The sequence below is a fragment of the Scyliorhinus canicula genome, chromosome 16, assembly GCF_902713615.1.
Source record: "Scyliorhinus canicula chromosome 16, sScyCan1.1, whole genome shotgun sequence".
Taxonomy (NCBI): domain Eukaryota; kingdom Metazoa; phylum Chordata; class Chondrichthyes; order Carcharhiniformes; family Scyliorhinidae; genus Scyliorhinus; species Scyliorhinus canicula.
In genome coordinates, this window is record NC_052161.1 from 110,530,928 (window position 1) to 110,603,016 (window position 72,089).

General features: G+C 49.3%; 1 protein-coding gene across 2 annotated transcripts; it reads left to right on the forward strand.

The window, feature by feature from the left end:
* Positions 1-1,201: 1,201 nt before the first annotated feature.
* On the forward strand, positions 1,202-57,435 carry LOC119950571 (zinc finger protein 362-like). Of its 2 annotated transcripts, none has more exons than XM_038773102.1 (8): positions 1,202-1,668; positions 7,686-7,755; positions 10,206-10,458; positions 36,084-36,378; positions 38,299-38,523; positions 47,827-47,905; positions 49,492-49,650; positions 53,725-57,435. In XM_038773102.1, exons 2-8 carry the CDS (start codon positions 7,693-7,695, stop codon positions 53,839-53,841), a joined length of 1,191 nt encoding a protein of 396 aa, XP_038629030.1. In that variant the 5' UTR covers positions 1,202-1,668; positions 7,686-7,692; the 3' UTR covers positions 53,842-57,435. The 2 variants fall into 2 exon arrangements, with proteins under 2 accessions (XP_038629030.1, XP_038629031.1); XM_038773103.1 differs by having other exon boundaries at positions 10,206-10,446.
* The last annotated feature ends 14,654 nt before the right edge of the window (positions 57,436-72,089 follow it).

The following is a 72,089-nucleotide window of genomic DNA, read 5'->3' on the forward strand; positions in this document are numbered from 1 at the left end:
CCTACCCTGAACATCTTTGGGTTGTGGGGGTGAGACTCAGGCAGACATGGGGAGAATGTGCAAACTCCACACGGACAGTGACCCGGGGCCGGGATTGAACCTGGGTCCTCGCCGCCGAGAGGCAACAGTGCTAACCACTGCGCTGCCGTGCCGCCCATTAAAATAGTTTCTAAGGAGAAAAAACAAATCTAGTATTGAGTTCAAGGCTAGAATCTAACCGAGGAGCTCAGACTGTACCTGATTAGTTCGAGTCAATCTGAGTCTAGATAGCGTCAGTAGCCTTTTGACTGTTGTGGGTGCCACAGTTGAACCGGATCCTTGTGATCGCGCAGAAGCGGCAGAATGTCCTGAATAGGGATCAGGAGGAGAGGCTTCTCTTCTCAATTGTCCTCGGGATTGTCAGACTGATTGGAGCAATTTAACTGGAGCCCTGACAGGGGTCAATTAACTGGTGTTTGGAAGGACTTTGGTATTAGTTAGTCTTTGATGTGCATGTGGAGGACGAAAGCTGCAAGTACAGGACCTTGCGGAGAGGAGCGGTGTGCTACAGAGAAACTGTGACTCATTTGGTCTTCTGCAGAGCGACAGCCCCAGGAATTTTTCTGCAATCGTGATCCATTCCGTGTCTCTTTTTTAAAAAAAAAATTGTTTGCCAGGGTTATAGCTTTGGTCTAATGCCCACATCTAAGGCAGGAGTACATCAGGGGCCCGAAGCGAGAGCTCATTTTTATCTTTCCTTTTTATTCAATTTTGGGATGTGGGTGTCGGGCGGGTGGGTGAACCTGTCCTGCAGACTGTGTTGTCAAGCTGTATCCCTCAGTACTGTTTGGTCGTGAGTTTGTACCTTGATTCAATGCCAAGCCTCTAATCCAGTGGTCCATCTAGAATCATAGAATCTCTACAGTGCAGAAGGAGGTCATTCAGCCCATCGGGTCTGCAACAACCCTCCGAAAGAGCACCCAACGAAGGCTCGCTCCCTATCCTTGCCACCCCACCTAGCCTGAACATCTTTGGACTATGGGAGGAAACCAGAGCACCTGGAGGAAACCCACACAGACACGGGGAGAAATTCCAAACTCCGCGCAGACAGTCACCCAAGGCCGGAATTGAACCCGGGTCCCTGGCGCTGTGAGGCAGCAGTGCTAACCACTGTACCATCATGCTGCCCATTTTGTTTTGTTCTTTTCTAGATGCAGCGGAGTGGCTTGCTGGGTCGCTTCTGACAGCTTTGCAGTGGAAATGGAATCACAGAAAGGCCAGTAAGGTTATGTTCCCTTCCCTCCAGGACATTAGTGAAGCAGCTGAGCTCTTGAGGCAGTCGTGTTAATCTATAAACGGTTTACCAGTGATCCTTGCGAGGGGAGGTGAATGGCTGATCCAGGTTTAATTCAGAAGCTGATTGGTTAGTTTACTGCAGGCGCAGTGATTATTCGCCATTGGAGGGGCCCTGCTCATAGCTAATGCTCACTCAAGGTATTAATATCCCACGTGTGAGATTCAGATGAGCATTGCTTGCTGCTCTGATCTGTACAAGCTAATAACACACTGCCTTTGGTCTATAGTCAGGTAAAACTCAGTCAGGGCTTCCATTTCTCATCACTCTCTGACCATCTCCTCAACACTCCTGCTGAACAATGGTAACGTGATCGAGGTGTTACCGGACAATCAGTAAGTCAAACCCCACATAGGAGAGGAAGGAAGGAGAGAAAAATGGGCATGGGATATGTAACTCTGCCTATATATTTATTTATCCGCCTCTCTTGTTATAAAAGTGGAATACAGGGCAGCACGGTGACCTAGTGGTTAGCACAGCTGCCTCACGGCGCTGAGGTCCCAGGTTCGATCCCGGCTTTGGGTCACTGTCCGTGTGGAGTTTGCACGTTCTCCCCGTGTCTGCGTGGGTTTCGACCCCACAACCCAAAAATGTGCAGGGTAGGTGGATTGGCCATGCTAATATTGCCCCTTAATTGGAAAAAATATTTGGGTAATCTAAATTTATATTAAAAAAAAGTGGAATACTTATCTTCCACATGGGAACTCCATGATGTCTGCCTGCAATGGAGATGCGCCCAACCTGAATCAACCTCCTAGCCCTCCCTGTTGTTATACAAGCTCTCCAGTCTGTGCCAGGGTGTTTGCCAAACGTGGGGAGCGGCCCTACCATGGCTGGCAGGTGTCAGAGTTCGGCTGCCATGTGAGGATAAAGAATGTTTCAAAAATCTCCTGTGTCTGGCCGTGCCGTGAGAATGCTTGCAAAAGTTCAACCCAGCTGCTTCTTCTTCGAGCATTGAACACCGGGTACCGGGCGCCTGTAGATGGGCCCTGCATCTAGCGGTGAAACTGGGCAAATTCCAGTCAATAATTGCCACTAAAATTGCTAATTAAGAGCCACAAATTAACGAACACCAGTCTGCAAAGTCGACCAATGAAATGGTGCAGATGCACAACCAATCAGATTGCTCAACATCTTGTTTCGGTAGAACAGTGGTTAGCATTGTTGCTTCACAGCGCCAGGGTCCCAGGTTCGATTCCCGGCTTAGGTCACTGTCTGTGCGGAGTCTGCACATTCTCCCCGTGTCTGCGTGGGTTTCCTCTGTGTGCTCCGGTTTCCTCCCACAATTCCCAAAAGACATGCTGTCAGATGAATTGGACATTCTGAATTCTCCCTCCGTGTACCCAAACAAACACCGGAATGTGGTGACTAGGGGCTTTTCACAGTAACTTCATTGTACTGTTATTATAAGCCTACTTGTGACAATAAAGATTATTATTATTATTATAGCTGGGTCCTTCACTAACAGTGAGCAATGCCACTGAGAGATGAGCTTTTTTCTAATTCATTTAAAAATGACGGCGACGACCGGCTTAAAAAATACAGGCACACTGCGCATGCGTGCCCGCTCATCAATGCGCGTGCCCGGAGCCCGGAGAGAAACACCGTCAGTGTGCTAACCCAGGAGAAGAATATTTTAAAAATTCAATCCAGTCTTCCTGCATCTGTCTTGAATCTGCTCAATGGCTGAGCCAGCAGAACTCTCTTTGATACTGAATTTTAGAGATTAAAAAGATTCACAATACTTGAGTTAAGTAACTCCTCCTCATCTATGTCAAAATGGTTACATTGTAATTTGCAGACTATATCCCCAGGCTGTAAACCAGCCATCTGAGGAAAACTTGCATTCTGCATCTGCTCTGCAGAGTCCTGAGAGAATAATGTCTGTTTGAATGAGGTCATTTCTCATTCTTCACTCCTCTAGGCTATAGAATATAAGCCCAGGCTCACCTCTCGCATTAACGGTAAGAGAAAATGATGGCTCGTAAATGTTGGCCGCCGTGGGTCCTGAAGGATGGCCGGTTGGTAAAAATGGGTTCTGGGCAAAAAAGTTTGAAAAACACTTTTCTAGATGGTAGAGGTCACGGATTTGGAAGGTGCTGCCTGAGGACCATTGGTAAGTTCCTGCAGCGCTTCCTGTAGGGCTGGCTGCCACTGTTTGTCGGTGGTGGAGGGAGTGAATGTTTGTAGATGGGATGCCAATCAAGAGGGCTGGGTACGTAGTTAAAACGTCCCGCATTTAACCCAGGCCTGATACTCTCCAAACAGATTTCAAATTACCGATGCCGAACAAGTTTGGAAAACGGGAAAAATAAATTTGCCATTTCATAATCGGTTCTCCAGACCTGGAGTCAGAAATGTACAAGGTTGCCCAGTGATTGACACTCATAGTTTAAGATCAGTTACCTAAATCTGTCGACGTAGCATTTCCCCACCCTGAACATGTGGTACAGGGGCCTTAAAGGGACAGGCCAGATTAACAATTAAAAATCACCACAGCACTCTAACCAACCTGAGAGCAATGCTGCAAGGGAACTCACCAGCAATAAACACTATTCTGGTCCCTGACATATCCACCGAGGCTGCCATGCCTAGTTGTTACTCTTTGTTTCCACCTTTCTGGATGGATTTAGAAGTTTGGGATTTAGCATTTGTAACAAAGCTTCCGTCAACGGGCTGAATGGCCTCCTGTGCTGTAACCAAAGAAGCAAATGTGTAGTGAGAAGAAGCTTTTTCACACAGCGAGTGGCTCGGGTCTGCAGCGCACTTGCCTGGAAGTGTGGTGGAGGCAGGTTCGTTCTAAACATTCAGGAGGGAATTGGGTGATTGTTTCTGCTCAGATAATGAGCAAGGGTACGGGGAAGAAGGCAGGGGAAAGACCCTGAGTCATAATGCTCATCTGGAGAGCCGTTGTAGGCACGGTGGGCCGAACGCGCTGTAACGATTCTCTGATACTGCTGCATGTCTGTCTGAGGCACCACTCTGCTGTCAACAGCAGCACTGATGGGCTGACTGGGGTACTACAGGATGCTGGCACCAACTCTGCAATACGTTCTTTGTAGTGGATGTTAACAGAAACTGGTGTGCAGTCTAGGGCCTGTTTTCAGTTTTAAATGGAGCTCTGGTGAAATACGAAGTGTCTCACTTTGTTATTGTAAATGATATGTAATTAGGGTAACAGGAGCTGAGCACAGGCCCCGATTTGTAGTAACTTGTTTTTCCCTGTGACTGAGTTGGTAAGTACACATTGCGTTGCGCTACATGGTCCTGCAGAGCAGGAAGGGCTGAGGTTTCCTTATGCCGTATTCACTGATTTCCAGCCAGTCTGTGTTCGGGGTCTAATTGGCTGTGTTCTTTCCTGAGCTGATGAAGAGAACAAATGGCCAGGTTTCCCATCCTGATTGGTTTGCATGGTTGCTACTGGAAGGTGCGGAGACGGAGCAGGGATAGGGTTAGAAATGGTCTAAAACAGCCTCCTGATGCTCACACGTGAGGAATTGTTGTGCAGAGGAGGCAGGGGAAGGCCATTGATGACAGCAAAACTCCAGCGTGGGTTAGATGGGGGCGGGGTGGGGGGTGGGGTGTACATTGGAGAGGTGGAGGGGACTGTTTGTTATGTATGGTTTCAATGTGAACGTCACACTGTTACTATAACACACTCGAGGCTAAGAGCTGAATGCATTGCAGCCAACCTGTAATGCTATTAGCTGCTGAAAGCTCCACGATGGGCGGCATGGTTGCACACTGATTGGCACTGTTGCTTCACAGGGCCAAGAACACGGGTTGGATTCCCAGCTTGGGTCACTGTCCCATGTCTGCGTGGGTTTCCTATGGGTGCTCTCCCTCAGTGTACCGAACAGGCGTCGGGGTGTGGCGACGAGGGGATTTTCACAGTAACTTCATTGCAGTGTTAATGTGAGCCTACTTGTGACACTAATAAAGATTATTATTATTATCTGTTTGACCTCACAGTCGAAGTGTTTGGTAGTAGGTAGCCCCAGGAGCCTGCGTTGCCATTCAGTTTGAACATGGTTCAACTGCGACTCAACTCCATTTCCTGCATTTGCTCCAAACCCCTCCTACCCCTTTGCTCTTGATTCGCACACCAGAGGTGGCACAGTGGTCAGCACTGCTGCCTCTCAGTGCCAGGGGCCTCGGTTCTCGGTTCAATTCTGCCCTTGAGTGAATGTTTGTGTGGGGTTTGCATGGCCTCCCTGTCTCTGGGTGGGTTTCCTCAGTGTTTCCTCTGGTTTCCTCACACATTCTAAAAGATGGGCAGGTTAGGTGGATTGGTCATGCTCAAGTGTCCCTTCGTGTCCAAAAGATCAGGTGGGGTTATGGGGATAGGGCGGGGCGGGGCGAGAGCCTGGGTAGGGTGCTCTTGCAGAGGGTTGGTGCAGACTTGATGGGCTGAGTGGCCTCCTTCTGCGCAGTAGGAATTCTATAATTAAACCCTTCAGCTCCTCGGGCCAATCATCCCTCAACCTTCATAGACGTAGGGGAATACAAGCCAAGCCAATGAGCTATAAGCTATGAGCTGCACAGTGGACCTGCTTCGTCAGTTTGTCAGGAATCCCAAAGTTCTTTTCGAGTTGAGAGGCCTTGATGGAGGGCCAAGTCCCACGGTGCGGGACAACAGCTTACATTTATATCAAAGCACACCGTTGATAAATGTGTCAGATCCCTTTAAAAGGGGGAAGAGTTGGACACCAAATTGGAAATGAAGGCTGTCACAGAGGCAGGCTGTCAGAAGGTTTATTCATGTAGAGAGACAGATAGCAAAGCAAAGTTGCCTGTGAGAGAATTCCAAATATCTGGGGCGCGGGGGTGTCATATAGCATTCTAACGAGCAAAAGATGTGAGGTAAGTGTAGAAAATTAGTGATTGGTTGAAAATGAAATGTAAATCGCTTATTGTCACGAGTAGGCTTCAATGAAGTTACTGTGAAAAGCCCCTAGTCGCCACATTCCGGCGCCTGTCCGGGGAGGCTGGTACGGGAATTGAACCGTGCTGCTGGCCTGCCTTGGTCTGCTTTAAAAGCCAGCGATTTAGCCGAGTGAGCCAAACCTGAATTTTATTGGATAAAGTGAGGGCTTCAGGGTTATATTCCAGAAAACCAGGTGGTGAAACGTAGAACCTGAGCTAATTTTTACACTTTTAATTTTAAAAAAAATCTTTATTGTCACAAGTAGGCTTACATTAACACTGCAATGAAGTTACTTTGAAAATCCCCTCGTCGCCACATTCCGCCATCTGTTTGGGTACACTGAGGGAGAATTCAGAATGCCCAATTCCCCTAACAGCATGTCTTTCGGGACAAGTGGGAGGAAACCGGAGCACCCGGAGGAAACCCACGTAGACACAGGGAGAATGTGCCGATTCTGCACGGATAGTGACCCAAGCCAGGAATTAAACCTGGGATCCTGGTGCTGTGAAGCAAAAGTGCTAAGCACTGTACTACCGTGCCACTCGTAAAAAAGTAATCACCGAGTTATCCTTCACAAACCTGCACCTCATAACCCAACAGCCGCATGTTTCAGTCCGTGTACTAATCGCATTCAAATGGTCATTGGATAGGCACATGGACGATAAGGGAATAGTGTAGAGGGGCTTTAGAGGGGTTTCACAGGACGGCGCAACATCGAGGGCCGAAGGGCCTGTACTGCGCTGTAATGTTCTATGTTCTATGTGTCTAATTACCGGGTATAACTTAATGAAACCAAACATAATGGATACACAGTTAAAATTCTGGGGTTTTGAGGTCCTGGGACAGAACGAGATAGCAGATGGGGATGGTGTGAAGATTAGTTTGAATGCAGCGAAAGGGGACAGAACGAATAGGACAGGTCTCGAACTTGAGAGGAATGAAAGAGGAAAGTCCAGAGGAGAAAATACTCTTTAGTGCTGTGAGAATGCAGAGAGATGACGGAAGGAGTAAGACCTGGGCTGGATTTTCTAGCCCTTCCTGTCGGTTGTGATCTTCCGGTCCCACTGAAGGTGACCCCTCCCACGGGTTCCACGGACGGCGAGCGACACAATTGACTTTGGCTGGGACAGGAAGATTCTATCGCCTCGCCGCTGGAAAACCGGTCAGGAATGGTTGGATTATAAAGGAAAGAGAGAGGGGGAGAGAGCGAGTCATTTCTCATCAGGCATCAAACTCTTTCTGGTGTGTTGTGCAGGGACAGGCTCAAGGGGGCTGTATGGCCTTTGCCTTCTCCTATGTTTGCAGATCCTTCCCAGATTAAGGAGCAACATTCCAGTCTTGGCCAGAGTTGGCTTTTTAGGGAGTTGAGGGGGTGGGGGCTCGCCATATAACTGCTCTAACTCGACACATTTGTTGCTTTTCCAGAGTTGCCATGGCCGAGCCACGATTCAACAATCCGTATTTCTGGCCTCCACCACCCACGATGTCAAGCCAGGTACGAGTGAATAGGCAGACCATTGAAAGAATGTAACAGCATCAGGCACTGGAGTACAGGTTGACATTTGGAGTTTGCAGTGCTTTTTTATCTGAGGAACAAACAGGACAAGGGAATGTACACCAATATCTCTCTAGTAAATGTTGTTGCATTTTGTCATTGCTGGTTTCTTTACAGTGTTTGAAATGGGTCATCCATTATTTTCTAGCATAGACTGGCGATGGGGGGGGGGGGGGGGGGGGGGGGGGGGGGGGGGGGGGGGGGGGGGGGGGGGGGGGGGGAGAGACCCTGTGCCTGTCCATCTATGATGCTGGGTACAAATCCAGCCCAGGCTGATGGGACCAAAGTCTCCTCTGTGCAAGTGGTAAGATAAAAGGTGCAGTTTTGCTCCCGGTCCCTTTAGGGTCAAGTGTACCATTTGTTGAGCAAGAAAACACTTTACCAATGGCCCCCTCTAATGGTACATTAAGAGATTCAGCTCACGGGAATCTCCGTCCACATGGGTAAGGCCCGGGAGAGCGCAGCATGCGCCTCCTAACTAATGTAAACCACCCAATAAATGCCTCAGGGTGGGTGGTCACAGAGGTAACAGAAAGAGGGAGGTGGAAGGCTCATTTCTGGTCACGGTAGCTTTCCCTCAGTGGTCAACTTCGTTGCCAGAAGCCATAAGGTTATCACCTTCCTATTGGTGGGGCTGGAGAGGATCATGGGGCGGAGACGCACCCCAGAGGGAAAAGCAAAACACAAAAGCCACCTGCTTCATTTCATTAAAACAGCTGAGAGACACGATGTTCTTGCGTTCTGTGGAATATTACCTCCCAGCTGTGGAATGCTCCGACAAACCCAGATCTGAATGACGTTTGCTGCCAAATGTGGTGTTGTGATTGAAGGAGGCAAAGAAAACCAAATATCTTGCAGTTGCACAGCGACTTTCATGACCTCAGGGCGACACGACGCGCTTCTCCACCTGTGGTGCCGCTGTCCCCTGTGACCTTTTGCTGAGTCACGATGACTGCCTGGTGCTGTCTGTGTTTCTGGCTGGGACAGTCATTCAGATGCTGCAAAAGGCTTGCTGTACCCCTGGGCTGGGAGAGGTAGGGGTGGGGCGGTGAATCACTTTGCGTACTTGCTTGCATTTGTATCACCTCCATACAGTTCATATCAGGCCTCAGGATTGGGGTTAGGGTGGGCATCAGATGTGATAGCGCCCATTGACAGCCATCTTGGCAACGTTCCCCCTCTTGGTGGGGGTGTGGGTTTCACATGGCAGCATGCGCAAAGACCCATAGGGTGGTGGTTACCCAAGGACTGCATCTCGCGCCGACTCAGAACCTCCTGGATAGGCGGGGAGAAGGAACGGGAGTCTGAACTTTGACCTGAGGGCAACGCACTTCGCTGCAGGGGAAGGCGGCAATGTTTCTGGACAGGCAACCCACAGACCCAGACTAATGCTACTGAGAAATGGGTTCAAATTCCACCACGGCGGATGATGAAATCCAAATTCATTTAATAAATAGATCTGGGGGTGGCACGATGGCGCAATGGTTAGGCATCGGGTTCGATCCTGGCCCCGGGTCACTGTCTGGAGTTTGCATATTCTCCCTGTGTCTGCGTGGGTCTCACCCCCACAACCCAAAGATGTACAGGGTAGGTGGATTGGCCACTCTAAATTTCCCCTTAATTGGAAAAAAAGAAATGGATACTTTTACATTTATTTTCAAAACAAATCAGAAACAAAATGCCACGCTCATTAATAAAGATCGTGAAACCACTGGTTTACTGTTAAAAACGCATCTGGGTCACGGATGTCCTTTAGGAAATGAAATCAGTCCTTCTGATCCAGTCCGACCTACATGTGGCAGCAATGTAGTTAACTGGCCCAGCAAGCCACACAAATGGCAAATAGGGATGGGGAATAAATGCTGGCCTTGCCAACAATAGTTGAATATTAAAAAAAAACTGGTATCAACCCCACAGCATTGACACCGGTCATTCTACTGTGGTAGACTTTGCTTGGAAGCACAGCTTAATGATCCCAGTAAACCTGTTTAGTTGCAAATCATCATAGAATCATAGAATTTACACTGCAGAGGAGGCCATTTGGCCCATCGAGTCTGCACCGGCTCTTGGAAAGAGCACCTACTTAAGACCACACCTCCACCCCATCTCCGTAACCCAGTAACCCCACCTAACCTAAGGGCAATTTAGCACGGCCAATCCACCGAACCTGCACATCTTTGGACTGTGGGAGGAAACCGGAGCACCCGGAGGAAAGCCACGCAGACAGGGGGAGAATGTGCAGACTCCGCACAGTCACCCAAGCCGGGAATCGAATCTGGGAACCTGGAGCTGTGAAGCAACTGTGCTAACCACTGTGCTACCGTGCCGCCCAGTTGTTAATGTTCTGTTGTCTTATTTCTGCGGTATCTTGTCTTCTCCCCGCCCCGCAGCTTGATAACCTGATGCTGATAAACAAGATCAAGGAGCAGCTGATGGCGGAGAAGATCCGCCCACCACACATGCCCCCTTCGTCTGTGCAATCCCAGCAGCCTTTGCTGCTGCCTTCGACCTCGCAGAGCGGCCAGTCGCCCTTGTCGATCCTGAAGCCTCAGCAGCTGTCGGAGATCCACGCACAGGTTCCTCAGCCGGATGTGGCCCTCCATGCCAGACCTGCTACCAGTTCTGTAACAGGTATTTTGAACTGTAAGGACATTTTTTTTATCTCGCAATCTATTTACTTGTTGAATGTTAATTTATGTCTGAACCTGTTTCCTCAGGAGGCGAAGTGGTGCTTTGAAGCTGCACCACACACACCTGGTTTCAATCGTGTCACTGTAGCATTTGGTAAATGGGGGCCAGACACTTGCTTAGAGGAAGGTTTAAAGCTAGAGGGGCATTGCTCCTATTAAAGTTGTGCCATTTCCTGCTCTCAGTATGGTGTAACCCTCTCTCTTGCTAAACTGGGGAGGGGCAATGAGGAAGGGACATAGTGGATCCAGCTCAAGTTAACATCACCCTGCCTCTCGACCCATGAAAGAGGCCTCAAGGCAAGTGAAGAGTGCCAACTCTGATGACAGGGAGGAGGCTCAAATGGACCCTCGGGCCTCAACAGAAGTACCACCGAAATAAGGAACTGAAAGAGAAATAGCTGAAAACACTCAGTAGATCAGTCAGCCTCTGAGGAGAGAAAGTGAAACAGATCAGTTGATGTTTCAGATGAAGGCTCTATATGTGAAAGGTTATCTCCCCCTCCCCCCCCCCCCCCCCCCCCCACTTTGCCACAGATGCTATCAGACATGCTATCAAAGTTTGGTTGCTTTTTTGTACCTCTGAGATATGTTTTGCTTGCTACGGAAGTCTTCCACTTGTGGCTGACGCCCAAAATGATCATTCTTTACATGCGAAAGCTTGTGTGTGAGTGCTGGTAAGCTGTTCGAACCCTGCAGCTGCCCCTTGTGTGATGGCCAGATTACAGGTGCCCTTCGGGGGTCATTGGAAAGGGGTCAGGAACGTGAATTCAGGCAGATTTTCCCTCTCACCAGCTCGGGGGAATGCCGTTGCTGTTGCCTGCAGTTACTCCTCGCAGGAGATCTGCTGTCACGTTATGTCACACTCGTCCATTTTGTACCATCCTCGCACGTAGCTCATCTGCAGCCACTCTGTGACGCCCCGCCATCCAACTACGCCTAGGCCGACCCCTCTTTGTGCTGCCTTCCACTGTGCCCTCTGGCAAAGATCGCTGTAGCTTTTCAGTTCCGATCAAATGACTGGATGTCACTTTTTAAGAGTTATTTTTGTTCTTGCAATTTCGAGCACCTCTTCATTGGGCTTATGGTCTCCATATGAAATTTTTAGCAGACGTCTTAGCACCTACATTTCAAAGGCCTCTATTTTCTACCTCAGACCTTCATTTATTGTCGAGGTTTCTGAGACTTACAGGAAGGTAGATGGAATGTAACATCTTAACAATTCTTTCCTTGTTACTAGCTTGAGGTTTCATGTTGGTAACACTCTTTCCATCTTCACAAAATTACTCCTGACAACTCCATCCCTCTAATTTCAGGGCCGTATCTACCAACTCCTGTTATCATTTGTCCTAAAAAAAGACGAACCAATCTACTGGTTCCAGTGTGACACCATTCACTTCAATTTTCACTCTAGTTTCTTTCAATGTATTCATTCTAACTCCCATCGCTTTTGTCTTTTTGGTGTTCAAACTCAATCCATACTCTAAAGGCCCATGAGATTTTGTCAGGCTTCTTCTGATTCTGCAAGCAGTGTTGTGTCGTCAGCGTACCACAAGTTAATCATGTTTCTGCCTCCAATTATTACTCCTGGAAGCACACTCAATTCTCTGAATATTTGTTCTGTGCACAGATTGAATCATTTTGGTGGCAGTACACAGCCTTGTTGTACTCTCTTCATTTGAAGCATGTCTGTCTTCGAATCTGAAGCTCGCTATTTGAGCCCAGTGTAGGCTCTCTATGAATCTCACAACTTTACTGTCAATGTCACGTTTCAGCAGCACGTCTATTTGTGTTTGGCGATAAGCACAATCAAGCACTTTTTCCATGTCTATTCTTATTTACTTTTTAGATATTTAGTGGATATTGTTTTCAGGTTAAATATTCCCTCTCTCTTTTACACTCCAGGACTAACTCCAGACAACCGCCCACCAATTTCTGCTACAAAAATGTTGTTACTTCTTTTCCTTTTTCTGTTCAAAACCAATTCAATGAGATGACTCATTAACCTTATAGTTCCAAATTGATTGCACTCCATTGCTTTAGCCTTACTCGGTAACTTAACGAATAATGAACATCTCAAGTCATTTGGAATGTGTCCATTGCTGTATATTTGATCACAAATGTCTCTTATCACTTCTAATTCTGCTTCTCCAAGGCTTTTTAGATGTTCTGTTGCTAATTCATCTACACCTGGAGCTTTTCAAGTGCTCAATAATTTCAAAGCATTCTTTACCTCTGATCTCATAATGTTTAATTCTTCATTTGTCTCCATATCTTGAGGGCTCCTTCGATTTTGGATTATCATAGTTCACATATATATATTCTGTCCATCATTTTGCTATTGCTTCCCTTTCAAACAACATTTATTTGTCTTTTATGCAACCACGATCTGTCGTTATCCCTTTCCATCTATTTGTCAAAGATTTCACCTTCTGGTGCCAAACTCCCATTTTGTGACTTATTTCCAACTCCAATACTTCACCACATATCTCGTTAAACCATTTCTCTTTCATCAGCCTTTATTCATTCTTCATTTTCTTTCCAACTTCATCATGCTGAGGTATGTTTCTTTTCTTTCCTTCTTTGCCAGGATATCACCTGTCATCCACTCCTTGTCTTTTTCTTTTCTGTTTTGGTAACACTTCCTTTGCACCATGTTGCAAATTCTCATTCATATTTTTCCATTTGTCTTTCTATTTCTGGTTCTGAGGCCTCTGCACGTTCTGTTTCCTTAGTCCTCAGACGTTTAAATTTAAGAGTGAATGTCCCTCCGATGTTCTCACCCTTCAACATGTCAGGGTCCAAACAGTGACAGCTTTTTCTATTTTGATATTTTCAGTTTTATCTTAATTTTTTCCACAAGAAAGAAATGGTCTGAGTTTATATCTATGCCAGGATACAGATGGATGTTCTTTATCCAAAATGCTGTTTTAACATCACATAATCTATTTGATTTCTCTGCACAACGCCTGGGTTTCACCACGTGTACATTCTTCTTTTATGACTCTGGAAGGTGTTTGTCACCGTCAGACATAATTGTATCAGTCTCTCTCCTTTTTCATTTCTCAATCTAAAGCCATATTGACCGACATACGATCCTGATGTTCCTTCAATTATTTTAGCGTTTAAGCCACACATTACAATTACCACATCACTTGATTTGATCATAACACTTCAGGATGTCACCATAAAATGCCTCTATTTCCTGCTCACTGTGACCTTGTGTCAGGGCTTGTATGAAACCTGGATCAAAAGGCTTCCCTCCATCTTAAGCATTTCTTTTCTCTTTTGTTTATTAAAATTCTTACTGCATTGCTATGCTTCTCTTTACTTTCCATGAAGTAACACCGCATGATTCTTCTATCTGGCCAGATTTTAACCAATTTGCTTCTACAAGTCCTAGTAAATCATGATAGTATCTATCCATTATCTGTAAGCAATTATCATGCTTTCCCGTCTGATATAAAGTTCTTATGCTCCTTGCGCTTTTTATTGTAATATGCCTTTAAGGAATGGCAGCATGACATCACTAGAAAGGAAGTGTGCCATGCAATTCAGTTTAATTTATATTTTAGGCTCCTCTTCGCAAGAAGGTACCTCTTCCATTGAGTGTGACGAGCTCTGAAGCTGACCATGCTTATGAGTTTCGGTCAACTTTGTCATAACTTTTTTGGTTACTTAATTGGGCAAGGCCTTCTCCCATTTCCAGTCACTACTTCAACAGGATGTCTCCTGTACCTCCTGTTCTTCACATTGGCTAAATATGGGGCTTATGCCGTGTGAGGTCCCAGTCTCTTCACACGTGACTGGCCGCATTGACTTACTGAGCGTCATGACTGTGCCCTTGGATGTGTCGCAGACCTTGCTGGTCTCCACCTTCTGAGCCATTGTCCTATTGACGTGCAGGAATCTACTGCCTCTTCTGCCGTTCCCAGTCGTCACGCGCATGTGGTCCGATGCTGCCACACCACACCAGCCGATAGGCCCCTCACTTTGCACGGCAGCCCAATCACACCTCAGGGTATGGCCACTGGTGTGCACAACCAGCAACTTAGAGTCATCAGTGAGACTTGGGGCACCGGTTTCCACTTGTGACATGAGTACGCAATTACGAAGGGGATCAAGGGTATTAGCCCTCCCAGACATCCGCCATAGGAGTGCGAAGAAAGATAAATCTTTACAGCATTTTTGTGGCATAAAGCATACAACAAGCATTTTTGAAGCATAATCACTGTTGTAATGCAGAAAACACATGTCCAAAGATGTGCAGGTTAGGAGGATTGACCCTGATGAGTGCACGGGGTTACAGGGATGGGGAGGGAGACTGCTCCTTTGGAGGGCCAGTGCAGACTCGATGGGCCGAATGGCCTCTTTCTGCAATACGGGAATTCTGTGATCAACAACCAATGTGCGAACAGCAAGCTCCCACAAGCAGCAGTGGAATAAATGGCCAGGTCATCTGTTTTAGTGAATGGTGGGTGAGTGACAAGTATTGACCAAGACAAATTCGTCTTCTCTCCTTTCAAATATAGCCACCGGATTTTTAAAAAATTCACCTGTGAGGGTACTGGGACTCTCTGATAGTACTCTGGTACTATCAAAGCTTTAATAGAGGACTTTCCTTGATGCTTTGGATGCTGGGATAGCTCTGCCTCCATAGCTGCGACTTGCCCCCCCCCCCCCCCCCCCCCCCCCCCCCGACATTTCAGTCAGAGAAATCAAGCGTGAGATACACAGCAACCTCACAGCCCAGTGGGCAATAAGGAGAGAAAGCGAATGCCCCGTGTGTGACTAAAAATAAAGTCCGAGATCTGTTTTGCCTTTAAACCCGCTTGCAGGACATGGGCGGAACTGGCCAGGCCAACAGTTGTTGCCCATCCCTAATTGCCCCTTGAGGAGGTGGTGGCGAGCTGCCTTCTTGAACCGCTGTTGTCTCTGAGGTGCAGAAACACCCACAGTGCTGTTAGGGAGGGAGTGCCAGGATTTTGACCGGTTCGATTCTGGCGTATAACTGGGAGGATGAAAGTCCGGTAATCACCGAAAGTATGGATGTCTCTGCCACCCATTGATACCAAAGTCAGAAATATGTCACTGGGCCCATGGCTGCTCCTAGTTAACAAGGGCTGTAAAATGGAATATAGGTTTGTTGTGTTGTGCAGCTGCAGTAGATTGTTCCAAACACCAGGTGGCTCTGTCAGTCAAGGGTAAAGAGAAAATCCGATGCACAATCATGTCACCAGCAGGAAAGAGAATAGAACATGTTTCAGGCTTGGGTCCTTCATCAGAATTGTTCGTCAGTTGGTCATATCATAGAACAGAACCATAGAACATGGACAGTGCAGAAGGAACCCATTTGGCTCATTTCATTAAGCCTGCACCGACCCTTTGAATGAGCACCCTACATAGCTCCACTACCCCTGCCCTATCCCCGTAACTCTGTAACCCACCTAACCTGCACATCTTTGGCCAATAAAGCGGCAATTTTTTAGCATGGCCAATCCACCTCACCTGCACATCTTTGGACTGTGAGAGGAAACCGGAGCACCCGGAGGACACCCACGCAGACAGGGAAAGAATGCGCAAATTCCTCATCGATAGTCACCCAAGGCCGGAATTGAACCCGGGTCCCTGGCGTTGTGAGAGCAGCAGTGCTAACCACATCATGAATGATACTCCAGAACACCCTGCTCGGTGTCTAAATCGGTAATCATGACACATTCTTTATTTTTCCCAGTGACCAATCCTCATGCGCTGGCTTACTAAGTCATACAGATCTGACTACGATGGTCAAGCTGACCCCTGGCATGTGCTGAATTGGACCATTTCTGCTGGGTCGGCAGGAAGCGACTCTACAGTCTGCCGAGGCATCCCAGCCTCAAGGGAGCAAAGGTCAGCCAAAGTCCAGTGCTCCCATTCACTCAAAGTCAGTCAGTGCCTGTGGATATTGGGCTCAGCCACTTCCCGGACCCGCTTGAATATCGTGTGACCATAGTGACTTCAATGAGGGTTCCTGTGGAACGGTGCCTCAGAATACTGACACAGTGCTCTGTTCCTCACAACATTCCTTATCCAATCCCAAAGCCAGGAAGACGCAAACCAGCCGATTAAAGACCCAAAAACACAAACAAAAAAGGCTGGAAAAACACTGCAGGTCTGGCGGTATCTGGCGGAGTGAGGAAGCAGCTAACGTTTCGAGTGGAATATAACTCCAATTAGCGAAGGGCACTCTGAAGAAAACGCGTTCCGATTCTCTTTACACACCTAGTGGTTACACTAAGGTAAACTTTTGTCTGTTTCCAAAGCTAGTTATTCTTGGAACGTGTCGCTAGTCTGTCGCCAGGGGCTCATAGCTTGAGGGGCGCCACTCCACGTCAAGCATGACTGGCCAGGAGCATCTCCCGCTCTTACTGCCAGCCATTGGCGTGTTTGGAAGGATTTTGCAGGTTGTCGCACTCAACCTGTTTGACTGGATTTATGGACACATCACCCTTGGCCATCAAGTCCCAGGGTGGGGCTCGAACCCTGAGCTTCTGTCTGCCGGAATTCAGCAGATCAGCAGCATGGTCCCAAAATTCACTCTTCTCTGGGAACAGAGCATCTTCAGACATCGTGTTTTGATCCGGCCCTCGAACAAGTTAGCTTTGAAACAAGCTGTCTGAATCGCCACAGCCTATTTCCTTCACTATCTCAGATAGTCAACACCTCAGTAAAATGTGGAGTGCCAGCTCTTTTGGGAATGAGAATGATTTAGTCTTAGGGATTAATATCATAGAATCCCGATAGCGCAGAAAGAGGCCATTTGGCCCATTGAGTACACTGACCCTCTGGAAGAGCACCCTACTTAGGTGCTCCGGCCTATCCCAGGAACCCCACCTAACCTGTGGGATACTAAGGGTCAATATAGCATGGCCAATTCACCTAACCTGCACATCTTTGTACTGTGGGAGGAAACTGGAGCACCCGGAGGAAACCCACCTCGACAAGGGGAGAACGTGCAAACTCCACACAGACAGTTACCCAAGGCCAGACTTGACCCTGGGTCCCCGGCGCCGTGAAGCATTGTGCCACCGTGCCGCCCCACCATGAGGCCCTTTCCCAAGCCTCAGTTTAATGGGTCTGGAGTGGAGAGTAAGCAAAATAAAAGTCAGACATTTCTGCTGTGGTATCGAGGTGTTCTGAGAGGTGTTCTTTTTTCCTAAAAATAATTTTTATTGAGATTTTCAAAAACATACCAAAAACAGAAAATAACAACAAGAAAACAGTAGAAACAACAAGAAAAATAAAAACACACTAACCCCCAAAACCAAACCCCTCCCCCCCCACCCAGTAACTACAAAAAGAAGAAATAGATAAACACCCGGCAAATTCCATAAACACATGTACACATTACTCCCTTCCCCCGAAACAATACCCCCCCCCCCCCCCCCCCCCCGGGTTTCTGCTGCTGCCGGCCTATTTTCCTACCGTTCTGCCAGGAAGTCCAGGAAAGGCTGCCACCGCCTAAAGAACCCCTGTACTGATCCCCTCAGGGCAAATTTCACCTTCTCCAATTTGATAAACCCCGCCATATCATTGATCCAGGCCTCCACGCTTGGGGGCCTCGCATCCTTCCATTGGAGCAAGATCCTCCGCCGGGCTACTAGGGACGCAAAGGCCAGAACACCGGCCTCTTTCGTCTCCTGCACTCCCGTCTCCACTGCAACCCCAAAAATTGCGAGTCCCCAGCCTGGCTTGACCCTGGATCCTATCACCCTCGACACCGTCCTTGCTACCCCCTTCCAAAACCCCCCAGTGCTGGGCATGCCCAGAAAATATGGGCGTGGTTCGCTGGGCTCCCCGAGCACCTAGCACACCTGTCTTCGCCCCCGAAAAACCTACTCATCCTCGTCCCAGTCATGTGGGCCCTGTGCAGCACCTTGAACTGTATGAGGCTAAGCCTCGCACAGGAAGAGGAGGAATTCACTCTTTCCAGGGCATCCGCCCACGTCCCCTCCTCAATCTCCTCACCCAGCTCCTCCTCCCATTTACCCTTCAGCTCCTCCACCGAGGCCTCATCCACCTCCTGCATGACGTGGTACACGTCAGAAATACTCCCCCCTCCAACCCACACCCCTGAGAGCACCCTGTCCCGTACCCCACGTGGGGGCAGCAGAGGGAACCCCTCCACCTGCCGCCTGGCAAACGCCCTAGCCTGCATGTACCTAAACATGTTCCCCGGGGGGAGCCCAAACTTCCCTTCTAACTCACCCAGGCTCGCAAACCTCCCATCCACAAACAGGTCCCTCAACCTCCTAATTCCTACCCTGTGCCAGCCCAGAAACCCACCATCGATACTCCCTGGAACAAACCGGTGGTTCCCCCGTATCGGGGACTCCATCGAGCCCCTCACCTCCCCCCTATGCCGTCTCCATTGCCCCCAAATTTTGAGGGTAGCCGCCATCACCGGGCTCGTGGTATACCTCGTTGGAGGGAGCGGCAACGGCGCCGTTACCAGCGCCTCCAGGCTCGTGTCCACGCAGGACGCCATCTCCATCCTCTTCCATTCTGCTGCCCCTGCCCCGTCCATTGCCCACTTACGCACCATCGCTGCGTTGGCAGCCCAATAGTACCCACAGAGGTTGGGCAACGCCAGCCCCCCCCCCCCTATCCCTGCCCCGCTCCAAAAACACCCTTCTCACCCTCGGAGTCCCATGCGGCCATAGAAATCCCATAATACTCCTGTTAACCCTCCTAAAAAAGCCTTTGGGATAAGGATGGGGAGGCACTGGAACAGGAGCAAAACCTTTGGGAGCACCGTCATCTTGACGGACTGCACCCTGCTCGCCTGTGACAGCGGCAGCATGTCCCATCTTTTAAACTCCTCCTCCATTTGCTCCACCAGCCTTGTGAGGTTAAGCTTGTGCAGGGCCCCCCAGCTCCTAGCCACCTGGACTCACAGGTACTGAAAGCTCCTCCCCACCCTTTTCAGCGGGAGCCTACCAATCCCCTCCTCATGACCCCCTGGGTGCACGACGAACAGCTCACTCTTACCCAGGTTGAGCTTGTACCCAGAACAGCCCCCAAATTCCCTAAGGATCTGCATCACCTCCGGCATTCCCCCCACTGGGTCCGCCACATAAAGCAACAAGTCATCTGCGTATAATGACACTCGGTGCTCCTCCCCACCCCGCACAAGACCCCTCCAATTCCTCGACTCCCTCAACGCCATGGCCAGGGGCTCAAATGCCAACGCAAAGAGCAAAGGGGACAGGGGACACCCCTGTCTCGTCCCCCGGTACAACCGAAAGCACTCCGATCTCCTCCTATTTGTGGCTACGCTCGCCATCGGGGCCTCATACAACAGCCTCACCCGACTGACAAACCCCTCCCCGAACCCAAACCTTTCCAGCACCTCCCACAAGTACCCCCACTCAACCCTATCAAAGGCCTTCTCCGCGTCTAATGCTACCACTATCTTCGCCTCCCCTTCTACCGCCGGCATCATTATAACATTCAGAAGCCTACGTATATTGGTGTTCAGCTGCCTTCCCTTCACAAACCCCGTCTGGTCCTCATGCCCCCGGCACACAGTCCTCTATCCTTGTGGCCAAGATCTTCGCCAACAGCTTGGCATCCACATTTAACAACGAGATCGGCCTATATGTTCCACACTGCAGGGGGTCCTTGTCCTGTTTAAGGATCAAATAATCAGCGCCCGGGACATCATCGGGGGGCAAAGCCCCCCCCCTCCCTTGCCTCGTTAAAGGTCCTAACCAACAGGGGGCCCAACAGGTCTGCATACATTTTGTAAAATTTGACCGGAAACCCATCCGGCCCCGGCGCCTTCCCCAACTGCATGCTGCCTATCCCTTTGACCAGCTCCTCCAGCTCAATCGGCGCCCCCTGCCCCTCCACCTGTCCCTCCTACACCTTTGGAAATCTCAGCCTATCCAAAAAGCGCCCCATCCCCCCCCCCCCCCCCCCCCCCCCCCCCAACCAGGGGCTCGGACCGGTACTATTCCCCATAAAAGTCCCTGAAGACCCCATTAATGTCCACCCCACTTCGCACCACATTGCCTCACCTATCCGTCACTCCACCAATCTCCCTGGCCGCGTCTCGCTTACGTAGTTGATGCGCCAGCATCCTACTCGCCTTCTCCCCATATTCGTACACTGCTCCCTGTGCCTCCCTGAGAGGTGTTCTGATGAGGCGGGTACCATCCTTGCCTCAGAGTCAGAAGCTGTGGGTTTGAGTCCAAGCCCAGGATCCGATGACCACCGAATGTGCATTGATAATGCGGCCACCCCTCGGGGCAGCACGGTGGCGCAGTGGGTTAGCCCTGCTGCCTCACGGTGCCGAGGTCCCAGGTTCGATCCCGGCTCTGGGTCACTGTCCGTGTGGAGTTTGCACGTTTTCCCCGTGTTTGCGTGGGTTTCACCCCCACAACCCAAAGATGCGCAGGCTCGGTGGATTGGCCACGCTGGATTGCCCCTTAATTGGAAAAAATGAACTGGGTTCTCTAAATTTATTTTTAAAAAGATAATGCGGCCACCCAGGCCGAGTATCAACTTGCAAATCCTGCCGACATGTCACAGGCAGCAAAAGTGGGAGAGAATCCTGGTCAGCTTTGTGATGAAAAAAAGGTTGGAGCCTCTACCACCACCATCCATAGGTCCTGACTCTTCACCCTCAGGTAGTCCCAATAGATTGAGGATGACTTGCTCTCACACTGAGAGATTAGTTCTCAGGTTACTGAGGTTTAGATTTCGAACAGTACAGCACAGAACAGGCCCTTCGGCCCTCGATGTTGTGCCGAGCAATGATCACCCTACTCAAGCCCACGTATCCACCAGTAACTCTACAACCCCCATTAATCTTATTTATTTATTTTTTTTGGACACTAAGGGCAATTTAGCCTGGCTAATCCACCTAACCCGCACATCTTTGGATTGTGGGAGGAAACCGGAGCACCCGGAGGAAACCCACGCACACACGGGGAGGACGTGCAGACTCTGCACAGACAGTGACCCAGCCGGGAATTGAACCTGGGACCCTGGAGCTGTGAAGCATTTATGCTAACCATCATGCTACCGTGCTGCCCTAATGTCCGATCCACGGCCTCTCACCTCTGTCACAGGTGGGAGCAAGTTGGGTGGCATTCCCGGGTTGCTACCCACTCCTTTCTCTGTCCACTCTTGGTTTCAGGTCGCTCTGGGCTATGAAACTCTGAGGTCTCCAGCTCCTTTCCGAAATCTTTTCCATCACTTCGGGTGGTCTTGGGCCAGTGATTCCCAGGTATCGGTGAGAATGTTGCACTTTTTCCCAGGGAGGCTTTGAGGGCACTCTTCAAAGAGTTCCCTCTGCTCCCCCTGGGGCTCGCTTGCCGTGTTGAGATTTGTTTCGGGAATCTGGTACCGGGCATGCGGACAAAATGGCCCATTCCAGCCTCCAACATGTCTGTAAAAGTGCATGTTGCCACAGCAGCTCAGACATCCTGAATGAACCGTCACACACTTCACTGCCATAAAGTCTCAGACTAAGGGTGGGTTTTTCGGGCCCTGCCCGCCACCGGGGTGGTCCAGTCCTAATGAGTCAATGGGCTTTTGGCTGGGCCGCAGAATCTCTCACGGTGGGCCAGGAAATCCCGGCCGAGAGGATTCCTGTCATGAAATACCAGACATGCTGTAGTGTCTGAGCTTTACCACAGGAGGGCGCTCTGCTACAACACTACCCCAATAAGGTGCTGCATAAACACCACTTAAATCTTCTCAGATTTGAATAGAACACCTGAGATTGTAAAGAAGAAAGATCAGTTAGTTGATGATGCTTATTCTCTAAGCTCCCCCCCTCCCCACACGTCCTCCTGGTGTGCTGGTTGCATTGACATTTCACCCAAGTGACCACCATTCGCTTCCCCACTAATCCTCACTGTGTTTCCGTTCAGAATCCATAAACATCCACCCCAACAGCTCAGAAAGAAATACACACACTCCCCACCCCCCCCAACACATAAACAACCCCCCACACACACACCCCACCCCAACACACACACCCCAACACACAGACCCCACCCAGCCCCCCCACACACACCCCTACACACCAACCCCACCCAGCCCCCCCACACACACCCCTACACACACCCCCACCCCCACACCCCCCTCCACACTCCCCCCACACACACACCCCCCACACACACCGCCCCCACATACACACCCCACACACACACCCGACACACACATCCCCACACGCACCCTACACCCCCCCCACACACACCCCACACACACACCCCGCACACAGCCCGCACTCACCCCACACACCCCCGCACAGCCCATGCACACACAACCCACACACACCCACACCCACGCACATACCCACAAACACACCACACACACACACACACCCCCGACACACACCCCACACATCCCACACCCCCACACGCACCCCACACACACACACCCCACACACACACACACCACACACATCACACCCCACACAAACACCCCCTCCACACAAACACACCCCCACACACACACTCCACACACACACCCCCACACACACACCACACACACACACACCCCACACACACACCCCACACACACACCCCACACACACACCCCACACACACCCTCCACACACAGACACATCCCACAAACACACACCCAGACACCACACACACCATACACACACACCACACACACTACCCCCTCCCCCCACACACCACACATCCACAATACGCAGCATACACACACACATATGCACAACACACGCACCACACACACACTACACACACAGCACATACGCACCGCACATACACACACCATACACAAACACACACACCATAAATACACACACAATACATACACACACCATAAATACACACACCTCAGACACACACATCACTCAAACATACACATTCACATAAACCACACACAATTGAGACACACACACATGGCATACACACACACCACACACATCCACATGCACACCACATACACATGGACACGACACATACACATAGACACGACACACATACACAGCACATGCACAAACATACACATACATACACACACCACAGACACGTACACCACACACATCACACATATACAAACACACCACACACACCGACCACAAACATGCATACACTCACCACACAAACACCCACATATACGTACCACACACACACCACCCACTTACCACATGACACATCACACACACCACATCACACGTGCCTTGCCATACACACCACACACACAAACCACTCACACACCACACACTCCACTCACACACCACACACTCACACCCACTCACACTCAGCCCACACACACACATGCCACACTATACATGCGCACACAGACATATGCACACACATCACACATATACACCACACACCGACATCCACACCGACACATTCACAAACATACCACAAACACATACACACACCAACACACATATACACACACATACCACACTGCACATACACACACACTATACATATACACATTCACACACACTACAGGTACACCACACAGACACACACTCAGATACACACACAGACACACTCTAAACACACTTACATCGTATGAGCATGCATTTTTAAAAAATAATAATTTTAATTCAAATTGTCACATTTTCACAAAAAAGAAAACAGTAACAGAAAATTCTAAGAACAAAAAGAACAACCCCCCCCCCCCCCCCCCCCCCCCCCCCCACCGTGTATACAACAGAGAAAAAAATAAACCCCCCCACCCCCCGGGTTGCTGCTGTTGCCGACCTTTTGATTTTACCGTTCTGCCAGGAGATCTAGGTATGGTTGCCATCTCCTGAAAAACCCCTGCACTGACCCCCTTAGGGCAATTTTCACCCTCTCCAATTTAATAAACCCCGCCATATCGTTGACCCAGGCCTCCACGCTTGGGGGCCTCGCATCCTTCCACTGAAGAAGAATCCTCCGCCGGGCTACTAGGGACGCAAAGGCCAGAACACCGGCCTCTTTTGCCTCCTGCACTCAAGGCTCCACTGCAACCCCAAACATTGCGAGTCCCCAGCCTGGATTGACCCTGGATCCTAGCACCCTCGATACCGTCCTTGCTGCACCCTTCCAAAATTCCCCCAGCGCTGGGCATGCCCAGAACATGTGGCCATGGTTTGCTGGGCCCCCAGAGCACCTAATACACCTGTCCTTGCTCCCAAAGAACCGGCTCATCCTTGTCCCGGTCATATGAGCCCTATGCAGCACCTTAAACTGTATGAGGCTAAGCGTCGCACACGAAGAGGAGGAGTTCACCCTTTCCAGGGCATCCGCCCACGTCCCCTCCTTAATCTCCTCACCCAGCTCCTCCTCCCATTTACCTTTCAGCTCCTCCACCGAGGCCTCGTCTACCTCCTGCATCACCTGGTACACTTCCGAGATCCTCCCCTCTCCAACCCATACCCCCGAGAGCACCCTGTCCTGGACCCCACGCGGCGGCAGCAGAGGGAACCCCGCCACCTGCCGCCTGACAAACGCCCTTACTTGCATGTACCTAAAGGTGTTCCCCGGGGGGAGCCCAAACTTCCCCTCCAGCTCAGCCAGCCTCGCGAACTTCCCGTCTATGAACAGGTCCCCCAGCCTCCTGACACCTGCCCTGTGCCAACTCAGGAACCCGCCATCAATTCTCCCCGGAACAAACCGGTGGTTCCCCTATATCGGGGACCCCATCGAGTCCCCACCTCCCCCCTGTGCCGCCTCCATTGCCCCCAAATCGTGAGGGTAGCTGCCACCACCGGGCTCGTGGTATACCTCGTTGGAGGGAGTGGCAGCAGCGCCATTACCAGCGCCTCCAGGCTCGTGCCCACACAGGATGCCATCTCCATCCTCTTCCATGCTGCCCCCTGCCCGTCCATTACCCACTTACGCACCATCGCTGCGTTGGCAGCCCAATAATACCCACAGAGGTTGGGCAGCGCCAGCCCCCCCCTATCCCTGCCCCGCTGCAGAAACACCCTTCTCACCCTCGGGGTCCCATGCGCCCACACAAATCCCGTAATGCTCCTGTTAACCCGCCTGAAAAAGGCCTTCGGGATAAGGATGGGGAGGCACTGGAACAGGAACAGAAACCTCGGGAGCACCATCATCTTGACTGACTGCACCCTACCCGACAGAGACAGCATGTCCCACCTCTTAAACTCCTCCTCCATTTGCTCCACCAGCCTTGTGAGGTTTAGCTTATGCAAGGCCCCCCAGCTCCTGGCCACCTGAAGCTCCTCTCCGCCCTTTTCAGCGGGAGCCTCCCAATCCCCCCTCCTAGTCCCCCGGGTGTACCACAAACAGCTCGCTTTTCCCAAAGTTAAGCTTATACCCTGAAAAATCCCCAAATTCCCGGAAAATCCCCATCACCACCGGCATACCCTCCACCGGGCCCGCCACATACAACAAAAGGTCGTCCGCGTAGAGCGACACTCGGTGCTCCTCCCCACCCCGGACCAGCCCCCTCCAATCCCCCGACTCACTCAGCGCCATAGCCAGGGGTTCAATTGCCAGCGCAAAAAGTAGGGGGGAGAGGGGACACCCCTGCCTCGTCCCTCGGTATAGTTGAAAATACTCCGAACTCCTCTTATTCGTGGCCACACTCGCTATCGGGGCCTCATACAACAGCCTCACCCAACTGAGAAACCCCTCCCCAAACCCGAACCTTTCCAGCACCTCCCACAAGTACCCCCACTCGACCCTGTCAAAGGCCTTCTCCGCATCTAGCGCCACCACTATCTCCACCTCCCCTTCCACCGCCGGCATCATAATAACGTTCAAGAGCCTCCGTATATTAGTGTTCAGCTGCCTCCCCTTCACAAACCCCGTTTGATCCTCATGGATAACCTGCGGCACACGGTCCTCAATCCTCGTGGCTAAGATCTTTGCCAACAACTTGCCGTCCACATTCAAGAGTGAGATCGGCCTGTATGACCCACACTGCAGGGGATCCTTGTCTCGCTTAAGAATCAAGGAGATCAGCGCCTGAGACATCGTCGGGGGCAAAACCCCCCCCACCCCCCCCCCCCCCCCCTCCCTTGTCTCATTAAAGGTCCTAACCAACAGGGGGCCCAGCAGGTCTGCATACGTCTTGTAAAATTCAACCGGGAACCCATCCGGCCCCGGCGCCTTCCCCGACTGCATGTTCCCTATCCCTTTAACCAGCTCCTCAAGCTCAACTTTCGCCCCCAGACCCTCCACCCGTCCCTCCTCCACCCTCGGGAATCTCAGCCGGTCCAAAAAGCGCCCCATCCCCCCCTCCTCCGCCGGAGGTTCGGACCGATATAGTCTCTCACAAAAGTCCCTGAAGACCCCATTAATGTCTACCCCCCTCCGCACCACATTTCCTCCCCGATCCTTAACTCCACCAATCTCCCTAGCCGCATCCCGCTTACGGAGCTGGTGTGCCAGCATCCTGCTCGCCTTCTCCCCATACTCATAAACCGCACCCTGAGCCTTTCTCCATTGAGCCTCCGCCTTTCTGGTGGTCAACAAGTCGAACTCAGCACGAAGGCTGCGCTGCTCCCTCAGCAATCCCTCCTCCGGGGCCTCCGCGTACCTCCTGTCCACCCTCACCATCTCCCCCACCAATCTCTCCCTTTCTCTCTGCTCCCCCCTCTCCCTGTGGGCCCGAATGGAGATCAACTCCCCCCGAACCACCGCCTTCAGCGCCTCCCAGACCGTCCCCACTCGGACCTCCCCATTATCGGTCGCCTCCGGGTACCTCTCGATGCATCCTCGAACCCGCCCCTCACATCCTCGTCCGCCAGCAGCCCCACCTCCAAGCACCACAACGGCCGCTGGTCCCTCTCCTCCCCCAGCTCGAGGTCCACCCAATGCGGGGCATGGTGAGAAATGGCTATCGCCGAGTATTCAGCGTCTACTACCCCCACAATCAGCGCCCTACTCAAAACAAAAAAATCGATCCGGGAGTAGGCCTTATGCACATGGGAGAAGTATGAAAATTCCCTGGCCCTCGGCCTCGCAAATCTCTTAAGGATCCACCCCTTCCATCTGGTCCATAAACCCCCTCAGCCCCTTAGCCGCCGCAGGCCTCCTACCCGTCGTGGAACTGGATCGATCCAGTGGCGGATCCAGCACCGTGTTGAAATCCCCCTCCCCATTACCAGGCCCCCCACCTCCAAATCTGGAATCCGGTCCAACATGCGCCACATGAAACCCGCATCATCCCAATTCGGGGCATATACATTGACCAACACAACCCGCTCCCCTTCTAGCTTTCCGCTCACCATCACATACCTCCCGCCGCTGTCTGCCACCACACTCGACGCCTCAAACGACAACCTCTTCCCCACCAGGATCGCCACCCCACGGTTTTTTGCATCCAGCCCCAAATGAAACACTTGGCCCACCCACCCCTTCCTCAACCTAACCTGATCCGCCACCTTCAGGTGTGTCTCCTGAAGCATAGCCACGTCCGCCTTCAGCCCCCTCGGTGCGCGAACACACGGGACCGTTTGACCGGCCCATTCAGTCCCCTCACTTTCAGGTGATCAGCCGGATCGGAGGGCCACCCGCCCCCCCTCCCCCGTCGACTAGCGTCGACTAGCCATCACCCTTCCGTAATCCGCCACGTGCCCGCGCCCCCCCCCCGCTCAGCCCGTTCCCCACAGCGACAGACCCCCATCCCGACCCCCTCTACATGCTCCAGCTCCTTCTTGGCCATTCCAGCAGCAACCCGGTATTCCCCCCCCCCCCCAAAAGCTAGCTGCGTAACTCCAGTCATTGTACTTCCGTAAGTCAGCTGACTCCTGCTGACCCCGGCTGGTCCCGCCACCCCAATTACCTTCCCCAATGTCACACACCCATTTCCCCAATGCCGCCCCCGCCCCCTGCGTCTCCAGCGCGGGAGAAAAGCCAGCCCCCCCCCCCATCCCAAGCCCCACCCCCCGATCCAAAACACGGGAATACAGGCACATGACCCAACAGGGCCGCAAACCCCACCCAAATCCGCAACCAGTGAAATAATAAAAATCCCAACATAATATGATAATACACCCAAGTAAACGGATAACAGTCCCGAAAAGCAGACAAGAAAAAACAGAACAGCAAAAAAACATCGTCCAATAGAACCAAAAAGAAAAAAGCGAAAGGATATCAAGGAGGACAAAGACTCTGGGCTATGTACAATGTTCCCCAGCCCCCAGTCTTCAGTTCAAGTCCAGCTTCTCTGCCTGGACAAAAGTCCAGGCCTCCTCCGGGGAGTCAAAGTAAAGTTGGCGGACTTTATAGGTGACCCACAGGCGGGCCGGCTGCAACTGGCCAAACTCAGCCTAAACCCAGCCCTTCTCCTCGCCACCTCTGCACTCCAGTCCTGGTAGATCCGGATCTCCGTATTCTCCCACTTGCTACTCCTCTCCCTCTTCGCCCAACGAAGCAAACACTCACGATCGACCAAGCGTTGAAAGCGGACCAGCACTACCCTGGGCGGCTCGTTCGGCCCGGGCTTCCGCAGCAGCACCCGATGGGCACCCTCCAGCTCCCCGGAACGACCCCGCGCCCATCAGCGAGTTCAGCATCAGGACCACGTAGGCCCCCAAATCCGAACCTTCCAGCCCCTCCGGGAGGCCCAAAATCCGCAGATTCTTCCGGCGGGAGCGATTCTCCATCTCCTCCATCTTTGCCAACCATTTCTTGTGAAGCGCCTCGTGCGACTCCACCTTCACCGCCAGGCCCAGGAGTTCGTCCTCGTTCTCCGAAGCCTTCTGCTGCAGCTCCCGAATCTCCGCAGTCTGAGTCACTCCGAGCCTGTCCAGCGATGCCCTCAACGGCTCCAGGATCTCAGCCTTTAGCATTGTCTCTTCCCAATCTCCCTGTCTCTCCCCAATCTCCCTGTCTCCCCCCAATCTCCCTGTCTCTCCCCAATCGCCCTGTCTCTCCCCAATCTCCCTGTCTCTTCCCCAATCTCCCTGTCCCCCCCAATCTCCCTGTCTCTCCCCAATCTCCCTGTCTCTCCCCAATCTCCCTGTCTCTCCCCAATCTACCTGTCTCTCCCCAATCTCCCTGTCTCTCCCCAATCTCCCTGTCTCTCCCCAATCTCCCTGTCTCTCCCCAATCTCCCTGTCTCTCCCCAATCTCCCTGTCTCTCCCCCAATCTCCCTGTCTTTCTCTCCCCCAATCTCCCTGTCTCCCGCCAATCTCCTGATTTCTCACCAATTTTCCTGTCTCCTGCCAATCTCCGTCTCTTCCCAATCTCCCTATCTCCCCTAATCTCCCCGTCTTCACCAGCCTCCCCGAATCTCTTTGTCTTCTCGTAATCTCCCTGTCTCCCCTAATCTCACCGTCTCCCCATCAATCTCCCCGTCTCCCCCAGCCTCCCCGTCTTCACCAGCCTCCCCGTCTTCACCAGCCTCCCCGAATCTCTCTGTCTTCTCGCAATCTCCCTGTCTCTCCCCAATCTCTCTGTCTCTCCCCAATCTCCCTGTCTCTCCCCAATCTCCCTGTCTCTCCCCAATCTCCCTGTCTCTCCCCAATCTCCCTGTCTCTCCCCAATCTCCCTGTCTCTCCCCAATCTCCCTGTCTCTCCCCAATCTCCCCCCAATCTCCCTGTCTCCCCCCAATCTCCCTGTCTCCCCGCAGTCTCACTTGTCTTCCCCAGGGCGTGATTGTATAGCCTTGTGCGCCTGACTCAGTGATGCAACAAGATCTCCTGCGAGGTCTCTTGCGAGGTTTCCGATGCTCGGAGTGCCTCTAACGAAATCTCGCGAGATGTTGTGATCTGGATCTCGTCCTTACTGGGTGGAATGTAGATTTGTATATTTAGGTGGGCAGTTAGCCTCGCTTAAATATTTCTGCGCCGGAGTCTCCCAAGGCCCGGGATCAAATGACTGTGTCTGGGAGTACCTGCTGTGGCATCGTTTCACATTGATCCAAATGAACATGGGCCAGGCGTAATGGCACCTGATGGGCTGGGGGCCGAGTTTCAATTCCGGCCTTGGATGACTGTCTATGTGGAGGTTACACGTTCTCCCCGTGTCTGTGTGGGTTTTCTCCGGGTGCTCCGGTTTCCTCCCACAGTCCAAAGATGTGCAGGTTAGGTGGATTACCCATGCTAAATGACCCCTTAATGTCCAAAGATGTGTTGATTAAGTGGATTGGCCATAATCAGCGAATGGGGTTACAGGGATACGGCGGAGGAGTGGGCTTAGGTAGAGTTTTCTTTCGGAGGGTCGGTGCAGACTTGATGGATCGAATGGCCTCCTTCTGTACTATAGGGATTCTATGGTTCTATTTCATAATGAGCAAATCTTCGTCCTCATACTGGAAGAATTGACTGAGTTGGGTGCTATGCACGTCACACCTGTTGCCCTGATATTTCACATGGAGTAACAGTCCTTGTGGATTTATGGTTTGCAACACAGGACTAGATGTTTGGAATGGAGGAAAGGGGACAAAGCAATCGAGAGTGTCTGAACTGACAGTCCGTGCTCCACATCCCATTGGGAGCTGATTATCCGCTCATCCCAGAGGAAAACATATATCAATATATATTTTACAGTAGTGTTTCCCACTTAACCATTCAATTAAATAGATGGAAAATCATGGCCAGAAAATGCCCAGCTTCCTGGTGTGCACTCCCACATAGTGTTCACCTTGTGTTTACGTGTAGACTGCGGATTTACCTACTTCAGATCACCTCTCCATCAGATACCTGAACAGACCAGGTCATGTATAATTCAATCATAGCACTATACATTAGAATTGTGTGTGTGTGTGCATATTGTTTGTATATGTTTAAATTTGAGGTGCGTGTGCGCGTGCATTTATGAGTGTGTGTGTGTTTATGTATGCTTATGTGGTCATGGTGTGTTTATGTGTTGTATGTATGTATCTGTGTTTATGTGTTGTGTGTGTGTATGGTCTGTGTGTTTATGTATATATGATGTGTCTGCATGCGTGTCTGTGTTGCTTGTGTGTGTTTGTATCTGTGTGTTTGTATCTGGGTGTGTGCGTGTGTCTGTGTGTTTGCTATTGTGTTTGGGTGTGTGTGTTCTGTGTGTTCTGTGTGTTTTGGTGTGTTCTGTGTTTTGTGTGTTCTGTGTTTTGTGTGTTCTGTGTGTGTTTTGTTGTGTGTTCTGTGTGTCTTGTGTTCTCTGTGTATGTGTTGTGTTCTCTGTGTTTGCTGTGTGTGTTATGTTGTGTGTGATGTGTGTTTTGTTATGTGTATTTTGTGTTGTGTGTTATGTGTTTTTTGTTGTGTGTTTTGTGATGCACGATCAATTGTACAAAGACTAAGGTTGGATCCAACTGTGGCTTTATTGCAGTAAGATGCGTGGCCTCCCACAGCAGCTGGCGAAATGGCTGCTGGACAGAGGACATGCATATTTATACTCCTCCTGCTCGGCGGAGCAAGCGGGCAGGGGCTACCGGTGAACCTGTAGTACAGGTCCTACCTTACATCACCTAATACAGGTGTAACAGTGGTTTACCACATTCACCCCCTGTTAAAAATGAGTCCAGCGGGGATGGTGGGGAACTATACACAGTAGTGAATCTTTGTACAGTGTTTTATCAGGGGAAAAAAATGTCCTTTGAAAGTCCGGTGCCAATTAGAGATTCAACTGGTCTGGTGCCTTGACGTTCCGCTGGGAGTGACGTAGCGGTGGCAGCGATGTCGATGCTGGCCTGATGTTGGATGACTCCGGGCGTGTGCAGAAATCCTCTTCATCCTCTGGGCAGGGGAAGGAGGGATGGTCCTGGTGAGGTTAATGTTGGGAGCGACGGGGGAGGGGAGGATGGCGCTGTGCTGGAGAAGTGTGTATGGGTGGAACCTGCTGGCGCCAGGTCTTAGATGGAGACAGTATCGTGGTGGCCATTGGAGTACGCCACATAGGCATACTGTGGGTTGGCATGGAGCAATTGCACCCTATCCACCAACGGGTCAGCCTTGTGGAGTCTGACGTGCCTACGGAGCAGGACCGGTCCTGGAGCTGCGAGCCAAGTCGGGAGCGACACCCCGGATGTGGACTTCCTGGGGAAGGCAAAAAGATGTTCATTGGTTGTGTTATTCGTAGTGGTGCACAGTAGTGACCGGATGGAGTGTAGTGCATCAGGGAGGACCTCCTGCCAGCGAGAGGCTGGGAGGTTCCCGGATGGCCCTCCAAACCATCCCGTTCTCCCTCTCTACCTGCCCGTTTCCCCGGGGGTTATAGCTGGTCGTCCTGCGGGAGGCAATACCCATGCTGAGCAGGAACTGACTCAGCTCATTGCTCATGAATGAGGATTCCCTGTCACTGTGGATGTAGGCGGGGAAACCGAACAGAGCGAAGATTGTGTTTAGGGCTTTGATGACGGTGGCAGACGCATGGGATGGCGAAGGGGAATCTGGAGTACTCATCGACCACACTGAGAATATACATGTTTCGGTCGGTGGAGGAGAGAGACCCTTTGAAATCCACGCTGAGGTGTTCAAAGGGGCGGGAGGCTTTCACCAGGCGCGCGTGGTCTGGCCGGTGAGGCTTGCACTCCGCACAGACCTGGCAATCCCTGGTGACTGTCCGTACTTCCTCAACAGAGTATGGCAGATTGCGAGCCTTGACAAGGTGGTACAGTCGTGTGATCCCCGGGTGACAAAGGCTGTCATGTAGGGCCCGGAGTCGGTCTACTTGTGCGCTGGCACATGTACCTCGGGATAAGGTGTCTGGAGGCTCGTTGAGTTTGCCGGGACGATACAAAATCTCGTAATTATAGGTGGAGAGCTCGATTCTCCACCGCAAGATTTTATCGTTTTTGATCTTACCCCGCTGTGTGTTAAACATGAAGGCTACCGACCGTTGGTCAGTGAGGAGAGTGAATCTCCTGCCGGCCAGGTAATGCCTCCAGTGCCGCACTGCTTCAACGATAGCTTGGGCCTCTTTTTCGACGGACGAGAGCCGAATTTCTGAGGCATGGAGGGTGCGGGAAAAGAATGCCACGGGTCTGCCTGCCTGATTGAAGGTGGCGGTAAGTGCGACGTCTGATGCATCGCTTTCTACTTGGAAGGGCAGTGTCTCGTCTACTGCGTGCATCCCGGCCTTGGCTATATCAGCTCTGATACGGGAAAAGGCCTTTTGTGCCTTGGCCGTAAGGGGAAAGTGGATGGACTGAATGAGTGGGTGGGCCTTGTCCGCATAGTTTGGGGCCCACTGGGCGTAGTAGGAGAATAACCCCAGGCAGCCTTGGGGCAGTGGGGGAGGGGAAGCCCCATGAGGAGGCGCATGCAGTCGGGATCGTTCTGGACCATATAGCCGAGGATAGCTAAGCGGGTTGTGCTGAATGCGCACTTCTCCTTGTTGTAGGTGAGGTTGAGAGTGGCGGTGTGGAGGAATTTGGCAAGGTTGGCGTCGTGGTCCTGCTGATTGTGGCCGCAGATGGTGACATTGTCTAGGTACGGGAAGGTTGCCCGCAAACCGTACCGGTCGACCATTCGGTCCATCTCCCTTTGGAAGACCGAGAGCCTGTTAGTGACGCTGAAGGGAATCCTGAGGAAGTGATAGAGACGACCGTCTGCCTCGAAAGCGGTGTATGGACGGTCCGATTTACCCATGGGCCGCACGTTGCGGGGGCTGGCCAAGATGGCGGCGGCCTTGGGCCACACGTGGACTGAGGGGGGGAAGATGGCGGCACCCACTGGCCGCTCGCGGCCCCGGGAGGTGAAGATGGCGGCGCCCACTGGCTGCGCGTGGTCCGGGGAGGTGAAGATGGCGGCGCCCACTGGCTGCGCGTGGCCCCGGGAGGTGAAGATAGCGGCGCCCACTGGCTGCGCGTGGCCCCGGGAGGTGAAGATGGCGGCGCCCACTGGCTGCGCGTGGCCCCGGGAGGTGAAGATGGCGGCGCCCACTGGCTGCGCGTGGCCCCGGGAGGTGAAGATGGCGGCGCCCACTGGCTGCGCGTGGCCCCGGGAGGTGAAGATGGCGGCGCCCACTGGCTGCGCGTGGCCCCGGGAGGTGAAGATAGCGGCGCGTGGTCCAGGACGAAGATGGAGGTGCCCATTGTGTGTAGGTCAGGAGGGAGGAGGCGATAGCGGCGACTGCGCGGGCCTGGCACACCGCGGCAAAGTGCCCCTTTTTGCCGCAAACCTTGCAAATGGCAGTGCGTGCCGGGCAGCTTGGCGGGGGTGCTTCTGCTGGCCGCAGAAGTAACATCGGGGACCCCCAGGGTGCGCGGGTTGGCGTGTGGCGCAGGCGTACCGGCTGGGTAAAGCCCCGGCTGGGCCGGCTGTCTGTGGGGTCCACGAGGGATAGGAGGGGTGGGCCTGCGTGGCCGGAGGGGTAGGCCTGAGCATTACGTGAGGCGACCGTCATGGAGAGTGCTAGCTTTTTAGTCTCAGCTAGGTCGAGCGAGGCCCCTTCTAGCCGTCTTTGGCTTATGAGTTTGACCCAATCCCCGCTGCAAACGCATTGGAATGTTCGATGGCCGTAAAGCCTGACAGTCACAGTCCCGGACGAGTGTGATTAGGGCCCGTCAGAAGTCTTCTATGGACTCACCAGGGAGTTGAGAGCGAGTGGCGAGTACGTGCCTGGCGAAGAGTGTGTTCGTTTCCTGTGCGTAGTTTTCTTTGAGGAACTTTAGTTTTCTTTGGCGTCTGCGTAGCTCGGGGCGTCCTGGATCAGCGGAAACACGCTGGAGCTCAACCTTGAGTACAGGATCTGGATCTTCTGAGCCTCCGTCGGAGGGGTGGTCGCTGAGTTGATATAGGCCTCAAAGCAAGCTAGCCAGTGATTAAAGTCCTTTTTGGCGTCGCTTGATTGCGGATCCAGCTGCAGGCGATGTGGTTTGATTCGGAGGTCCATCTTTTAGAAAATCTTACTGCAATAAATTGATGCATGATCAATTGTACAAAGACTAAGGTTGGATACAACTGTGGCTTTATTGCAGTAAGATGTGTGGCCTCCCACAGCAGCTGGCGAAATGGCTGCTGAATAGAGGACACACATATTTATACTCCTCCTACTGGGCGGAACCAGCAGGCAGGGGCTACCGACGAATCTGTAGTACAGGTACTACCTTACATCACCTAATACAGATCTAACAGTGCTTTACCACATTTTTTAATGTGTTTTTTGCTGTGTGTTTTATGTTTGTGAGTTGTGTTGCGTGTGTGTTTTGTTTGATTGTGATTTGTTTGTGTGTGTGTTTCGTTGAGTGTTGTGTTGTGTGTGTTTTGTGTTCTGTGTGTTTCCTGTTGTTGTGTTTTCTGTGTGTGTTCTGTTGTGTGTTTTACTGTGTGTGTGTTGTGTATTTTATTGTGCATGTGTTGTGTGTGTTTTCTGTGAGTTTTATTGGGTGTATGGGTTTTGCGTGTTTTCTGTGTGTGTTATGTGTGTTCTGTACGTGTTGTGTGTGTGTTCTGTTTGTGTTATGTGTGTCTGTTTTCTGTGTGTTGTGTGTGTTTTCTGTGTGTTTTGTGTGTGTTCTGCCTGTTTGTGTGTGTTTCTTGTTGGCAAAATAGAATTTTAAGTGGCGGTGTCCCTTTAAAAGAAATAAATGTTGAATTCTCGGCATGCAGACTTTGGTCTCTGAAATTCTAGAATTAACAATGCTCCAAGTCTTATTTTTTAGATGCCATTCTGTTTCTTTCTCCCTACCACCCCAGGGCTCAGCTTATCTTCCCCCACTGCCACCTGTGACTCCATCAGTGTGACAACTCCTACCTTAGGCAACCAGGGTCGCCCCGAAGTCTCCTCTCCCAGCTTGATCTCCGGGCTAATCACCCATCACGGCATGGACCCCGCACACTCCAGCAAGAATGGCCTAACCAGCACCCTGAAGATTGAACGAGGCAGGAAGAAGATCAAGGGTGAAAACTGTATCGGGCCTCCTGTTCTCGTGGTGCCATATCCCATACTGGCTTCAGGCAACGAATGCGCCAAGGATGGGAAAACGTACAGGTTGGAAAATAAACGGTGGAACAGCCATTACACGAATTGAGACCTTCCCAGAGATGTAGGATGTCCGGATGAGGAGCAGTGCGGCTAGGGTGTGGGCGCACTCCAGTGGCTGCACCAGCCGATCATTGTCCTCGACGTCGATTCTGGGACGACGGGCTGAGAGTGGGCGTAAAGTCAGAGCTCAACCAGCAGACACGGCAGTTTAGAACCAGGGTCTGTTTTAGAAATGTTCAAAATTTTTAAATCGTTCTGAATGGGTCACTTTCAACCCAGTTGGCCAAAAATGTTCTTGTATTCCGGCAGGTCGAGTTGCTCATGATGCGACTCCTTCCCACGGGTTGTCGCAATATGGGAGTCCAACTTGTCCCACACCTAATAAGGCATGTTTCTCAACACCTGACATTTCCACTGATGACTAACAGGATTCATAGCATTGTCCAGCACAGAAGGAGGCTATTTGGCCCGTCATGCCGATGCAGTGCTCTATGAAAGACTTTCCAGCTAGTCCCTGCTCCTTCCACATAACCCTGCAAAGTTTCCGTTTTCAGCTATACATCCAGTTCCCTTTTGAAAATAACTGTCCAACCTGCTTCCATTACCCTTTCAGGCAGCATCCTCCTGATCCTAATTACTCGCTGTCAAAAAGAAAAAAACAATCTTCCCCTCGTGTTCTTTAGACAATTGTCTTAAATCTGTGTCTCTGGTTACGGACTCTCCCGTTCAATGGAGACTGGTTCCCCTTGTTGACTCCATTGAAACACCTCAGGAGTTGCCGATGTGTGTTAGACTCTTACCAGTGAGAGCAGGCAATGGGGGCCAAGGCACAAGACTCCCTCTTGTAGCTCGTCCTCAAAGAACAAAACTCTTTATTCCAGAGGAAACACTCCAGAATCGAGTTCAGCACACTCGCATATTGCTCAGCATTTTATAACAGGGTGCACCATTCTGCGGGGTGGCTTTGTATTCAAGAATAGAGCTCCCTACTATGGGATGGAACTCGTTTTAGAATAAGGTTCTTATTCAAGGGTGAACCGTGCCATTCCAGACCAGCTCGCTGTTGGATAACGTTGTATTCCGACGTTGATCTGCCTCTCTAGATCGCAAACAGTTCACTATTCTGACATAGATCTCCACTCCAGAACTGAGCTCCCCTGTTTAGAGCTTTCCACAACCCAGAGGAGGATTCCTTTTTCCTTGGCGCTGTGAGGCATTTCCCAGGTGACAGAGGTGACCAATGGCTGGGTGACCTGCTGTGGAAAGAGCACGGGAGGAGGGCCTTGCGCACCTGCTGCCCTGCTCAGGTGGCCCACCTTGATGTCCAAGATTCATGGTCATTCTTTATGTGTCAGCAATCGGAGAGACTATCGGAATGCAGCTTAAGTGTAATGAGGGGGGTCGCTGGGTAACAATCAGGTGCTAAGGGCAGCACGGTGGCGCAGTGGGTTAGCACTGCGGCCTCACTGCGCCGAGGTCCCAGGTTCGATCCCGGCTCTGGGTCATTATCCGTGTGAAGTTTGCACATTCTCGCCGTGTTTGCGTGGGTTTTGCCCCCACAGCCCAAAGATGAGCAGGCTAGGTGGATTGGCCACGCTAAATTGCCTCTTAATTGGAAAAAATGAATTGTGTACTCTAAATTTATTTTAAAAAAACAATCAGGTGCTGGAAGGTTGGCTGTTCTTGTTCTCAGCCACCCCTAGGCACCGAGGGCAATTGCAGCCTCCTTACTGCCCCAGGTAATGAAGAGACCAGAGTCACAGACTGGGAAGGCCATTTAAATGAGGCACGGACTGACGTTTGTCACCAAATCAGAGTCAGCATCTTCAAGAGAGCAGTTGAGGTCCAGAAAGCTAGTTGGGGTACATTGACTTGTAAGAATGTTTTTTTTGCTAACGGAATCCTGTTTCTGCCTCTGCCGCCCAGGTGCAAAATCTGCCCTTTGACCTTCTTCTCCAAGTCCGAAATGCAAATTCATTCAAAGTCGCACACGGAAGCGAAACCTCACAAGTGTCCGCATTGCTCCAAATCGTTTGCCAACGCTTCGTACCTGGCTCAGCATCTACGCATCCACTTAGGCGTCAAGCCCTATCACTGCTCCTACTGCGAGAAATCCTTCCGTCAGCTCTCTCACTTGCAGCAGCACACAAGGTGGGAACTATGTTCTTTGTTGAACTGTGATTCTGCCCTGATGAATTCGTCAGCGTGGTTACATTTGAATTCCATCACCTCTCTCTCTCCACCCCCCCAATCCTCTTTTTCTCCCCAGGTGGTCATGCCTTCTTCCCAATACTGGCTGCGATCATTACCTCTCATTTGGCTGGAAGTGGGGGGCGGTGGCGATGGAGGTTATAAAATCAACGTCGGCCCAAGTTAGTCTGCAGGACAAATGGCTCTGTCAAAATGGTGGAAGATATGGTTGGAAAAGGAGCTTGGTTAATTGGAAATAAGGTTCCCTGGGCCCAATTAACATCAAACTATTGATCCGATTTTTGACTGGACTCTCCCTATGCAGTAATGTCTGGTCTCCACTTGGCAGCATCTGACAGTGAGAAGCTTAAAATCAAGAGCTCCGGGTGTGTGGGAAATCACAGGTTATGTTGTTATGTTGAAACATTGCTGAGGACAGCCCTGTTATGCAGGGGAAAGATGTGATATGATAGAAACATAGAAAATAGGAGCAGGAGTGGGTCATTCGGCCCTTCGAGCCGATTCTGCCATTTAATATGACCATGGTTGATCCCCTATCTCAACATCATATTCCTGTGCTCTCCCCTTGAGGTCTTTCGAGGCTAGAAATCTATCTATCTCCTTCTTAAATGCTTTCAGCGACATGGCCTCCACAGCCTTCTGTGGTAGAGAATTCCACAGGTTCACCACCCTCTGAGTGAAGAGATTTCTTTTCATCTTATTCCTAAATGGCTTGCCCCGTATCCGGAGTCTGTGACCTCTTGATCTACATCAGTGTTCTTCAAACTTTTTTTCTGGGGACCCATTTTTACCAACCGGCCAACCTTTGGGGCCCACCCTGGCAGAGCTTCGCGACCCACTCCGGCCGACCTGCGTGACGCACGCCGGCCGACCTGAGCGACCCACCATTTTCTCTGACCTTGTTTGCTGCTGACAAAAATGGCGGAAATGGTTTTGGGTCCCTTTGGCCCTCGTACACACTCCTCCAATGGAACCTGTTGGATGAAGGTGAAGCCTTCCTGTGTCGGAAAGTATGGAGTCTCCATCTGTCCAAAGTTCTGCATTTTTTCCTGTAAAGTTTTATCAAATAAAACCCCCCCTGAACTTGTAATAAAAATGATTAAATTAAATGAATAAACCCCCCCCCCCCCCCCCCCCCCCGAACTTATAACACAAAAAGCTGGGACCGTTTAAGAAAATAGCGGCTGCACTGCGCATGCGCGCCCGATTATCGGCACGCGTGCGCATAGATTTTTTTAACTTCAGATCTTTATTGAAAGTTGTCTCTACCAGTGTACAAATCTTTCTCGAAACTGGGTTGTGCACAAGCTGCAACTAAAATTGTACATACAGCACCTCATTGCTTCAGTGAGGTAGGTGTACATCAGTATCAAAAAACAGGCAATTTATAAAGTGAGAGTTAGGAAAGTTGGCACAGATTTTAAAAGGCTTTTAAAAACAGATCCAACATAGTTTGTCCATTGGTCCGAAGGCCATCGAGAATCAGGATTAGTGTAAGCATGTTCATTGTTTTCAGAACATGTACCGGGATGAATTTCCCACTTAAGACCCAGAAACCAAAAGAAAACAGAACCACATTTCAGCTACAATGGCAAACAGGGTTTAGCTGGGCTGAAAGGGTTAGTATTCGGATGTATTCCCGTCAGCAAACGATCATGTTGAGTGTTCTGCAGGCAAAACTGCTTCAAATCTGTTGCAGCCTGAGACACCTTCAGCTCACAGCGCGGTTGCTGCACCATCTTCCTGGAGGTGCTCAGATGGGGCATGCAGCTGGGGGCCTCCGATCCCCTTGAATACCCCCATGAGTTCCATTCCGGAATGGGGACCTGTACAAACAGCGCCAGCCCAAGGTCTCTGAGGCGAAGGAGTTGAATCCCAAAGCCTCAGGTACCTCGGAAACCTGCACATTAGAGTGAGGCTGACTGCCTTGCTCTAACATGGAGATTTGCTAAAATGTGATTCACATCACAATGTATCGGGATGGGGGTCCTGGTGGGGCAGAGCTGAGGGTTCGGGAGCGATGCTCTCTCTCAGGCGGACTCCGGGCATTTTCCACTTTCGCTCCCCGCATGCGCATGTGTGCCGATGATCGTGAGCGCATGCGCATGGATTTGCGCCATCGGGAGCGCCGCGGAGGACCGCTCCACGACCCTCCCGACACCCGCCCGCGACCCATTTGCGGGTCGGGCCCCCGACTTTGAAGAACACTGACCTAGATCACCCTAAACCAGACTTTTAACTTTTTCCCCATAGAGAGTTCTATTTTAGTGCTGTGACTTTTAATGACATGACTTCAAGTCAAGTTTAAATCAGATGAAAATATAACGTTTGTTCACACAACACCCCCAAATGTAAATGGAACAAAAAACACTCTGGGCATGATTCTCCCAAAAGGGATAAAATTCCCGTCGCAAGTCCCCTAGTGGCACTGTGAGAAACACATGGCTATTCAACACCACACCCGTTAAATAGGGGCCTGAACAGGGAATGCGCGACCGAGGCCGCACATAACCCCGTTTTGTACAGTGGGGAGCTCTGCTCACCAAAACTCCCCACTGTAGTGAGAGATTGGGACTCCATTTTTAAACCCGCCCCCCCAAAAAACCCCCCCCAAACCCCCTCGGTTGGCAACCTCGGCCTGCTTGTGTGCGCAAAACAATGCCAGCTCTGCACCTTGGCAGTGACAACCTGGCAGTCTCCCTGCCAGGTGGCACTAGCAGTGCCAGGGCACTACCCTGCCCAAAGGGCATGCAGCTGGGGGCCTCCGATCCCCTGGAATACCTCCATGAGTTCCATTCCGGAATGGGGACCTGTACAAACCGCGCCAGTCTAAGGTCTCTGAGGCGAAGGGGTTGAATCCCAAAGCCTCAGGTACCTCGGAAACCTGCACATTAGAGTGAGGCTGACTGCCTTGCTCTAACATGCAGATTTGCTAAAACGTGATTCACATCGCAATGTATCGCGTGATTGCGTTGAATCTCGCGAGGCGCTACAAGCCGGGTAGATCCCGGGAGTGGGACCTCCCAGTTTTCAACGGCCAGGCTGCGCAGTGGCGAACAGCTTTTTGGGCGCAACGTGGCCCTCACTCTTTCACATGCACACAGACACACGCGCACACACACAAAGAGTACACACACACATGTGTACACACAGACACATGCGCACACACATGTGCACACTGACATGCATGCTCACATGAACACACAGACACATGCATGCACGCACCCACATGCACATGCACACAGACACGTGCAACACGCAGACACGTACGCACACACAAATGCGTGCTCACTCTCATGCACACGCGCAGACACGAACACATGAGCACACACACACATGCGTGCACGCACACACAGACATATGCACACATACACAAACACACACACAGCGGAATCTTTGCAGGTGAAAACAAGTAGCCCCTCTTTCTCAAACAAAACACAAAATGCTGGACAATTTCAGCAGGTCTGACAGCATCTGTTAAGAGAGAAAGAAGAGAGCTAACATTTCTAGTCTGGATGATTCTTCGTTAGAGCCCCTCTTTCTATCTCTCTCACTCAGTCATTGCCTGGGTTTAAAAAAAAACATTTGTTAAGAAAGTTTTCATTATAATCGGAATGACTCGAAACAGAAAAATACAATAGAAGAGAACAAAAAAACAGGCAAAAACACACGCAGCGCCTAATTAATTTAAATACAAAAACTAACCTAAACCCCTGAACAGCTGACGGTGACTAACTCCTTTAAAAAGGAAATAAATGGTTGCCATCTTAGACAGAACCTCTCCACCGACCCCCTGAGGGTGAACTTGACCTTCTCCAAATGCAGAAATGACATTAGGTCACACAGCCACGCAGAGGCACTAGGCGGAGTGGGAAACCTACAACCAGACATAACTTGCCGCATAACAGCGAGGCAAAGGCGAGGACATCCGCCTTCACCCCAGACTGTATCACCGGCGGATCTGACACCCCAAATATGGCCACCAGAAAATCCAAATCTACATGGAGTATCTCTGATGTGGTGTCAAAGAATGAGGTGCAGAAGCCTACCAGTTTGGGACAGGAGCAGAACATGCGTGTATGGTTACCGGCCCAGTAGCACAGCGCTCAGACTTATCCTCAACCCCAGGGAAGAACCCGCTCATCCTAGCCCTGGGGCAAGTGCGTCCTATGCAAAAACCTTAAACTGAATCAGACTCAGCCAAGCACAGGAAGACGTGGAGTTGACTCTATGAAGAGCCTCACTCCACTCATCACCATTAAGAATTGAACCCAGTTCACCATCCCATTTCGCCCTCACAACACTCAACGGGGACCCCCCCCCCCCCCCCCCCCCTGTCAGGCTTAGCCAGAGACAAAATCCTCTTCATCAAGGTCGAAGGTGACACCAAAGAAAAGGAGAGAAAAACTATACTCGAAAGATCACGAATTTGGAAATACATAAAAGGACTGGAAATGGGCAGCTGGAATTTCTCAGCTAACTCCTTAAAACTGCAAACCTTCCCTTCATGAACAGGCCGCCAAACCGCTCCAAACCCTTATCGTCCCAAAATGTAAACGTTGAGTCTAAATGAGAATAGGAAAAGATGATTACTATATATGGGGGCTAGCGAAGACAGGGAAATGAGCTGGAAATGCTCCCGCTACTGCTTCCAAATTCTCAGGGAGAAGACCACCTCTGGATTTGAAAACAATCTAATGGAAAAAAATGCAACAGTGCAGTAACTATTGCATGAATACTAGAAGTAGTGCAGGAGTGAGCTTCCATTTGACCCCCTGTGGACCCTGGATCGCTATATTACCACAATATTTTCTTAAATATTGGTTACCGAACAATAAAACAAAAAATTGGGACGGGCCAGGCCCCACAATTGTCTGTCCCTTTGGAGCATAACTCCATGGAATCTGGGAGTCCCACCCGCCCAAATAAAAGAAGATATCAATTTGTTGACCTTAGTAAAAAAGGATTTGGGGAGAAAAATGGATAGACACTGAAAGTGAAATAAAAATCTCAGGAGTACGTTCATTTTAATAATCTGAACCCTACCCACTAGGGATAGGGGGGAGGGTGTTCCACCTCTGTAAGGCTACCTTTACACCACTAACCAGACTGGAGTCATTTATGAAGTGAGGCCCAGCTGTGGTCCACCCGGACTCCCAAATAAAGAAAGCTTGTCTTGGCAAGATGAACAGGTAAGGGGCTTTCCTCCCAGGGGTTTGACTGGGGAGCATTCACCCTTGCCTGAGTTTAACTTGTACCCAGAGAAGGAGCCAAAAGTGCTAAGCAACTTCATTATGTCGTCCATGGAGGGTACTGGGTCTGCATTATAGTCGTCCGTGTAAAGGAACATCCGATGCTCCACCCCTCCCCGATTAATACCCTTCTACTTAACAGAGGACCTCTGCATTATTGCAAGCGGCTCTATTGCCAGAGCAAATAAGAGTGGGGGCAGTGGACAGCCCTGTTTTGTGCCCCTATTCAGAGCGAAATAATCAGGGTTCAAAGCATTCGTACGAACACTGGCAGTAGGGGTCTTATACAAGAGACAAATCCAAGAAATAAATTTACGTCCAAAACGAAACCGCCCAAGAATCTCAAATAAATACTCCCACTCCACTCTATAAAATGCTTTTTCGGCATCCAGAGATGCAATCACCCCAGGTTTGGACACCGAGGAGGGGAAAAGGACAGCATTTAAGAGGCGATATATAGTGACTGACAATTGTTGACCATTCGCGAAGCCCGTCTTATCCTCAGATTATATTTGGGGGGGAAGGCCACAGCTGAAGAGACAGCATCTTGGCCAGTAGCTTGATGTCTGCACCCTGTCCCTCCTGAGTTAAGCTGCTCCGAGGACTTTTATGGAATTTAATCGGGAAACCATCCGGACCGGGGGCTTTGCCAGATTGCACCAATCCAATACAGTTTAAAATTCCATCAGGGTGTAACGGGAATTCTAGCTCACTGCTCTTCTCCACCTCAAAAGTTGGGGTGGGTAGCCTGTCCAAAAAGTCAGACATGTCCGATCCATCCACAGGAGGCCCCGATCTTTAGAGATTTCAGTAAAAAGATTCAAAAGTCGCATTAACCTGAGAAAGGATGGAAACAAGGTTACTGTTTGAATTGCATATCTGTGTGATTTCCCGGGCGGCCGTCTGCTCTTTCAGAAGGTAAGCCAAAAGACGAGTTGCCTGCTCCCTATATTCATAGACCATATCCCTTGAACGTCGCAATTGGCTTACCGCCCTGTTAGTCGACAATAGCTCGAACTGTCCCCCCCCCCCCCCCCCCCCCCCCCCAAGGACCACCTTAAGAGTCTTCAAAGCATTGAAGGTGAGACTGACTTGGTTTTGTTAAATTTTATATAGTCCTCGATGGCAGAGGACATACGCTCACAAAATTATTTTATCCGCTAATAATGTTGTGTCTAACCTCTGTGTTGGATGGGGCCGGACTCTAGTGATAAATCAACAATGTGTAGGGCATGGACTGAAATAGCAGCTTGGGAACACTCAGCCTCCACCACTGAGGGGAGGAGACACTAATCTAGAACAAAAAAAAAAATCAATCCGCAAATATAATTGATGGACATGCGAAAAAACCGAAAACTCTTTATCGCTTGGGTGCAAGAAGTGCACAAAGCACTGGCCACACCCGATGGAGCAAGAGATTTAGGCTTGGACCGCTCACATCTATGGTCCAAGACACAATTCAGGTCCCCACCTAAAATAAGCTGATGCGAGGATATTAATAAAATTTGTATCATCCCAGTTGGGGGATGTAAATATATTTTTTTTTTTTTTTAACTTTTTTTTTTTAAATTTTTTTAAAATTTAGATTACCCAATTATTTTTTCCAATTAAGGGGCAATTTAGCGTTGCCAATCCAACTACACTGCACATTTTTGGGTTGTGGGGGCGAAACCCACGCAGACACGGGGAGAATGTGCAAACTCCACACGGACAGTGACCCAGAGCCGGGATCGAACCTGGGACCTCAGCGCCGTGAGGCGGTTGTGCTAACCACTAGGCCACCGGGGGATGTAAATATTATCCATGACCATCAGGGTGCTCACCAGGGAGCCAAAGACAATAGCATATTGGCCGTTGTTATGGGCCAGGGTTTAGACAACCCCAAAGTGTATCATGGAGTTCACCTGACCCATAACTTTTAATAATTGTGGTTATGGGGAGAGCACGGGCCTACTCTGCAGGTGTGATGCAACTGGGCTAAAATACTGTTAAATTAAAACAATGTTTATTTATGAAACACTTTATAAACCCACAGTAAACACCAATCATCCCCACAGATCCAATATTCTATAAGTAACCCTTAATCTTTCCTTGCAACATCCATAAGACAAAAACCCTTTTTAACACAGGGATCAGGTTTTAATTCTCTACTGAGAACAGTTATCACTTTGAAATCACCTAAATGATCTGGAGACAGTCTTTAGATTACAGAGAGATCCTTATGCAGCTGCTTGCTTTTCCTGCAGCTATCCAGCTCTCAAAACGAAACTAGAAACACCCTGTAGCTGCCTGCTCAAAAATGAAAGTGAAAGACAAACAGCCCAGCTCCACCCACACTCTGCCATCACTGCAGCTATTCGATAAACACCCATTTCTTAAAGGTACATCCACTACAGTTATTTAATAAACACCCAACTCTTAAAGGTTCTCTCACATGACACCGTTGGGAGTTGGCTATAACCTTAGAAGCCAAAAACTGAACCCTTTTATTAATTAAAATTGCCCAAATGAGAAACCTGCCCCAACCACCCCTTGCACAGCCTTGTTTGGTCTCTGACTTGTAAATGGGTCGCTTGCAAAAACACGTCGGAGTTTAAACTTTTAAGGTGAGCAAATGTCCATGATCTTTTCACTGGGCCATTCAACCGCTTAATATTCCACGTAACCAAATGAATTGGAGATCTCCCTCCCCCCGCCCCCCGCCTCCCCTCAATTCGGAGTCCATTTTCACCAAGAGAGATTACCCAATGGATACCTAAAGGTGCAGCAAACAGGTCCACCCAAGATGGCCACCAAACCAAGTCAAAGGACTAGACAAAGAGAAATCTACAAAGAGAAAAGGCCATCAGCAAACTACTCCTCCGCCCATGCTATCGCCTGTCATACAGCCACACCCATATAATACAAATATAAGTGAGGCAAACAAAACCACTAAAGCCTTCATCTAACAAACCCAAGCAAAACAAAACAAAAGCTCATATCTAAAAACTATAATGAGCTGCTGTGAACTCTTCAAAACTGTTCCCGTGAGCTCACTCTTTAGTTAGCAGGGAGGCTCCCGACTGGAGAAAAGAAAAATAGATGTAAATAGCAAAATATCAAAACCTCTTATACCTTGCACACCGAACAAGCAAAACTCAGCATAGTGTAAAATCCCAAATCTAAACAAGACGTTTCACGACGGCGTCAACATGCCCTCAGGAGCAGCTATTCCAAGTCCTACTAAGGGCCAGCATGGCACTGGAGCGACCCACGCCGCTCCAGCTGCCGATTCCGGCGTCAAATGGGCGCCGCCAGTCTGCGCATGCGCGCTGTGGCCGGCGCGGTAGCACGCATGTGCGGTGGCTCCCTTCTCCACACAGGCCCCGACGCAACATGGCGTAGGGCTACAGGGGCCGGCACGGAGGAAAAGAGGCCCCCAGCCCAAGAGGCCGGCCCGTCGATTGGTGGGCCATGATTGCGGGCCAGGCCACAGCGGAAGCCTCCTCCCCGGGGTCGGTCCCCCCTCCCTTCCGCGCCCCCCCCCCCCAAACCAGGCCGCCCACGGATGCACATCGAGGTCCCGCCGGGTAAGACCACACGTGGATAGTGCCGGCGGGACTCGGATTTTTTTTGCGGCCACTCGGCCCATCTCGGGCGGAGAATCGGCGGGGGGTGGGTGCTCCGACCGGTGCCGCACCGGCGCCATTGGCGCCGATTCTCCGCTCTCAGGAGAATCGGCGGACCGGTGTCGGGGCAGCGTTGCACGATTCACGCCCAGCCCGACGACTATCCGGCCCGGCGTGGGCTGAGAGAATCCCGCCCTTGGTTCTCAGCCAAAACTCCATTCTCTTCAGCTGGACCAGGGAATCCCGCAGGCAGGAACGGAGGGAGAATTCCGGCCTACGTTATTTTTGGGAAGATTTCCCCCATTAAGTATCAACAGCACAACATGGAGCAAAGATATTCCGATTTTAAAAAAAACAACTGAATTGTGTTTTCTCCAATGCAGGATCCACACTGGGGACAGACCATACAAATGCGCACACCCTGGCTGTGAGAAGGCATTCACCCAGTTATCGAACCTGCAGGTCAGTGAATGAGTAAGCACCTCGTTTAGGTGCTGGGGGTAGATCGTGAACTCACTTGACCAAGGTAGGATGCCAGAAATCCTTTCTGCAGCAGTTGTCAAATGAATCGACTTTTCAGATAGACGGGCTTTGGGGTGAGCTAGCTGAACTCAGTTCAAAGGGCAATCGGTCTGACAGTGTGTATTGTGGACGGAAGAGAAGAGTAACCCAGAGTAGAAGGTGTGTGATAATTCAGTATGAGGAGGATGGAGAATGTGCAGGATTTTCTATTTGAATTTTCAGAAGAACAGGAAGGGAAGATTTAGAAGAGTAGACGTCATAATATCAATGGAACGGAGAGTGAGGGAAAAATTACGATGCAAACCAAGAGTTTTCTGATGGCATCGAGAGAAAGAGCAGTCACTTCCCAGATAGGCCTTTTATCTCCAGGACCCAGGGCTGGATTCTCCACTCCCTCAGCCGTGTGTTTCTCAGCGATGCGTTGTCCAATGCTTGTCAACGGGATTTCCCATTTAAGCCACCCCATGTCACCGGGCCACACCCCCCACCCCTTCCCCCACGCCCGCGCAGGAAAAACCCCGCCACCCAATCGGCAGGAAAAAAATCCTAACTTGGCACCTTGGCAGTGCCAGCCTGGTACTCTGGCGTAGAGGGCATGCATGGGAGCCTCCAATCCTCAGGGTGTGACCGACACGAGTGCCTTCCATCTGGCCCCTGTTTGTGGAGACCGTTTGTGGCGGTTCCTGCCCAAGTGTGAGGGGTGAGGGGGTGTCCCAGCCCTTACAGTGAGTTAGGACTTGGGGAGGGAGAGGTTCAGGGGTCGCGTCGGGGGCTCGAGAGATCGGGATGCCATTCATAAGTGACGCCCCGATCGCTCCTTGCACTAAAGAGTTTTGGCGAGTGGGGCTCCTCAGTGCAAGAAATGGGACTAAGTGCGAAGTCCTTATGTTCCTCACTGAGGCCCCGTATCTAACCGGACGATAGCTAACATTGTGTTTCTCAGCGCTGCGAGGGTCGGGAAACACGCAGCTAAACGAGCTCTCTGTCTTAAATGGGCGAATCCTTATTTTGAAAGTGATCCGAGTTCCAGATTCCCTCAGAATGTGAAACATCTGTCCACATCCACCCTGCAAAGTGCCCTCGGGATCTTATATTTCCCGAGGCCGAACCTAAGGATCACTTGGACACAGTAACCATCAGGGAAGACCCTAAAGGATCCTTCCATAGTTTGTAACATTTATTCAGCCTCAAAAATCCAGTGGACTGGTCATAGACCCCAAGAAATCTTCCAACGTTGATCTAAATCCCAGTCTACCCATGGATGGGTAGAAGGCTCCCAGGACTGGACGTTTGCCCAATACCCAGGTCAACATTTGCCTCTCGGTTGAGAGCACCAAAACATGCTTGTTGATTCAATTTGCCTTAGCGAGACCAGGCACCTCGCACAGTGGCTGCTATATTCTTGGCAACTTTACACCAGTAACAAATCTTCAAAAATTAACTCATTGGCACAGAAGAGCTTTTGGAGATCCTCAGGTTGTGTCATGTAAGTTCTCTATTATATTTCTCTTTTTTTTAAATTGCAGTCTCATCAACGACAGCACAACAAAGACAAGCCGTACAAATGTCCGAATTGCTACAGAGCGTACTCGGACTCAGCCTCACTTCAGATCCACCTCTCCACGCATACGGTTAAACACACTAAAGCCTACTGCTGCAGCATGTGTGGACGAGCCTACACCTCAGTACGTATCAATGACTTTCGTCCCAATGAACACCCCTTCAGCCACCGCATGGCATAGAGGAATTCTCTTTTCAAAATATATCACATTCCTCCTCAGATTTTTATTCCCAAATTGCAGACTCAGGCTGAAATATTAAACGATAAATGGTGCAATGTACAATGCACTCATTAGGGCTAGTGCATGGGATATTGATTGGTGCTGGTATATGGGATATTGATTAGTGCTGGGATGTGGGATATTGATTAGTGCTGGGATGTGGGATATTGATTAGTGCTGGGATATGGGATATTGATTAGTGCTGGGATGTGGGATATTGATTAGTGCTGGGATATGGGATATTGATTAGTGCTGGGATGTGGGATCTTGATTAGTTCTGGGATACAGGATATTTATTTATTCTGGTGCATGTGATATTGATCAGTGCTGGGATATGGGATATTGATTGAATCCCGGATATAGAATATTCCTTAGTGCTGGGTTATGAGATACTGATCAGTGCTGGGTAATGAGATATTGATCAGTGCTGGGATATGAGATATTGATCAGTGCTGGGATATGAGATATTGATCAGTGCTGGGATGTGGGATATTGATTGGTGCTGGGATGTGGGATATTGATTAGTTCTGGGATACAGGATATTTATTTATTCTGGTGCATGGAATATTGATCAGTGCTGGGATATGGGATATTGATTGAATCCCGGATATAGAATATTCCTTAGTGCTGGGTTATGAGATACTGATCAGTGCTCGGATATGAGATATTAATCAGTGCTGGGATATGGGATATTGATTAGTGCTGGGGTATGGGATATTGGTTAGTGCTGGGAGATGGGATATTGATTAGTGCTGGCGTATGGGATATTGGTTAGTGCCGGGAGATGGGATATTGATTAGTGCTGGGATATGGGATATTGATTAGTGCTGGGATGTGGGATATTGATTAGCGCTGGGGTATGGGATATTGATTAGTGCTGGGATATGGGATATTGATTAGTGCTGGTATATGGGATATTGATTAATGCTGGGATATGGGATATTGATTAGTGCTGGGGTATGGGATATTGATTAGTGCTGGAATGTGAGATATTGATTAGTGCTGGGATGTGGGATATTGATTAGTGCTGGTATATGGGATATTGATTAGTGCTGGTATATGGGATATTGATTAGTGCTGGTATATGGGATATTGATTAGTGCTGGGATATGGGATATTGATTAGTGCTGGTATATGGGATATTGATTAGTGCTGGGATAAGGGATACAGATTAGTGCTGGGATATGGGATATTGATTAGTGCTGGGATATGGGATATTGATTAGTGCTGGGATATGGGATATTAGTTAGTGCTGGGATGTGGGATATTGATTAGTGCAGGGGTATGGGATAATGATTAGTGCTGGGATAAGGGATACAGATTAGTGCTGGGATATGGGATATTGATTAGTGCTGGTATATGAGATATTGATTAGTGCTGGGATATTGGATATTGATTGGTGCAGGGGTATGGGATATTGATTAGTGCTGGGATAAGGGATATAGATTAGTGCTGGGATATGGGATACAGATTAGTGCTGGTATATGGGATATTGATTAGTGCAGGGGTATGGGATAATGATTAGTGCTGGGATAAGGGATACAGATTAGTGCTGGGATATGGGATATTGATTAGTGCTGGTATATGAGATATTGATTAGTGCTGGGATATTGGATATTGATTAGTGCAGGGGTATAGGATATTGATTAGTGCTGGGATAAGGGATATAGATTAGTGCTGGGATAAGGGATATAGATTAGTGCTGGGATATGGGATACAGATTAGTGCTGGTATATGGGATATTGATCAGCGCTGAGGTATGGGATATTGATTGGTGCTGGTATATGGGATATTGATTAGTGCTGGAATGCGAGATATTGATTAGGGCTGAGGTGTGGCATATTGATTAGTGCTGGGATATGGGATATTGATTAGTGCTGTGGTATGGGATATTGATTAGTGCTGGGATATGGGATATTGATTAGTGCTGGGATATGAGATATTGATTAGTGCTGGGGTATGGGATATTGATTAGTGCTGGTATATGGGATATTGATCAGTGCTGAGGTATGGGATATTGATTGGTGCTGGTATATGGGATATTGATTAGTGCTGGGGTATGGTATATGATTAGTGCTGGTATATGGGATATTGATTAGCACTGGGGTATGGGATATTGATTAGTGCTGGTATATGGGATATTGATTAGTGCTGGGGTATGGGATATTGATTAGTGCTGGAATGTGAGATATTAATTAGTACTGGGGTATGGGATATTGATTAGTGCTGGTATATGGGATATTGATTAGTGCTGGGGTATGGGATATTGATTAGTGCTGGAATGTGAGATATTGATTAGTGCTGGGGTATGGGATATTGATTAGTGCTGGTATATGGGCTATTGATTAGTGCTGGGGTATGGGATATTGATTAGTGCTGGAATGTGAGATATTGATTAGTGCTGGGGTATGGGATATTGATTAGTGCTGGTATATGGGATATTGATTAGTGCTGGGGTATGGGATATTGATTAGTGCTGGTATATGGGATATTGATTAGTGCTGGGGTATGGGATATTGATTAGTGCTGGGGTATGGGATATTGATTAGTGCTGGGATATGAGATATTGATTAGTGTTTGTATATGGGATATTGATTAGTTCTGGTATATGGGATATTGATTAGTGCTGGGATATGGGATATTGATTAGTGCTGGGATATGAGATATTGATTAGTCTTGGGATAAGGGATACAGAATAATGCTGAAATATTGATTAGTGCTGGAATATGTGATATTGATTTGTGCAGGGATATGGAATATCGGTTCATGCTGGAATATGGAATATCGGTTGGTTTTGGATATGGTATATTTATTAGCGCTGGGAGATGGGATATTGACGAGTGCTGGACTATGGGATATTGATTAGTGTTTATATCAAGTATTAAGTGGTTGAGGGCTTTTGTGTTTTTCTTTTGCTGGAATTTGGATGTGTTTTCTAAGTGCACTATCAAATCTTGTTCAATGCACTTTTTTTACCTAAAGTCCACTATCAGACATTTGATGGGAGGAGTCACTTGATGTGAATCTGGAGGGGGAGCTCTAGTTGCGCATTTTCTCCTCTGTAGCCCCATTGCTGTATTGCAATGTCGTCACCATACCACATATCACTGATCCAGCACAGGGAAGTGCCCAAACTAGTATCTTCTAATGTTCGTTCCTATTCCTGTGTGGCCATGAGGGTGCATCATACTCAGTCCTGTTCTTTGCTGACGCTCTTTTGCTTTTATTGCTTGATTTCAATATGATGTTGATGGGGAGATGAGGCAGGGAAAACCCACCTTTAGATTTGCCCTCCTTATGAGAGATTCTCTGGTCTCATGTTTGTCGTATCCGAGATTGAGAATTACAGTATGTGGGACATTGCAGAGCACATTTCACATCCATTTGCTCCTTGGTGTGGCTTTTAAATGTAATTTCATGTAATGTGTGCATCGCACATGGTCATCATTTCTTGCCCCTCCCAAATTGCCCTTGAGAAGTTGGTGGTGAGCCACATTCATGAACCTCTGCAGTTCCTGAGATGTAGGTGCACCCACAGTGCTGTTATATATCAGCACTCATATACCAGCACTAATCAATATCCCATATCCCAGCACTAATCAATATGCAGGATGCTGATCCAGTGACAGCGAAGGAATAGCGATGTAATTCCAAATCAGGATTGTGAGTGGCTTGAAGGGGGACTTGCAAGTAGTGGTGATGTATCCATGCGTCTTCTGCCCTTGTCCTTCGAGGTGCTAAGGGATGAAGTTAGAAGGTGCTGTCAGAGCCATCTCAACGACTTGCTGCAGTATAACTTACATATGGTATGCACAGCTGTCATTGGAGAAGCGGGGAATGGATTTAAGTCGGTAGCACCTGCGTAACTGGCATGCATTCCTGGGAAACTGGTTGTAATCGAGCCTCACAACTGTGTTCTATGAATCTATTGCATGAAGAACCCAGTGCTGAAATTGATGGTTTTTGTACAATTTACAGGAGACATACCTCATTAAGCATATGGCGAAGCATACGGCAGTGGAACATGCATTGGACACCCACTCCCCTCAGAGGACGGAGTCCCCAAGTTGCCCTGTTCGGATTTCCCTTCTTTAATCGGCCCCTTGTGTCAGAACTCCAGGAAGTGGATGCTCCGGGGCAAAGGTCAGGCGCTTTCTGCGGATGGATGAGGAGTTTTCCGTTCCCATTTGTCTCCTCCCGCTATTTATTCAGCCTCTGACAAGAGGCCCAACCACAGCAGTAACATTAGCACCGAGTTCTTAGGAGTGCTGAGACTCCCAAAGACTACGACAACGCATTTTGAGCCGAGTGTCGCCCGTTGCCAAGGAGGTGAGTGCCTATATCCCTCGGAGGAACGCCTTCCGTTGCTGGGCAACGGCATTGGAAACAACGGCGTAACCTACAGACTGGTAACTTCCTCAATAAGGGCATTGGATCCGTACTGTCTGAGACTTAATAAGCTGTGTCTGAGAGCACCACTTTTAGTAATGTTTAATATGTCTTACTATTACACAGGAAGACTAAGGAGGAAAAAAGATAAGAGAAGCAACTAGATATAGAATTATTAAACAGTATCGCATTTTGTTGTTCTGTGATAGTGCGACAATTCTAGTTTTCAATTATCGGTTATTAGCTAATATGAATTATTATACTAAATGTATGGTCAATTCTCATGTGTTTAATTGACGTCTTTGCCCTACCTTTCACAGGCTCGGCATCCAGGCCCAGACACAACTCATTTTTAATATGCATCCTAAACAGTTCAATACAGAATACCCACATCCACCCTCACAGAACATGCCTGTGATAATATAGACTGCTTTAATGTCATCTGCACTGCCTCTGTGCACTTGAGGCAAGTTACCTTGAATAGCAGGAATCGAGTTTGAGTGTGCCTTTAATTGCAGTGTAGAGGCGCCACAGGGCAAACGTAATCTGCAAAGAGAAAGGACTCGTATCAGTTTAATGGAGTCCCAGTGGCTCGAAGGTTGCAGACCAGGAAATTGATTCTGAGGCACTTTGTCAAGCTGGCACTGACTTCCCGCAGATGCCTCCCACCACTATTAAACATTATCAGTACCATTCAGATGGGTGATCAAATGTGGCCTTGCCCGAATGCCCGCTGTTTACCATGCTTCACTAACAGTCATCTACACATCCTGCCATGTTGCGCCGCTGATTTGTGAGTGTTTCTCTGCTGGGAGTCAAGTCAATTCATCATCCAACGTAGATTGAATCATAAAGGAATGAATGGCAACCTCTTTCTTTTCGCAAACTCATAATGTAAATCCTGCTGAAATACATCCCCGTGATGTCTGTGACAAAGGTGCTAAAACATTCCTGGAAACAAAGAGGTTTGCCAAGTACTCTGGCATGACGTCAGTCTCCTTTAATAAGATATAGATGGGGATGATCGACTGGAATCAAGTCAAGTCTAGGGGTTCAAATTGTTTCTATACAGAATGGATACATGCTAGCTACCCAAGAGTGAATTATGGGCCGGAACTTAAAAAGCTTAGGCAGGTTACATACAGACTAATGGAAACATAGGAGGAGTGAGTTAAAGACTGGAATCTATTCAGCAGCTCCAGGTGACTTAAGTGAGCTTATATTGCAGATGTGTGACTCTTATTTAGACCTGAAACTTGGCAGTGAGTTAAAAGATTGGAATCTAATCATAGCGCAGATCAGAGAAAGTGAAGCACACGTTTCCTGGAGCAGCTGTCTGAACGCTGAGCTTCAAAACTCTTCTTCTACCTCCGAAACCTGGAGTTGAAATGCGGAGCAAACAGATAGAGGTGAGCTTGCAAGGGGCCACCAAGAAGTTTTGACCATCGACGGTGTAATTCAGCCGTAAACTGGAGATCTCACCCCTGAGAGAGAGAGAGAGAAGGGGGGAGAGAAATGACCCAGTGCTGCAATTGGAGATCCCCATCCAGGATGGGACTGAAGCAGACTGTTGGGGCAGAATTGATGGGAGAGCTTCACTCTGCAATCTCGCTGTGCTCTCCTTGGCCTGGGAGTGCTTGACGATGAGGATGGACAATAGATTAAGGTGGAATCAAGTACTGATGGCTCTGGACTGCAGCAGAGAGAGACTTGACAACGTATAGGTGGCCAGATGTACAATAATTGGTCTATAATGAATAGTACAGCACAGCACAGGACACTGCAATCTTATGACTTGCTGAACAACTCGTAAACATTTAATGCACCCAATTCTGTTGGTCCTGGTCATTCACATCCCCTGTTTTTAAAAAGAATTAAGATTCATGCGTCTCATACACTTTTCATACTGTTATTTCAAAGAGATTTATACAACAGAATCAATGATAGTAATCTTTTCTTTAATTTTTTATATATTATATATATTATATATATATAAGTATGTATAATTCATTTATGCCCGAGGGAATATCCCTCTGAGTCTACAAATATAGATTAGACATGGCCTGCACTGTCACTGACCTGATGTTCTTGTGGAACAGTATATATGTTAAAACGTTTGGAAAAAAAATGTTTGTGGGGCATGGGCGGGCTTGAAAAAGAAACTGTCTTCTGGTTGGTTTCACTTAAGGGCCCCTGTCTGGGTGGATCATAAGGCTGGCCTTTCAGCTCTGGGTCCTGGGATTGAATGGGGCCCAGGCTGTTGGGTGGAAATTCCCCTCCATTGGTTGGGTGTGAGGGTGCTGTGTGGGTCGCAACTTTTACACAGTCGCACTGGGGTTCCGCTTGCCCACAGCACCAAGCCGCCTCGAATCCGCAGCTAAATTGGGGCTCTCTCATTCGGAGGGAAGGAGGAAAAGGGCAGAGCGCCTCCTGACCAGAGGCCCTTTGGGGAATTACTCCCTCTAGTCACGATTAGCAGCGTGGTAAACTCAAGTCAGAAAGTTTGTATTGGTCACTATCCCGAACAAAATAACAACAGCATTTAAAAGGAAAGCATTTTCGATTGTTCTCTATCTTGATGCGGTGCTATGATGTCACTAATAACATGTGGCTGCCAAAAGTGTTCCCCGCCCACTGTAGGTTATCATCTTGGTAAATGCGGCAGGGGTGCATTTTCCAGTTGCATCCATGGGGTTGCCGACAGTGCCCTCCGTGGGGTTGCCAACACATAATGGGCAGGATTTTCCTGCCCTTCCCATCTGTAGGACCTTCCAGTCCCACTGAAGGGGACCCCCACCGCGCAGCAGGTTCCCCGGCGGGACCAGATGATCCTGCCAGTGGCGAGCCACCTCCGCTGCCTACCCACACTGTGGCCAGGGGGTGGGAAAATCCTGCCCATGGTGGCCAGAGGGCATTGTTCGCCGTTGAAGGAGACAGGAATCTTTACTCTGCTGCTTCCTCTGCTGTGTCTGGTGACGCTTAATGCAGACAATTGGAAAAGGTTTCATAAATTCGATATTATAAAATGTAGAGGGGAGAAATGAATGATTTCCAGGGGTAAGGAAGCACGCCGGCTTGTGGAGTAGGGTTGGCACTTAGTGAGGAAACTTTACCATTGGTGCTTATGTTACTCCCATTCGGACCTGTGTAATAAATATTACAATGACTCCTATGGGTCCAGTTCTGTATTCACATCATAATCTTTATTATTGTCACAAGTAGGCTCACATTAACACTGCGATGAAGTTATTGTGCAAATTCCCTACTCGCCACAATCCGGCGCCTGTTCGGATACATGGAGGGAGAATTCAGAACGTCCAATTCACCTAACAGCACATCTTTCGGGACTTGTGGGGGGAAACCGGAGCACCCGGAGGAAACCCACGCAGACACGGGGAGAACGTGCAGACTCCGCATAGACAGTGACCCAAGCTGGGAATCGAACCTGGGTCCCTGGTGCTGTGAATCAACAGTGCGAACCACTGTGCTACCATGCCGCCCGTAGATTGTATGTATCACCTAGAGAGACATAATATTGTGTTCGATGATTAACTGTATATTCCAGTACTGTAGAGAAGATGTTGGAGGAATATTTTTATCTACACGGGGTCAGAGAAGGGTCTTTCTACTCCAGCTTTACACTTTATGTAACTTTTATCCCTTCCCAGCATGTTTCACCCTCCTCCCCTGAACTTACTCATTCCAGTACCTCACCCAAGTGCCCATTCGTTATGTATGTGTCCCAGCAGACAGTCTGCTGTTTGGACATGAGAGGATTTAGCTCCTGGTCCCAGCCCTGTCCTTGGCTGACCTCCGCACCCATATGCCCCCCACCCCCCCCCCCCCCCAGCAGGAGTCTTTGGGCAGTGATGGTCAGCAAGAGCTCTGCATAGCTTTCTTCTTCCCTCCTGAGGCGGAGGTCACCGAGACCAGTTGCAGCAATTTATGCTGCAAAGCCAGCGATTCTTGAATAATTAATTGTTCTGTACACTGACTGAGTTTGTCCATCTTTTAAAACCATTTCCTCCAGATCAGGTGCAGGAAACTGGATTGTTGTCAAAAGGTTTTAAGCCAGATGGTGTAGAAAGAGAAAAAAAAAATCAAAAATGTGGTTTATAGAATAAAGGTTATGGAACCGAAGAATGGAGATCAGATGCAGATTGGCCATGATCTAATTGAATGGTGGTAGTGGTTCAAAGGGCTGAATGATGTACTCCTGTTTACAAAGATCTTAAAGCAGAATCTTCTGGACTGGGTGGAATCTCAGGCATCGGGGCGATTTCCAGGGTCCTGACTCCCCTCAGGTGTGCTGCCTGTGTAATCTTTCTGGAGGTAGCCCAGTTAACTGGCTACCACCTTGTTTGCCACCCAATTAGGCAGGGCGGTGGGCAGCGGTAACAGGACGGCCAATCAGATTGGCCAAGGTGAAGAGTGGACACCAACCTCACAATAAAGAGTGGACACCAGCCTCACAGTGAAGAGTGGACAGCAGCCTCACAGTGAAGAGTGGACAGCAGCCTCACAATAAAGAGTGGACACCAGCATCACAGTGAAGAGTGGACACCCGCCTCACAGTGAAGAGTGGACAGCAGCCTCACAGTGAAGAGTGGACATCAACCTCTCAGTGAAGAGTGGACAGCAGCCTCACAGTGAAGAGTGGACAGCAGCCTCACAGTAGAGTGGACACCAGCCTCACAGTGAAGAGTGGACACCAGCCTCACAGTGAAGAGTGGACACCCGCCTCACAGTGAAGAGTGGACATCAACCTCTCAGTGAAGAGTGGACAGCAGCCTCACAGTGAAGAGTGGACACCAGCCTCACAGTAGAGTGGACACCAGCCTCACAGTGAAGAGTGGACACCAGCCTCACAGTGAAGAGTGGACACCAGCCTCACAGTGAAGAGTGGACACCAGCCTCACAGTAGAGTGGACAGCAGCCTCACAGTGAAGAGTGGACACCAGCCTCACAGTAGAGTGGACACCAGCCTCACAGTAGAGTGGACACCAGCCTCACAGTGAAGAGTGGACACCAACCTCTCAGTGAAGAGTGGACAGCAGCCTCACAGTGAAGAGTGGACAGCAGCCTCACAGTGAAGAGTGGACACCAGCCTCATAGTGAAGAGTGGACACCAGCCTCATAGTGAAGAGTGGACAGCAGCCTCACAGTGAAGAGTGGGCACCAGCCTCATAGTGAAGAGTGGACACCAGCCTCATAGTGAAGAGTGGACAGCAGCCTCACAGTGAAGAGTGGACAGCAGCCTCACAGTGAAGAGTGGACAGCAGCCTCACAGTGAAGAGTGGACACCAGCCTCACAGTGAAGAGTGGACTCCAGCCTCACAGTGAAGAGTGGACACCAGCCTCACAGTGAAGAGTGGACACCATACTGACTAGAAAGGCTGTTGGACTCCTGATCCATACAGTGCAGGAGAGGGCAGCAGGCGATGGTGGCACAACTATTATTATGTGACTGGCAGCCTAACCCTCCCATCCAGCACTCTCCACTGGGTCAATCTGCAGGTGAGGCCAATCTTCTTGAAAACCTTTGCGGGTGAAAGGATTATCCGTTCGTCCCTCAAGATTAAGATTTGCTGCTGATCTCATGGTGCACTGATTTCCCCCCACTCTGCTCTCCACCTCTGTGAGTGGATGGGTTGCAAACAAAGTGTGAGTTTCATGTGCACACAGCAGAATGTCAGACTCATCGGTCACTAACTATTCAACTGATGCCTCAACTATCTTCCCATCGCTGCTGGTTGTGTTGCTGCTGTCATTTCGACCCCACCTTTGGCCAGACCAGTCAGAGGATGGAACATATTGGACCTGACATGTGACTTTCTGAGTCTGCTCCAGGCCCGCCCCCAAACCTGCCTCCCTGGGCCTGGGAGGATTCTGTTCATTGTTTTTCAAAAATGTCAATCATGGGATGTGGGCATCACTGGCAAGGGCAAAATCTGTTGCCCGTCCCTCATTGCCCTTGAACTGAGCGGCCTGCTCGGCCATTTCAGAGGGTGGTTAAGAGTCAACCACATTGCTGTGGGCCGGGAGTCACGTGTAAGCCAGGCCGGGGAAGGCTGGCAGATTTCCTTACATCAGTGAAACCAGCTGGTTTTTTACAACAAGTGATGGCCACCATTGCTTTCCATTCCACAGTTATTTAAAAAAACATTAACTGAATTTTTAATTCCTCCTTGCAATGGCGGGATTTGAACCCATGCCGCCCAGAGAATTAGCCTACACGGCGAGACCACTAACCATTTGCTTTTCCATTCCTGCACTGTGCATTCTGGAACTTGAAAATTATAAATCTGTAGCCCTCTAGAGAAGGGCTCACAAAGGTGGGTGAAGTCTATTCTCATAGCTTAGTTGTGGATTTTGGAGAAGCGGCACTGAGATACTTGAATGTTTAATTTCTGACCTTGCCCTTGCTCTTTACGTTTGCAGCTTGTGCCAAGTGATCAGAAACCCAGGCTGATTAAAGCCCCCCTGTCTCAGTAGCACCCGCAACACACCAGGGCCGAGTGCTCAGGCTGACCCATGATGCTTCCCACGGTTATACAGCCTGACGGCTTTCACAGTTTGGCTTTGCACGTGAAGGATGGTCACTTGGCGAGATCTAGCAGTCTCTGCTTGCTCCGTTCAGTGTCCTCAGGCGAGGGGCCAAGAAACTTCAGGGAAAGAAGCTAATGTGGGTGGCATGGTGGCACAGTGGTTAGCACTGCTAACTCATACCGCCAGGGACCAGGATTCAATTCCGGCCTTGGGTGTCTGTGTGGAGTTTGCACTTTCTCCCCCTGCCTGCATGGGTTCCCTTCGAGTTTTCCGGTTTCGTCCCACAGTCCAAAGATGTGCAGGTTAGGTGGATTGGCCATGCATAATTGCCCCTTGGTGTACAAAATTGTGCGGGGATAGGGTGGAGGAGTGGGCTTAGGTATGGTGCTCTTTCAGAGGGTCAGTGCAGACTCGTTGGGCCGAAGGGCCTCCTTCTGCAGTGTAGGGATTTTAAGAGCTTTGATTGGTAAGATGCAGATAACAAAGGCAAGGGCATAGTGTCTGTCATGTGACCTTTGACACACGCCTGAAAACAGCACACTGGATTAGCGTGGATTTATCTTGGGATGTGGTTCCATGTGCGTCAGATAGAGAAGATGGTGGCAATCAGCTGGCTGCCACCTAGACAGGCACAGTATGTCGGATGTGGAAGTGCTCACTTAACGGTTTCGAGGCCACAGCTAGTATTCTCAAATTCCGTTCACATTTTATACCTTTCGCATCTTTATTTCTTCGACCCCCTTCTCTGGGGCGCAGGACAAGCAAATAATTCTCATATGTTTTCCAGCCCTCTGTAAACTTTTCCAACAAAACACTGGTGGGCATCAGAGAGCTCCCCCCCCCCCCCCACCCCCACCACTCCCCCACCCCCCCACTTTCCGTATTGGGCCTGGGCGTCCTGGAATTGGGAACTCAGCCAGTGATGAACCTTTGATTCAAATGACTGATTTCCCACGCCAGTCAATGGTGGACTGTTAAAAAATGCACATTCATCCAGTTAAAAGGCGGCATCACTGAAAACCCTTTATAAAGCTTCACTGAAATTTAAACCTTAGGACTCCTAATGTTTAGAATAATCCAAAATTGGAATCCAAGCAGAAAAATAATATTGGCACAGTAATCATGGTGTGGCTTTCACAAATCTTGTAAATATGATTGGATACAGCATATATTGCTAACATCACCGGGTGATAAGACAGGAGTGTTTCACCGTCGGTCCGTTTTCAATGTAGACAACTTGCACCTGTTTCGTGATGCCTCTTTGGGAGGCCAGCCACCTGTTTGCGATGGGACTGGATTGAACACTCTGTACAGTACTTCTCCAGGCCAACGTGGCAACACTATTTACAGCCAGTACACTCCCTCCCATGAAATACGCAGACCATGCCAAATTAAATGATCTGTTCATGTCACAAGAGGATCTCAATGCTAGGAATGTGCCACTGCAAGGACACCTGACCTATTGCAAAGCAGAAACCACGCCAGGTACTCTTTCAGACTGTAGGTTTGTGTCCTGCAATTGAATGTTCGGAGCAACACTACAAGCAACATTGACTGAGTAAACAGATGGCTGATCTCGCCTCCTGATGATCCCTGTACAAACCTGTGGATGGATTCATCAAGTCTGTCTTCTAAAGGTGTAATTTTTCAGAGATTTTTCTGAGCATAATTTTCACCCTTTATGGGCTGCTCTTTCAGGCTGGCCGCAACGGGCAGTCTCCGCGATCTCATTTTGCAGGATTGCAGCCAGTGACTATTTGACTGTGCAAGGCGTTACAGCTGAGCAGTATCATAACCTCAGCTGGCATGCAGAAACTTTCCAGTTCCACGCAAGGCATTGCTTAGGGTGGCACCCCAAAAGTCCCTTTCATATTATTCCGCACATTCAAATCCTTATTTTCACAGCTTTAGTCACCAAAATGTCATGGGCACAGGCCCGTGTCCTGTCCCTCGGTGACACATAGCAGGCACACTGTGCCCGCTGTCAGGAGGGAGGCATTAGTCCCAACCGCAAGACCTTCTGAAACACCACTTCTAAGGATAGAATGTTATGGGGAATACTGCAGTGAGCCGCAGTACCCAAAAGCTAGTGAAAATGAATGAAACGAAAATTGCTTATTGTCATAAGTAGGCTTCAATGAAGTTACTGTGAAAAGTCCCTAGTCGCCACATTCCGGCACCTGTTCTGGGAGGCTGGTAGGGGAATTGAACCTTGCTGCTGACCTGCCTTGGTCTGCTTTAAAAGCCAGCGATTTAGCCCAGTGTGCTAAACCAGCCCCTAGTGAAGAGGGGGGAGGGGGGGGACTGCTCCCTGCTCTTTTCTGTCTTCCCACGTCTTTCCTGTAAAATACACGGGTCAAGTTGACCAGGCGCAGTTGCAATGCGCCTCATGGTCAAATGACTCACTTACACATGAGGAGTTTGGTGTGCGAGAGCCGCACAAGATGGCTTTAGCGTCCATGCTGGAACTCTTTGAAAAGCAGAGGTGCAGACCTGCATCCTGCCAGTGTAGTAGCTCTCATTCGCAAAACTAGGTACCCTACAGACTGGCAAATTAGCTGCAGTTTGCAAAGCGAAATAAAGATCAGTGTGCGTTTTTGGTTGCAGCCTCTGTATGATTTCCGAATGCTTTCTCCTGAGGAGAGCTCAAGCTTGGATTGCACCCTGTACATGTGTTAGTAAAGTATTTCGAAGCTGGGGTTTGAATCAAATATAAAGACTCAGAAACAAGTACGCGTGGAAGCATTAGTCTCAGAATGGACGAGGCCAGTAAGGGAATTGGACACACCAGTCTGATAGCTATTACTGAATTCTTATTTTGTTCCATGGATTAATACTGTAATTTCGCTCTCTTAAGCAATGCTGTCTGTGACTTTGGGAGCTTCAGCGTTATCAGCAATTCTTCGCTTGTAAGCAACCACTTCCCAATAAACAACATTCACATTGGTGGATCCTGGTATGAGGTAGCACCCCCAGGAGAAGATTGTGTGGGGTCTGAGGGAGATGGACAATCTTTCTGCCACAATAGTTACAACAGGCTGGCTCATAATCAACCTTATACACTGCCGATTCAGGTTTGTTGTTTGCAAGTAATTAATTATTGATGACAATTGAGTGACGGAAGTCAACGTTTTGTTTTTAATAACGGTACTGTCCGAGCATTTTTGCAAAAATAGCTGGAAATATATTTTGTTTTATGTTTTTGTGATAGTTTTAAAACTGGTCAGCTGGCCATAGGAGAGATTTCTGAGACAACCTCATGCCTCCTGTGGTGAATCCAGTCTAGTGTACTGTTAAGAGTAGATTGTTGGTTTTGCCAGCCCACAACGGACATTGGAACGGGGCGAGTTACGTGTGCTGCCCAAACCTGATTTCCCCTGAGCTGCTCTCAGTGGATGAGCTGTGGGCCTGGCTTTGGGTGGAGGGGGGTGTTGCAATTGGAGAGTTGACCCACCAATGCCTCAGCGTCAAAGACAAGTCATAGGAAGGCATGACATTTACTGGCTGATGAAGGTGACCCATTAAAACTCCTCGAGATGCAGAATGGAAGAGAGCAGAGGGCAGAACATGAGCAGTGCGAGAGGGTTTGACGTTCCCATGCTTCCCATCGAGAAAAATTTGTCAAAAGCAAACCACCTCGCAACGCAACTCTTAAGGTCCAAACAAGGTTCTATATCAAAAGCCAATCTTCAAGGTTTAGAAATTCTGATAGTCAGAATTTGTCTAAATGTTTATCCCACAGGGACTCACGGTCGTTGGCGTGGATTTTGTTTTAATGCAGATGTTGACTACTGGCTGCTTTGGTGCAGGTGTCAACATCTGCACCAAAGCAGCCAGTAGTAAGTGCAACCAATGGATTCATAGATTATCATAGAATTTACAGTGCAGAAGGAGGCCATTCAGCCCATTGAGTCTGCACCGGCTCTTGGAAAGAGCACCCTACCCAAGGCCAACACCTCCACCCTATCCCCATAACCCAGTAACCCCACCCAACACTAGGGGCAATTTTGGACACTAAGGGCAATTTATCATGGCCAATCCACCTAACCTGCACATCTTTGTGACTGTGGGAGGAAACCGGAGCACCCGGAGGAAACCCACGCACACACGGGGAGGATGTGCAGACTCCGCACAGACAATGACCCAAGCCAGAATCGAACCTGGGACCCTGGAGCTGTGAAGCGATTGTGCTATCCACAATGCTACCGTGCTGCCGTGTGAACCCATGTGAACGTTTGCTGACCAGAATTTCCAACATTTTATACCTGCCTTCCGTTGAGAATAAATTGTATTCCAAAATCAGTCAATATTTCTTCTCCCTGATGCAGTGCCCTCCCTGCCGCCCACAGCAGAGAATGGAGCTGGAGTCTCCGTTACCCCAGCCGTGTGTTTCTCCACGGTGCACCGTTCAAGGGCAGCGGGATTCTCTGCTCCAGTCACTTGTTAACGCGATTTCCCATTGATGCAACCTCACGTCCCTACGGAACCTGCCGGCGGGAACAAGTTTATACCCGTCAGGAAGTTTCACTCTATGCACTAGCTGCAACAACATTGTAAAGCCGTTTGTCATATTATATAACCACATGAAACAATAACCTTGTGGCCACTAACTACCCAGGCTCCAAACCCGACTGAGTATCCCAACCTACTCCCTTCAACCTTATCAAACCTGACCCATAAAAGCCAGGATCAGACTGTCACCAAAGCACTGATAACACTGAAAAAGTGAAATAGTTGCTGCTTAACCAAAGATTTAACTGCATCCGTTAGCAAATCTGAATTTGTTGTTCCTAAATTGATTGAAGCAAAAAGCAAAATCTTAATATACCGCTCAAGTATAACCCTCAGTCCAGTTATCACTACCTTTTTGAAGAATAGAGCCCATGGACAGTGACCAATGACTGGCAAGTACAAGTAATTCTAGCAGTGCCACAACATTGATAGGTTAGGGACTATAGAGGTCTGCGTCATCCATAGGTCAGTTAAATTTTATTGAGCCAATAAGTAATTTTAAATCTATTAATTTTCATTGAACGGAAAAGCGATTCAAAGTGAAGTTTAAGTCACTGCCAGATGGGCTGATCCAAGGCATTAGATGGAGAGGCTTCATGGTGACCTTATTTACGTTGGAGGTGGGCGACTTTGTGTTTGATTTATCTCCAGTTTGGAATAATGAAATCGCTTTTCATCAATTTGACTTGTGTCACCCAACTTTTCATGTCAAATTTACTTTTTAAAATTTGTAATTTTTAACCAGTCGTGAAGATGCTTCTGTACTAGGCATCATAGTGCTTAGGAATTCTCTTGGCTTGAGCCAAACAACTTCAAAGCAGCTGACTAGAGTGACGACCTCCTTTCCCACTCAGTGTTGGATCCTACCAGCGACTAATCGAGTGGCCCCTCCTGAAAATGCTCTGAAACCCGAACAACTGGCACTACAGCCTAAGGTGGAGGATTGAGAAGACACATTAATTTGTGTGTGTTTTTTTTTTAAATGCAGGCCGTGTACATTTTTGACATTTCTGCAAGGCCCCTTCAGAAATGTGAGATGCCGCACTGGCATCCCTACTCTCTGTAGAGCCACCCTTTTCTTCCCTGCTTAACGAGTTTTAAACGGTGACACCCGTAAGCCAGTAAATTGAGCCGTCTTCGTTCAGGTCGTTTGAAGGGTAAATATCCTGACCCCCACCCCCCACCCACCCCTGCACGCTTGCTTGCACCTTGCTGTCAGGCGTACATATTGAGGGATCATCAATTGCGCACACAGAACTTTACTATTAGTGGGGGCACCAGGGCAACACGATTCGCCAGTGTGCCCTTTGGCCGGGCAAGGTGCCCCACTGAGAACTTGAAATGGGAAAACCCCCTTTAAACGTGACCGCATTAAACACTATTTGAGCAGCTATGAAGATGGAACTGAATTTTAATGTTACTCCTTACTCCCGTGTACATATGAGTAAATGTTTTAAAATTTTACGATGTCGATGACTACATCTACCACATACTAATTTCATTTGAAACTTTTACGATAAAATGTCTGTTATTTTTATACACATTTAAAAGCCTTAAAATATATAAGATTTCTTTTTTTCCTCCAGTTTATTTTTAAAATATGTATTGTACTCATTACTGGGTTTTGAAGCTACCATTCTTTTTAAAGTGAGTGTTGTATTTAATACTCTTCCCCTCTTTCTTAGCATGAGGTTAATGTGGATGAAATAATACAAAAATGATAAAAGATGTTTCGTCTGGTGCAACGTTGAGTACGAATCAGTCGTAACCCGGTATATTGTAGTTTTTAATAAAAAAAGAAAAAAAAATCTTTTTAAATTTTCTTTTGCATCTGTCTTGGAGTGTGGTATCTAAGCATTGCCTGGAATGGTTGTGTACTTCATGGGCCAACACATGTTAAAAGAAAAGTTTGCTTTGTATTGTAATAAAAAACAATTTGTATCTTTCTGTTAATGAATAAAATATAAACATATGCAGCAACCTGTGTTAATTGGTCACGGACAACGACTTGCATTTATATAGCACCTGCAGCGCAACAGCAGATGGACACCAGCTCGGTCAAGACGGCGAGTTTTAAAGGGCATCTGAAATGAGACAGAGGTGAGGTGAGAATTTCAGAGCTTTGGGCCCAGTCGGCTGAAGCCACGGCAGAAAACGGTGACGTAAAGGAAGTTGGGGCTGGGCAAGAATCCGGAGTTGGAGGAATTTAGGGTTTTCATAGGGTCGTGCATCAGGAAAAGGTGAGGCGAAGGCGGGTTGGAACACAGCTGGAAATGTTAAAACTCAAGATGCTGCTGCATAATTGTTTACATGTAGGTTATCACAGTTGGTATTCGAATCATAGAATCCCTACAGTACAGAAGGAGGCCATTTGGCCCATCGAGTCAGCACTGACCCTCCAAAGGAGCACCCGAGCCTAGGCCCACTTCCCACCCTAACCCCACCTAACCGTTGGACACTATGGGCAGTTTATCATGGCCAATCCACCTAACTGGCACATCTTTGGACTGTGGGAGGAAACCGGGGCACCCGGAAGAAACCCACGGAGACAGTTACCCAAGGTCGGAATTGAACCCTGGTACTGTGAGGCAGCAGTGCTAACCTCTTTGTCACCATGCTGCCAGAGTCTAATGATTCTTAGAATCCCTACGTACAGAAAGAAACCCATCAGGTCTGCACCGGCCCTCTGAAAGAGCATCCTTGCCTAGATCCACTCCTTGCCCTAGCCCCTAAACCTGACCTGCACGTCCCAGGACACTAAGGGGCAATTTAGAATGGCCAGTCTGCCTAACCTGCACATCTTTGGAAACCTTTGGATTGTTATGATACTTCCCTGATGATCAGTAAATGCGCTGCATGCTTTACAGCACCAGTTGGCACCCATTTAGTTGCTTTAACTTCAATAGATGAGGAAATAAACCTTAAGACTTGAAGGTAAGGTGACCACCAAGGTGGATGTTAAGTAAGCTTTTGTGAAAGTGGCGATAGGACCAGAGAAAGGGATTTCCAAACCATTGGGATCAAAATAGCTGATGGGTTAGTCACTAATGTTCTGATAAAGAAAGATTGATTGTGACCTGAAGAAAAATTCTGTTGGCACAGTGGTTAGCACTACTGCCTCACTGTGCCAGGGACCCGGGTTCGATTCCCGCCTTTCAAAAGTATAAGGTGAGAAAGTCTGCAGAGGTATTTGTGGAGTACAGAAAGTGCAAGATGGACCTTAAGAAATCAATTAGGAGAGCAGGGAGGGGATATACGAAAGCTCTGGCTGGTAAAATTAGTGAAAATCCCAAGATATTCTATAAATATATCAATGAGAAGAGGATAAGCAGTGCAAGAGTAGGGCGCATGAAGGACCAAGGGGGAAATCTATGGGAGGAGCCAGAGGACATTGGTAGGGTGTTGAACGAATATTTCACATCTGTCTTCACCCAAGAGAATGAGGAGTCATGGAACTCTGGGTGAGAGATTGTGAGGTTCTTGAGCGAATTGTCATAGGGAGTGACAAGGTGTTGGATGTATTGGTGGGTTTAAAAGTGGACAAATCTTCAGGACCAGACGAATTGTGCCCCAGGATGCTGTGGGAGGCGAGGGAGGAGATTGCCTGGGTTCTGACCCACATTTTAAATTCCTCTCTGGCCACGGGGAGGTGCCAGAGGAATGGAGAACAGCTAATGTGGTCCCACTACATAAGAAAGGTTGTAGAGGGAAGCCAGGGAACCACAGACCAGTGAGTCTCACAGCAGTGGTTGGGAAACTACTGGAGAAGATTCTGAAGGAGGGAATCTATTGCCACTTGAAGAGGCAAGGTTTGATCAGGAATAGCCAGCATGGCTTTGTCAGAGGGAGATCAGGCCTGACAAATTTGACTGATTTTTTTGAGCATGTAACCAAATGAGGATAGTGCAGTTGATGCAGTTAAATGGATTGCAGCAAAGCCTTTGACAAGGTCCCACATGGGAGGCAAATTATTAATTATTTAGGGCAGCATGGTAGCATGGTGGTTAGCATAAATGCTTCACAGCTCCAGGTTCGATTCCCGGCTGGGTCACTGTCTGTGTGGAGTCTGCACGTCCTCCCCGTGCGTGCGTGTGTTTCCTCCGGGTGCTCCGGTTTCCTCCCACAGTCCAAAGATGTGTGGGTTAGGTGGATTGGCCATGCTAAATTGCCCGTAGTGTCCTAATAAGTAAGGTTAAGGGCGGGGTTGTTAGGTTACGGGTATAGGGTGGATACGTGGGTTTGAGTAGGGTGATAGTTGCTCGGCACAACATCGAGGGCCGAAGGGCCTGTTCTGTGCTGTACTGTTCTATGTCTATGTTATAAAATGAGAATATATAAGAGTTTTAACAGTGAACTTACTAGAAAAAGGCAAATGCATAGGGGATGCAGGGTGATTTGATAAGGTGGATTCATAGTTGGCTTAGTGGTACAAAAGTGATGGTGGTGATAGACGGCTGCTTTAGTGTCTGGAAGGCACATCACAGGGATCCGTGCTGGGCCCCCTATTGTTTGACATTTATATAAATGACATAGATTACTTTGTGGAGGGTAAGATCAGTACATTTGGGGATACACAAAGATTGGCCGGGTGGTTAACAGTAAGGTCGAGTGTCTTGGGTTACAGGAAGATATATACAGGATGGTCAAATGGGTGGATAAATGGCAGATGAAATTTAACCCTGAAAGTGTGAGGTGATGCAGTTTGGAAGGAGCAATTTAACAAGGAAGTATACTATGAAAGGTCTGAAACTGGGACGTTCCGAAGAACAAAAGGACGTTGGTGTGTTTGTCTGTAGATCTTTGAAGGCAGAAGGGCAGATTAATAGGGTAGTGAAAGGGGAAAATGGGTTATCAATCGGGGCATAGATTACAGAAGCAGGGGGATCATGATGAAGTTGTACATAACTTTGATGAGGCCACAGCTGGATTACTGTGTGCAATTCTGGTCGTCACATTATAGGAAGGATGTAATTGTACTGGAGGGGTGCAGAGAAGATTCACCAGAATGTTTTTAAAAATATTTTATTCAGGAATTTGCATAAACAAACAATAAACAACCAAACTTGGCCTTCTCCAGCCTCCAAAATTCTGCCAGGTCACTCACCCACATGCCAGCTATCGGCGGCTCTGGCTCCCTCCACCCAAGCAAAATCCATCTCCAGGCTATCAGGAAGGCAAAGGCCAAAACATCAGCCTCTTTGGTCCTCTGGACCCCTGGGTCTTCCAACACCCCAAATATTGCCTCCTCTGGACTCGAGGCCACCTTTACCTTCAACACCTCGGACATTACGTCCACAAACCCCTGCCAGAACCCTTTAGCTTCGGATATGCCCAAAACATGTGGACATGATTCGCGGCCTCCCCGCGCACAGCCCACCCTCTACTCCTTCAAAGAACCTACTCATCATTGCCACCGTCATATGTCCTATGAACTACTTTAAATTGAATAATTCTGAGCCTTGCACATGACGAGGATGCATTCACCCTCTGCAGAGTCTCCTCCCACATCCCAGCCTCCACTGCCCTCCCCCCCCCCCTCACAGCTCCTCATCCCACTTCTGCTTAATGTCCCCTACCATGGTCCCCTCCCAATCCATCAGGCCCATGTAGACCTCAGACACCTTCTCCCCTACTCCGTCCCTCAACAGCACATAATCTTGCAGCTCAAAGGGCAGCTATACGGGGAAAGGGCAGCACCTCTCTCCTCACGAAGTCCCGAACCTGAACGTACCTGGAATCAGTCCCCGGACAGCTCATACTCTTCCTCTAGGTCCTCTAAATTTCACAAAGATGCTCCTAAGAACAGGTCCCTGAATCGCTCAACCCCTGCCTACTGCCACCCTCGAAACCTCACATCCAGCTCCCTGGTGCAAACTTATGGTTATCGCAGATTGGTGCCCATACTGAGGTATCCTCCAGTCTCAAATGCTGCCTACACTGCCCCCATACCCTCAAGGCTGACACCACCACTGGGCTCAAGGAGTACCTGGCTGGCAAGAACAGCAGAAGCACTGTTAGCAATGTCCTCAAGCTCGCTCCCCTACAAGAGGCTGCTTCCATCCACCCCCATACCGACCCCACTCCCACTACCCATTTCGTAACCTTAGCAATGTTTGCTGCCCGGTAGTAGTTCATTATATTTGGCAATGCCACCACCCCACTGCTCATCCCCGCTCCAAAGAAACCCTTTTGATCCACGGGGTCTTCCCCGATATTGGACGGTACAATCCACATTGCTCTGGATCCTTATCCTTTTTCAATATCAGGGACATGGATGCCTGCAACAGTGGGGGGGGGGGGGGGGGGTGGGGGGGTCACCCCCCCTCTCCCTAGCCTCATTGTTTGCCCTCACCAGCAATGGCCCTAGGTCCCTCCCAAACCTTTTATAAAACTCCTCCGTGAACCCATCCTGGCTTTCCCTGCCTGCACTGCCCCCATACTCTCCATCACCTCACTCAACCCAATAGGGGCCCCCAATCCCTGCACCAACTCCTTGTCAGCCCATCCAAGAACCACCGCATACCCCCCCCCCCCCCCGCCCCCACCCCCCACACCCAGCCGGGGGCTCCAACTCATCCAACCTCCTATTAAAAACCTCAAACACCCCATTCACCGCTGGAAGTGAGAGGTTGCTTGTGCATGTTAATATTGCCATTCCTCTGTTTTCTATATAGTTGGCCCACAGTTATTGTTAATAAATCATTTATAGCGTTAGCTACAAGTGTTCTTGTAATACAAATCAAGCCATCCGATAAGAACATTACATGGTACCAGGTTTGGATGATATTAAACATGGAGGAAAGAAACTATCAGCCTGCCACAAGGCCCACAAAGATTTGAAGATTTTGCAGACTGCCAGAATTAACAAATGGAGTCGTTGAAGCCACCAATGA

What these genes read in the sequence shown, in the direction of transcription:
- LOC119950571 (XM_038773102.1), top strand. Translation starts at nt 7,693, where the DNA reads ATGGCCGAGCCACGATTCAACAATCCGTATTTCTGGCCTCCACCACCC. An exon ending in CCCAGTTATCGAACCTGCAG is followed by an intron (nt 47,906 to 49,491) that starts GTCAGTGAATGA and finishes TTTAAATTGCAG; the next exon opens with TCTCATCAACGACAGCACAA. An exon ending in GTGGACGAGCCTACACCTCA is followed by an intron (nt 49,651 to 53,724) that starts GTACGTATCAAT and finishes TACAATTTACAG; the next exon opens with GAGACATACCTCATTAAGCA.